The sequence below is a fragment of the Sinohyriopsis cumingii genome, chromosome 8, assembly GCF_028554795.1.
Source record: "Sinohyriopsis cumingii isolate HCF-2022 chromosome 8, ASM2855479v2, whole genome shotgun sequence".
NCBI lineage: Eukaryota > Metazoa > Mollusca > Bivalvia > Unionida > Unionidae > Sinohyriopsis > Sinohyriopsis cumingii.
In genome coordinates this window covers 48,088,091-48,151,770 of record NC_142968.1, presented here as the reverse complement: position 1 = coordinate 48,151,770, position 63,680 = coordinate 48,088,091, and the positions used below count along the sequence as shown (strand labels likewise).

The 63,680-nt window shown below is 37.2% G+C and overlaps 1 protein-coding gene across 2 annotated transcripts; it reads left to right on the top strand.

Moving 5' to 3' along the window:
- The first annotated feature begins 28,396 nt into the window (after nt 1-28,396).
- Nucleotides 28,397-48,063, top strand: LOC149793443 (salivary peroxidase/catechol oxidase-like). 2 transcript variants are annotated; one of them, XM_089967437.1, is made up of 14 exons: nt 28,397-28,610; nt 29,017-29,270; nt 30,089-30,209; nt 31,773-31,987; nt 32,891-33,070; nt 37,315-37,363; nt 37,759-37,877; nt 38,497-38,598; nt 38,866-38,982; nt 39,118-39,581; nt 40,574-40,773; nt 41,740-41,906; nt 44,191-44,296; nt 45,586-48,063. In XM_089967437.1, exons 1-14 carry the CDS (start codon nt 28,600-28,602, stop codon nt 45,923-45,925), a joined length of 2,445 nt encoding a protein of 814 aa, XP_089823563.1. In that variant the 5' UTR covers nt 28,397-28,599; the 3' UTR covers nt 45,926-48,063. The 2 variants fall into 2 exon arrangements, with proteins under 2 accessions (XP_089823563.1, XP_089823562.1); XM_089967436.1 differs by having other exon boundaries at nt 30,083-30,209.
- Nucleotides 48,064-63,680: the final 15,617 nt, after the last annotated feature.

The following is a 63,680-nucleotide window of genomic DNA, read 5'->3' as shown; positions in this document are numbered from 1 at the left end:
GTTTAAAAAGAATTTATTGACATTGTGAGGAATCTTTATTGATTTCTGCAGGCCCACAAATGCGTTTTGAATGTAACTGTTGTATATAGATGTTATGTTCATTTTATCTCGCCCTTTAAAAATTCATGTCAATTGACATAACAATGTCAATGACATAACAATGAAAGAAAGTCAAATTGTTTATTTACAAATATATATATATATATATATATATATATATATATATATATATATATATATATATATATATATATATATATATATATATATATATATATATATATAGATAGATAGATAGATAGATAGATAGATAGATAGATAGATATACGATTGTGTCATCTAAACTTTGATATTGGAATATGAGAAAATCGAGACTTTAGAAACAACACGTGCAAGATGCAGTCATGATTTTCGAAACTCAAGCAATCTGTTGAAATCTATTTACCAGGTCTTATGATTCATAAACCCAGGCACTCAATTGAAATCCATTCTCCAGGCATTAATATTCAATAAACAGTGCAAGCAACGTTCACTAAAAGCGTATCATCAAATTGTGAAAGCTTTATTTTTCAGTGGACTAAAATATGATGAGTAGTATAGAGCGTCAACTGTAGGTAAAAATAGTCAATGGGAAATTAATATTATGTTTCCATGTTGCGATTTTTGTGATAAATCGGCTAAAGGGAAACGATAATGTTAAAACTACATCAACTAATCGGAATACAGAGATACGGACCATCACATAACTATTGAAGAACACTTGTGTCTGCGGCCTGACACCAAGACCAATTGACCAGCACCCAAATATACTAACAACAACTTGTACTGACCAACAACTAGTCTTACTGACCAGTACACGTTCGTATTGTCCAGCAATCACACCAATTGACCATTCCACAGTCTTAACCAAAAAATAAATTAATGCCTAACACTCACACATACTGAAAATCACCCACTCGTACTAACCAATACAAGGTGATACTGACCTGCATTCACGCACACTTACGAGCACAACTATTACCCCCCAATGTGCTGTGCTACTGACCAGCACCCACACTTACTGACTAGCACTCACAGCTACTGACCATTACCCACACCTAATAAAAAAGCCATCTTCCCGACCAACTCCCACACCCACTAAATAACACTCACACCTAAAAATAGATGTGTAAGGATTGAATGTAAAGTATGTGTGTGTCCGCTTGTGTCGGTGTGTGTATAAGGCAAGAGTATTAAAATTAAATTTAGACAGAAAATCAATACATATCACCATGAAAAACTCATCTTGTTACAAACCAAGAATAAGAAGCGAAGTCGGTTGGTCAGAATACTGCTTAATAGCTGCATGTACATGTCCGAGATTTATAGATGAAGTATTACAGTATCCCCATAGTATGATAATGGTGTCAGGAAATTAACATATATTGTATCGATGTTTATAAATAGTTAACATAAAATGAGTAAACTCGTCATAACACTATACATGCCCGTGACCAAAGCGCAAACGGCAAAATTACGAAACAGTCATGAAATTTGGTTGAAACTACACAAAACTTCTTAACATTAGATTAAACTAATACCAATTTCTGCAGAGACTAAAATGAATATAAGTATATTAAATTAGAATGTATTACCAAAACTATAATTAATACTACAATTTAGAGATTGCCACAGACTTCATTGGAAACTAAAAAATGTTCAGAAAAATGATAAATACAACTGACAATACAAGTAATTATAATTGATATAGAACGTAGTGTAGTTGGTCAAAATTAACTCTTGTTTCTGTCTGGATTAATGCATGTTTTCTACGTTTCAAGTTTGGTGCTAGAGTGGGAAAAACCGATTTGATAATACCCTCTAAAACACGTCCTCGTTGTCCAAACCGCTGCTCGGAACAGGAGGAAACATGAGTTAAAACTTGGTCTAGAACCGTTTACGAAAATGTTGATTCACGTGACATTTGCTTTGAATAATATTTTGTCCCATATATTCCTTTGTGTCAATATGCACGTTGTCAAAATACGATTTACTGATTAGAAGATAATGAGATGTGCAAATTCTTGGAGAACGTGATAAGCGTTTTCTACGTTCTTGACGGCATCTATTGAAAAATCCACATGAAAACGAATGACTCTCAAAAACAGAGCGCATACGCTTCCTAACCCGTAGTACTCAGCAACATCGGAGTACAGAAAGGACCTTTATTTCGATATTGTATCGAAAATTCTTGAAATTCGTGTGGTTCAAGATGTCTTTTGTTGGAGTGCGTTCTTGCTTCCATACAGAATAGCAAATAAACTTGGAGAAATTTTGATGGACAGTGACTTCTGTGGGGAAACAAAATCCAGTGTGATAATTTTCGATGAAATTAAAGTAGCACCAGAGCTAATATTCTATAATCGAGAAGGAAGGTTAGGTTTTGATATTGACTTTGCAACACTTTGAAGTGTATATTAGTTCAGCTCCTTTTCAGAGTATGGTATTTAGTGATCACAATCCCTTAGTTTGACTGGGAAAACGAAAATAAAAAATCGGAAATTATTACAGTGGAGTTTGATGTCACAGGACAGCAATACTGATATCAGGCACTTTGAGAGAAAGGATGATATAATTGCAGATGCACTTTCACGTGAATAAAAGTATTATAGTGCTTCACGTATACTTGTGTCATTCCTATGACTTCAATCGCATATAGTTGAATAATAGTTTAAAAGAAGCTTTATATTATAACTCTTTCATGTATATTAAATTTGTCTTTCTTAGTTGTCTCTCCATGTATATGTTTTATTTAATTGCTTTTTGGACTTGAACTTGTCTAAAATCGAGTCCATTGTCTATCTGATTAGTACCGTTTATTTTGGTAAACAAATAATACATAGCTAATATTTTTTGAGAGTGTGTTTTAAATAACAGGATCATTATCAATAGAAGTAAACCAACATTTTTGCATCTGGGTCAATGAGATTGGCATTTTCTATAAACAAAAATATCTAGCCTACTTGATGTTTATCACATCCTTATTATAATATAAGTAACATACCTTATCTATTAAAGAATTTGCAATTGTCTAGAATTGAAACTTCCCTTAAGCCATAGTATATCCAGAAAATTATAATTGTTTCTTAGGTCTTTATATTTTGATGATCTAAAAATTATCCATTCTTGCTGTAAGATTTCGACGCAGAATCATCTGTATCTTTGTGGTCCGTATTTGATTTGGGAGAAATTATTTATTCAAATTATTTAATCAACCGAAAGACCAAGTGATAATAAATGATATTCTTATACAGAAATATTAACTTGGCATTACAGTAAATGCTGGTATATATTGAATTATATTATTGCGATTATTTGGAAGACTGTTAGGTTATCATCACACCTCTGGTTACTGGTACATTATTATATTCAAGACTGCAGGCACATCAACACCTTCAGAGCTCGATCTTATTTCGAACACCACATGAATTTAATGAGAACTGTATTCATTAGGACTGGTGATGGAACTGTTTGGACTATTTGGGATTTAATTCACAATATTGCAAGTTCTGTTTGTAATTAGTCACTTTGTATTCTTTGGAAATATAGTATTTGTCGACGTTTACAAAACTTGTTGATTTCGCTCTTTTCTTTTAGTTAATTTAAGACCATAGAATCGCAATGCCCGAAAAAGATATTAAGAATCGCAACCTGTTGCACGCCCGACCAGTATACGGTTCCTTCTCATTACGCACAAATATTGCACTCAGGTATAGGTCATGTCCCTTTGTATTGGTCGCCGAGCAGCAACGGCCAAATATACAAGCATGCAAGTAGAATCATCGGTTGTTTTTAACAGGATAACATCCTAATTGTGTTCATAAATTTCTCAGCAAAAAGAAAGTTCATGCACAACAACGCATTTTGCATGATTCAGTAACAACAGCACTTCTCCAGGATCTTTCTGGAACGTATGACATTTTATTGACGTCCATAACATAACATAGTATAACATGTATTATTCTTCCACTGAATAATTTAACAGCTGCAATGTCTTCGTAGTTCGGAGATGCATATAGGCAATGATTAATATGGTTTATAATTACCAGAAAACAGTTCAAACGGGCTTATATTTTGGAAATCGATTAAAATTCAATTTTGTTAAATGTAAGTTTCACGTTTAATATATCTTTAAATTAAATAACATTTTACGTAAACCAATAAGAGAGAAAAGGAACATTAATAGATAAATTAACTTAATTATGATTAAATCAAAAGTAATATTCACGTTTTAAGACAACTTGTTTTTTAAAAAAAATCATACAGTTTTGTGACACAATCGATGTGAATTTGTGCCTATTTAACGACACACTCAAGGTGTCTCCTTGTGTAAAACGCAATATATCAATTAAAATCATATCCTTGAGACGTAGATTACAAATATTGGATTTGAAAATAAAACCGAAAACAAACAGGCAAATGAAGAACAGACTGTTTGCAATTTTCAACCATCACTGAGTTTGTTTTATTAGACTTCATACGTGGACACATGAGTGTAATTTATTGGAGTTCATAAGCGGATAGATGATTATAATTTATTACACTCTCTCACGCGAAGAACAAAATAAACTTGAGTGGTAACATTCGAGACATCCTGTTAATAGATTTTATTACACTAGCAAAAAGACGGTATTAAGAGGATCCTAACTAACATTAATAAAACTGTGGAGGCACCTTAAACTTCACAGTGAAGGAGAGGCAATATTCGATAAGGCTAAGGTAACAAAGCAATCTTTATACCCTACAATAGATTCCAAATATTGCAGCAAAAGAATCCCCATAAAGATATCCACAAAGAAGGGTGGTAACCAAGCAGAGGCTATTATAATGCAGATATAGTCGGAGATTGTCAATATATATATATATATATATATATATATATATATATATATATATATATATATGGCTTTCCTGGACTCAAAAGTAAAAGAAAAAAGGGCATGCTTTTAATGCCTTTATAACATATATATTGAAAGATAGAACACAGGATCACATACAGTGCGCTGAAGGAAAATAATTTTATAACATAAGAGCGACGAAATAACTGGAGAAAGAAATCAGTTTCCTCTCACTAACACAGAAATTCTTATGAATATAAATGATTCAGTCGAACTCCTAATGAAAGCAGAACATGGGTAGGTATATTACAAAGCTTACTGTTTGATGCAATAAATCACAACATAGAAGTATAGACTTGTCGCTAGTTTAAGCAAATAAGGCAAGAGCTAGACCTGTAATATGGATTAATTTATATTTCACAACAGATGCCTACAGAACGCATACAGATACAGAGTGTGAAAGTCGGAATCTCAGATTATAAGTATCTATTTGCAAAAGGCTACGTTGCTAATTTTAAAGAATAGATTTTGATAATCAGAGATGTTTTGAGAGAACCATATAGTATATAAATTAGAGGCTTTAAAGAGGGTAAATACTGGGGACCTATTTTACAAGGAGGAAGTATCTTTATACAACAAACAGTATAATGTCTTCAAGACGTAAAAACTAACAAAGGTGAATGGCAATATAAATGTTCTGGAAACGTGGAAAGAGTGTTTTGAAGCTTTCAATATTTTGGCGCTGCAAGAAAATGATGTGTGTCTATAAAACCATTGCAGTAGTTATATGAAAAACATTTATTATATATAGACATTATAGTAGTAAGGTGGGATACTATAGCGACAATGGGAATTAGCATTACAGACACCCCTGGGAACATATAGCGACAATGGAAATTTAACATGGAGAAAAATCGTGGGAACATATAGCGACAAGGGAAATTAACATGGAGAAAAAATCGTGGGACTGTTGAGCGACAAGGGAAATTAACATGGAGAAAAATCGTGGGAACATATAGCGACAAGGGAAATTAACATGGAGAAAAATCGTGGGACGATATAGCTTCAAGAGGAATTGAACATGGGAATAGGGACTTATAGCGTCAAAGGAATTTAAACAGGGTGGGACTGTATAGCGTCAAGGGAAATTGAACATGGGATTTTTTTTTTTTAAATTTTTTTTTTAAAAAAAGGGGTAGGCAATTGAAAGTCATTCTCTTTTCGAGAAATGTGGGTGGCCCTGAAAAGGGCCTTTGGTTTCATCATGATCTTCTTCTTTTATTTCCTCCACTTCTGTAGCCATCTTCTAACTTTTGCCATTATTCCTGTCTTCTTCTTTATTTCTGATTCAGGCATCCAGTCCGGGTGACCCATAGCTCCGAATTTCTCCTGTATTCGTATCCAGTTATTCTTCAGTTTCTCAAAGCTTTCTTTTCTCTTTCTATTTTCTTCTTCTTTCCTTTCTTTATTCCATCTCTCTTTAATCTTCTTTACCTCTACCTCCATCACTTTTCTCATCAACTCCTCTCCTTTCCTCAGTCTGTCCTGACCTCTCTCCACAAAGAGCACTCTGTCCCATGTGACATATTTTCACGAAAGCACCTGACTTTGCTTGCATTGTCAAGTGCTTCCTTTAGGCTTCCCACTCTGACATAGGTGGGATTTATCATACCTCTCAATCTCTTTTCCTCTTCTTCTATCATTTCTGCTATCACTTCTTTTGCTACGTTTAGGCATTTAGCGTAGTCCAGATACTCTGCTATCTTCCATTCTTTTTCTAGTCTCTCCACTACATAGATACCGTCCATTATCCAATTGTATATATCTACCAAGTTGTTGAACAAATCACTTACAACCACCATCTTCGTTTTTATTATTCCGTAGAATGGTTCGAACATCAAACCTTGTGGGGTCTTATAGTGAAAGCGCGGACGTGATGGAAAACATCCCCCAAAAAACATAAAATTGATTTTACCTAGATCATGACCAAACAACGCGCGGACGTGAAGGAAAACATCCCCCTACTTTCTCATTTCATATAATAAAACCCAACGCTAAGAAACAATAAACAAACCCATAATCTACTATTCACACAAACTTACGTGATCAGTTACAAACACAAACACAAACATACAAACACATACACTCACACTATGTAAAAAGAGTGTTTATATTCACACTACTCTACCTACACACATTGGCAAATCGATGGTTATTTATTTTCTAGAGTATGGGGTAGCCCTGAAAAGGGCTGTGTTTTTTTTTTGGAACTTCATGGACACCTGGTTAATGGTGGCACCTTCCAGGCCTGGCGCCACATACACATCTTGTTCCCCAGTTGCTTTTTACTTTTTTTTGGGAGAGAGCAGAGGCAGGATAAATAGCTTCAGAATCCCAATTTTCTGTCTCTGGGATTCTGAAATTTCTTCTTCTTCTCTCCTTTTCCTCCTCTTCTTTGTTTCTTCTCTCCTCCTCCTCCTCTTCTTTGTATCTTCTCTCCGCCTCTTCTTTGTATCTTCTCTCCTCCTCTTCTTTGTTTCTTCTCTCCTCCTCTCTTATCCTTCCCTCTTCTACAATGGCCTCCGCGGCCAGTTCGTTCAACAGGCGCCTGGCATATTCCAGATGCACATGAAGTTCGAACAGTTTCGCTAGTCTGGTGTTCATTCTCGTGTTGATCAATCAACAAGGGTAGCTGGACTGCCGAACGAGTTTCAATTTATACTAAAAGTGCGGACGTGAAGGAAAACATCCCCCTAAAAACATAAAATTGATCTTACCTAGATCATGACCAAACAACGCGCGGACCTAAAAGAAACACTCACTTTTTTATACTACACATCACTATTCTAAAAATTTTTTTCATTAACCACTTCAATATACTATCCACATACGCAAAGTAATCTAACCTTAAATCTACTCTCCCCACACCTCAAACACCAAAAAAAACCATCATCTTAATCTACTATCCACACCAAGGTACGTGAGCGGTTACAAACACACAAATACATACACTCACACTATTAAAAAAGAGTTAGTGTTTATATTCACACTACTCTACCTACACACATTGGCAAATCGATGGTTATTTCTTTTCTAGAGTATTGGGGGTAGCCCTGAAAAGGGCTGTTTTTTTTGTTTGCTATGGCAATCTTTTAGTTTCTAAGAATGCGATGTCTTCTGAGGATAGACTTTCTGGCGATAGGTCTGCTTCTTCGGAAAGAGAAGAAGAACTCTTTGGTGTCTATACGACAATCGACAAAGCCTCTGTCAGGTTCAGGTTGCTGCTGCTGCTGTTGTTGTTGTTGTTGCTGCTGCTGTTGCTGCTGTCTCTGAAGTCTGTACTTCTCTGTCCATTCTTCTTTCTCCCTGTTCACTTCTTCTCTGAAGAGCTCTTCTATCAGGTCTTCAGTGACTTTTAACATTCTCACATTCTCTATCTCTTCTGGCTTCGGTATCAGACTGTGTCTGACCCTATGCAAATTTACGTAGGCTTCGTTTAGCTTAGCTAGTTTGGAGCACATCTTCGTAGGAGGATGAGTCGACAATGGATGGTTAGACTGGAAACTTCCCCGGTGCTTAAAGTCAAAGCGCGGACGTGAAGGAAAACATCCCTCCACGGTTTTCGAGCCGGAACGTTCAATGAGTGCCATGAGAGGGATAGTAAGAAATTAAAGAGCATCAATCAAACATTCTTATAGTCAAACAAACGACAAAGGCATTTTTTTTCAAAACACAATATTTTTTATTCAAAAATCACTTAACACTAAACAACAACTCTAACATTTTTTAACAATAATCCAACACTATAACATCAAATATTTTTTCAAAACACAACATTTTTTATTTAAAAATCACTTAACACTAAACAACATCTCTAACATTTTTAACAATAATCCAACATTATAACATCAAACATTTTTTCTAATGATAAACATTTTTTTTCAATTCACAATCTACTTTAAACAGGGCTGACAACGTTGTGAATGAAATTGTGATTTCCACTGTTGGAAGTCATTAGGCCATTGGTGGACACTACGTTTCCTAGCTTGAGACAAAAGATAAGCATAATGGTCACAAAACCATCGATCTACTTTCACATCGTTTCTAGAAGAAGAACGAGGATCAAAATGAGTCACTAAATGTTCTAAGGAATAGCCCAGGCTGCGATGATGCAGAAAATACACACAGTACTGTCCGCACACCAAGGAATCTGTGCCTTGTAATTTCACATTATTGAATCGAGTGGTTTGAGCATTTCTTCTCATAAAGTCAATGATATCGTCTTCCAAAGGTGGCAATCCATACAAATCGAAATATTCCACACATCCTTCTTGAGGAAAGTAGACGGCTACCCAGTGGGTTCCTGGTAGATGACTGTCGTCCGTGTTGATCACGTAAGCTAGATGATCTTGAGGTTTGCGATGAGGGAGTTCATCTTTAGCACAGACGACAGGATTCCAAGAAGCCGTATACGAACTGTGGTTCAAAAGGTAATAAAGTTCCCAGGTATCCATTTGTGTGTTTTTTTTTCTTCTTCTTCACAGGTAATAATAAGTCATCAATTCGATCCTGACTTTTTGCTTGAAAATGTCTGACAAATAACCGTTTCTTCGTTTCGTGAGGGCTTCGATTCGATGGATCCCTTGAGTGGTTAATGGTGGACAAGAATGTTCACGCAAGTCTTTCTACCACTGGTGCAACACGTTTTAGTCTGAGATGAGACTCCAAGCTTCGTCCAGATACTCGTCCACTTTTTCTTCTTGACTCAGCATCAGGCATTTATCGTGTTGAATTTGACTGGGATGATCGTTTTGACATCCATAGCAATTTTTCTTGATCAATTCCGTCATTTTTTCCACCAAGTGTTTGGCAAAACAGGAGACTAAATGGGCTTCTTGTTCTGGCCATCTCGATTTCATCATGACAACTTCTTCGTCTATGTCTTGGGATTCTCCTTCCACGGTCTCCTCACATTCCATCTCCAAAGTTTCTCCACTAGGTAAAGAGGGACAACAGTTTTCCATGGTTTCTAGTAATCTAGAATGACTTCTCTCAAACTGTTAATTTCTATGGTATTATCGAATTCTGCATACAGAATGACGTTCAACGTTACATCAGGGTCTCGTTTTGCAAACTGAATTTCCACACGAATCTGGCCGGATTTTATAGGGTGAAAATGTCCCTCGTCGCTGCCTTGGTCTGGAGTGAAATCAAAAGCCCACAAAGCATAGCCTCCTTCGTAATCGTCGTACGTAATGCCGTGACTGGTGTTGGTTCGTAACTGTCCGGTGGCTTCGTACAGGGACAAGTACGATCTCAAGTAATTCTTCTTCTCAAAGTTAGGTTCGAAAGGTCGGGTACACAAGGTCTTGCCGTCGCGACTGACTTCAATCTTGGACACGTTGAAGTGATGAAAGTTGAAAGGATTTTGAGTGAAGTCTCCGATGAAGGCTGAATTCTTGACGATACCAAGGATTAAGCGCTTGGGTAACTGTCCTTGGAACAGATGATCTTGGATCATGGATAGCTGTCTACTAGGAATGGTGAACGTTTTCACTTCCACGCGTCGTATGGGATACTTGGCGGTCGTTCTGCTCAATGTTTGACTGATGTCGTTTCCCACTTTAGGTAACACTTCCACGCGTCATACGTAGAGTTTGGCCTCCTCGATTTTGCTTTTGGGATTGACGTCAGCACTATTAGCCATCAAATGGAAAGCGGCACTGCTGCGATTCAGTCTCAAGCGGACATCCACCCCTTCAGCAAATATTTCTCTTGCAACCACATGTCCAAATGCAAACGATCCATCGGTTCTAAACTCTGTCCATTTAATATTTTGTTTCTTCGTTCTATAAATCCCTCATTGCTATCTTTTGATTTGGGGTCATCATTAAGACCTGTTTGATCAAATTCGCCCGCTTCGTCAGGTTCCCACAGCATGCAGGCATTGAGATGGGTGTTCTTGGCATCTATTCCGTACGTCAAAAGATTTTCCAGGTAGGCACGGTAAGGGTAAGTATCCATGCTGCTACTGACCAGTTTGTTATTCAAGTACAAGTCCACTGAGCTGAACAAGGAATGCATGAAATTGTTGACGGGAGCTACTTTCTCGTCTAGTATAGTATCTCCTCCCTTATCTAGAACTTTGACTTTCAGGTACAAGTAACTGCTATTCAAATCGATGTAATCTTCGGGCTGTCCTTTGATGTCAAACTCGATGGGAGCGGAATCTGTCAGTGAGGAGACCGGGTTAAATTCCACCCATTGGGATTCTTGCATGGTCATCATGGTGGGTGGCATGGCAAACAGATCCAGTTCCGACTTGGAACAGGCACAAGACTCTCGGTGCATCATTTTTTTGTTGCTGTGTCTCAATAATCGAAAACGTCTAAGTCTCGAACGGTTCTTCTTTTCTTGGCCTTTCTCGCTTGAAGTCTGGTGAAAGGATGTTTTTTTCGTCGTCTCTTTCTGCCTTGTCCTTGCTGAATGCCTGACACGGTAGCGTGCAGGGCATTTATAGGTGTGTCTCGTCGGCCCAAAAGGTCTTTACCCGTTTGCAGCAAGACATTTTTGCCTGCCCTCATGAAGGCTTCTTTGGGGTTTTGTTTGTCGATGATGACATTTTGGAGAAATTCTTTGCCTTGCGTCAGTGCCGCATCTTTTAAGGCGTGCAATCCGCGTGTCACCATCCGTTTCAACACCGGGGCCACCGAACGAAAGGCCGATTTTAACATATCTCCTAAACCGTGTCCTCGCTGTCGAGCAACCCCTCGGTACACTGGATACATGACTTACGAGTCGTGAGAGAACCGTTTTCGAAAATGGAGTTTCCCCGTGACTTTTCCTTTGGTGAATGGAATATTTTGTCCCAAATCTCCTTTTATAGCAATGTTGACCGTGTCCAAATACGACTTACTGACAGGCAAATAGTGAGGATGAACAAATTCGCGGTGAACGTGATAAGTGTTTCCACCTTCCTCGTCAGTGGCCGTGGCAGAATTTACTTTGAAAGGAATGACACGCAGTAATGGCACGGAGGTGTGTCCCACCACGTTGTACTCCACCACATCGGAGTACATAAAGATCAAATTCAGTCCCTGGTTCAGTTCTACCGGGAAACGAAAATACCTCGTAAAATGCATGTTGTTGTCAATCTCTGCGACGTGAATCGTTTTGGTCTTCTTATCCGTGACCAAATTGAGGTCTCCACCCAAAATGTCATACAATCCAGGGCAAAATTTAATACGTATACTTTTTTCCTCACTTTCAAATTTAATGAGTAGACGGTGAGACAGTTTGTGGCACTCCATGGTGACGCGATTGTTTAGTTTGGTCAGAACTTTGTCAAATGTTACATAGAATTTGTCAGCGATGGCCTCCACCAGATGTTGACCACTAAAATAATGGCCTGAGTTAATTTTAAAGTGATAAACGTAAAAAAGAGGAGAAGCGTCACTGCTGTTACGGGGTATTGGGTCCTTCGCAAGATGTGATCTATGTTGAGGACTGTTCGTCATGTTTCGCTGCACTGTTGGGTCCAGAATTTCGACGTCAAAAGTGTTTTGAGTTTCAGTGATGTTTTTGATTTGTGTTGGGTGAATCATTTCTACCAAAGCCACTTCCCAATGAGCTTCGTGATCTAAGGGGATGGCCTGAGGTAATTTGGCCGTGTAACAGCACAACGTGTTGTGGGGAAACACCTCCATGGAACTGTCACTGGGTAAGGTTAAGTAAAATTGGTTTTGGTGACTCATAATTCCAGAGTTCTGTGGCTGTCCGAGGGGTTACTGGACGTCAGAGGCGTGTCTCCGCCCAAATGGGGTTCTGGTTGTGGTTGTGGTTGGAGTGGTGACTGGCACTGGCACTTGACTCAAGGTTCCCGTGGTTCCCGTTGGAAGAGAATTTTAAGGAGGGATTGGGAAGCAGGTAACCGGTGCAACTGCTCAATAAAATGGTCCACAATTGTTTGTCTCCTTGTTGCAAACTCAGATTGGCAATGGCTGCACCGATGACACAATACACCACGAAGATTTGGTAGAAAAAGACGATTTGCGTTTCAGGCACACGTTCTCCACACCATACCCACAAGGGTTGTTTTTGTAAATCTTGCACAGAAGAACTAGGGGAAGGAGGAGTGGTCGACGTAGCTGCGTCTGTGTGGAAGGGCATGATGGTCACTTCTTTTTATAGTCGATGACTTGCGAAGCGTCGATCCAAGAATCAAAACTGGGTGGATATCCTTTCCAACGTACTTTCACTTCTTTGACACGTCGTTTGCCCACTTTACGGCTTCTGCGTTCGAGAATGCTTTCGATGTCGTACACGTCGTCTTCTTTTTTGGTGACACGTTGTAACTCGGGCAAATAAAACGTTCCTTTGAGTACTTCTCCGTTCATGTCTTCCAATTTATAGACGGCAGGATGACGGCCATGCACTTGTCCAGTGACACGAAACAATTCGGTCGTCCAGTTAGGTAAGTAACCTTTGTCGAAAGTGCGTTTGGTTTTGCCAATGCGCACCCAATCTCCTACGGCCAACTCTCCACTTTTCTTGGGGACAGCCCTCGTCGGGGACGTACCGAACAGGCGCTCAAACACCAACACTTCGTTCTCGGGAGTCACTTCTTGCGCGGCACGTCCGATGCTTCGATGGTAAGATTGGTTGTACGCTTGCACCAGGTGCGGTAAGATGTCGATGTACTTCAGAGTGTGGTGATGCGTAAAATATTTCCACATGCGTTCTTTCAAAGTGCGTTGAAAACGTTCCACGATGCTGGCTTTAGTTTCGGGATTCTCGGTGGTAAAAAAAATGAATGTCACGTTTCTTTAATTCTTTTTGGAAAGCTTGGTTCAGAAATTCGGTACCTCTGTCCGTTTGCCATCGAATAGGGTGACGACCGCTTTGTTTCAACACCCGTTGCAGGGCTCGCACTAACTCGCTGCTCGATTTGGAACTCAAGGGTACGACCCAGGCAAATTTGGAAAAGACGTCGATGGCACAAAACAAATATTTGTAGCCACGATTGTAGCTGGCCAAATGAAAGACATCGGCTAAATCGGCTTGCCATTGATGATCGATGCCTTCCACTCGGGTGCGACTTCTGGCAAACTTGCGTCGAATGGGTTTGTGTAAAGTGTAGGTAGCTTGTTCTTGTAACCATCGTTGCACTTGAAGTAAACGGAGACTTTTTAGTCGCGTTTTGGCAACACGATACAATTTTTGAACTCCTGCGTAACCTGCAGGATGCGAGGGATCGTAGTAAATGCTGGCTAAGACTTTTTCCATTTTTTGTGTTTGTGTGTTAACAAGACACCCACTCTTGGAGGATGCTACTCTTTTTCTCTTGGGGTATTTTCTTGGATTGCAATGCTTTGCGTGTGCGACCGGCAATAGGTGTTGAAGAGGAGGATGTCTGAGCGGGGGATATCGGTTCTTGTTTCACTTCTGTCTTCACTTCCGTCTTCACTTTCTTTTTCTCTTGTGATGAAGAAGGGGTGGCCATCATCTTTTTAATCCATCCAATTCTGGAGGTAGGTGGTGTTGTTAACTTGCATACTTTTTCTGGTGAAGTTTGAAACCCTTCTTCTTCTTCTTCTCCTTTTTCTGTCTTGGTCACTGGTACTGGTACTGGTACTGGTGATGGTGCTGGACTTTTCATCAAGGTCTTAAAATCTTTCAGAGTGGGTAGAGCTGTTTCGTCTAAAGCTTTCTGGTGAAAGAGTTGCAGTCGTTGCAAGAGTTGACCGTACTTTTGCGTTTTTTCTGTTTCGGACAAATCTTGGCGATCCATCAAGGACTGCAATTCGTGTTGTAACTGGGACATCTCGTTCAAATTTGGATTAGGAGGTAAATGCGGGGTGCGTTGTTCTTACCATCGATGGTATTCCATCCATCGTTTGTAAGGCACTAAAGCTAGTTTTCGTCCTTCCATGGGGTTGTCAGGGGTCGATTCTGAAATCTTGGGACTTCCGAGGGCCTTTTTATCTTGCTCCCACCAGTCCTCCCAACATGGTTCCTAAGACTCCTTTCAGTAAGGGGCCTAACAAGAGGGGTAAAATGCCTCCACGTTGGACCAACATCTTCTTTTGACGAATGGGAATTTTCTTTTGAACCATTTGGCGAAGAACGTGACGATGTTTGCCTAAGCATTGTTTCTGGTGTTTGGACAAAGGGATCGTGCCTTTCAAGACGTTCAAACAACATTGGCACACGGTATCGATGACCTCTTTGCAGGCCGATTGAATGAGTTTTTTTCGTAGAGGTGGAGAAGCTTTGGACAGGACAGATAACATGTCCCTATGTTTGACCAAACGTGGTGGTAGTCCTTTCCTTTTCCTTCCTTGGGGTTTTCTGGAGGGTGACATCTTTGAGTCTTCAGGAGCACCAAAAACACTGATACCCTACTTGGTCACACACCTTTTTTATACTGGAACGCGTCGCTACTGATTGTCTTTACGTCGTATTAGTTTGAGGACAGGCATGACACGTCGTGCAGGGGTACGCAACGGAGTAAATCGAGCCAGTTCTTACTTGGACAAATCCAGTAAACTTCGTAACATGCCCGATCTTTCTTGGACTTTGATTTTCGGAGAAGGTACTTTGTGACCAGAAGCCACTGCCACAAAATTGGAGGGTCCTGCCACTGGGGATGTTCTTTTTGGGGTCATCAACTGAGAAGTTCTTGGTGTGATCAACGTCTCTAAGTACTCTTCAGTTCTTGGTGTGATCAACGGAGAAGTGGATAAACGTGAGGCTGCCGGAGACGCGGTCACCGCCGTGGCAGGTCGTGGTTTTCGAGTGTAAGGTTGCGTCCTGGCCGAAGAAGAAGTGCCTCTCTTGCGACTAGTTTTCTTCTGTGGACTTTTCTTTTTCTGGGGACTTTTTCTCTGTTTCTTTTTCTGGGGGCTTCTTTTCTTTTTCCGGGGTGGTGGTGTCTGGTAAGAGGAGGGTCCCGCGACTGGAGAAGTTCTTCTTGGGGACCTGGTCTTTTTCTTCTTCTTGGGGTTTCGTTGGATTTTTTCTTGGGGAGAAGTTTGGGGGCATTAGGATCCCATCTTAAGAGAGAGTTAATGATGACCCCTCCTAGAGTACCGCTCCCTCCAGGTTTCAAAATGATTTGTTTTTTGGTTTGAGTGTCGATGCGGGGATCGGCCAGTTGGACCAAAGCGACTTTGTTTCGATCAAAAAAGCGTTTGGTTTGATGAGGAATCTGAATGATTCCTTGGAGTAATTGGCGTGCCGTCACCGTGAACCATCGTAAGACTTCTTTGAGACTAGCTTCTAAGACACGAGCTCGTATTTGTGGATTTTTTTCTCGACTGATGCCATACAAGGCACGAATCAATTTGACGGGAAGATGCGACTGAAGGGACGTCATGTTCAAACTGTGTGAGATAGACGAAAAGGGTCTGAGGTTTTTATAGATTTTTTTTTTGTGGAGTGAAATTAAGTCGAGGATGGAGACGTTTACAGGACAGGTCCTCCGTCTTGGCACCAGTGGTGAAACAAGTGGGTACGAAATCGCAAATCCTCGGGGGTTGTAGGTTTCAAATCGACTAATAAATAGGCGTGTGGTGTTCGAGTGGCATCGTCGTACGCCTGAGTCAGCCAAGGTGCTCCTAACTGTTTGGCTAAGACTTGCACTTGCGATTTATCTCGAGGGCTTTTAAACAAGACCACGTAATGCGCATTGAGACTGATGGTGCGATGGGCTTTACTTTGTTGAAACAAATTTTGGGTGATGTAAACGACACTGGCATTACGGTGATGCCCTTTGCGCGTGAACCACAGTTTAATTTCTTCTTCGTCTTCTCCTAACATGTCGTCGAAAATGACCAAATGGGTTTGACGGGAGTCAGAGACGATGCCGTCGTCTTCTTTAGGAATGCCTTCCACAAACACGATTGAATCGCCTTGACTTTCTCGCAAGAGGCTGTACGCCGATTGCCACTCTTTATAACACCACACGATCCGTTGAGGGGGTCGATCGATCAAATGATGTTTATGTTCGATCAAACGTTTGACGAATTCGGTTTTGCCTGAACCGCTAGGTCCTGCAATGAGCATGTTAAAGGGATGGCGAAGATAAAAAGCCTCCCAACTGGCACGATCTAAGTGTTCGCCGATGACTTTGACAGTAGAGGAAGAGGGAGCAGAGACAGCAGAGGTAGCCATAGTGTGAGAAATGTCACTTGTGACACGAAAACAAACAAGACAAGAGTTTATAGACTTTTTTCAGAACACGTTTATTAAATGTTTCAAATATGAACAACACGAAAGACAAAAATACATAAAAGCCAAATAGTTATGTACAGGAATAAAAAACACATCAAAACGATCAAAGTGGAATATAAACAAGTCTCTGTACAACATGTTTTGGGTAACCAAGATGTCCTAGGGACAGTGTGTAATGTTCTTACAGTCTCTACATGAGGTATTGTCACACAAGTGTCCTCCCGGAATGACCTTTCAGGAATGTCCATGACAGTCCTGTCCTGAAGCAAGTGGTTGTTCTCGGTGACGGGTTCTTCTGCCACTGTCACTAACACAGGTTGTTGAAAAATAACTTTTTTCCTTGAACAACTCTTGTGCATACTGAGCCACTTCTTGGGTCCAAGCCTCAAAACCCCCCTTTTTCCAGTCACGAACATCTGTCCAATAGGGGTGTAAGTCACAAGCGACACACACATCGTCATACACGTCTTCGGTAGCTAAAAGTTGACGAATCTTTTTTTCCTGTTGAGGTCGAGAAGTATCCAGATGAAACCGCAAGGCTTTGAGCAAAAGGAGTTTTTTCGTGACCATTTAAGGCCATGGGGGTATGGTAAGTAATGATCGTAAAGAGTCCACAAGGAATCGGCTGGTAAACGAAATCCCAGAAAACAAGTCACTAAGACACACACCACTTGTCGATCCAAATTGAATGGATACAGTTCTTGTAATAATCGATGGTAATGATCCACGGTTTGAATATGGTCATTGAGTTCCTTCCACTGAATCTGTTCAATCACTTGTGACATAAGCCGTGGCATGGATTCCTGTTTTTATGCTCTCTTTTTTTTTCGGAAGCAATACACGTACATTCTACCCAGACATCTTCGTTCTCCAGTAGGAAATCTAGAATACTGTAACCTACAGTTCAAACTTCGATTAGAAGTTTTCTCTTCTACTAAGCAGATTCCACGTAACATATGTTGGTAATCCTTTAACTCATCTTCCTCAATGCGTTGCTCTAGGTGAATCTCGAAGTAACCAAAATGATGAACATTTCGTTCATTCACTAACTCACTAACAAGGTCTGACCATTGAAACAATTTCTGACGAATCAGTTCTCTTATACCATTCAGGTACCAGTGGTTAAAGATCTGGTGACGTAACGGATGCAATTGTTCTTTACGTTTCACTTGTATTTTGACCAGCTCTAGGTAAATGCGTTCTCTCAACTCCACAGGCAAAGCACGAATGTTCTCGTGTAAAGTATCCATGAACAGATTATGGTAAGTTACTTCAATGTCTCGGTCCCACTAAGGGTAAGTAATGACAATTCGGTGACCATCGAGCATGTTCTACGTAGGCCGAATCTTGCGGTTCCCAGTGGTGAAGTGACACACCGCAACTGAAGCACTTGACTTTATCTCCTTCGCCCAAGTAGAAAAATCCGGCTCTGGCTAATTCTTCGGGGGTCGGGCCTCCTAGATACTTAGGCCATTTTCCTTTGAACGATTGAAGACGATTTTCAAAGTCGCAGTATTCCTACAAACGCACAGGAAACGAATACTCGTCTTTCACAGGTTCGTTTCGATGAGGGTTGGGTGACATGAACAGGAGTTTGCTCAGGGCTGGATGACATCCGTAGTGGGGGGTAGACGTGAAGGTGAACATTCCCCTTTAAAACGAAACCCAGTAAAATGTCCAAGAGGACGAGTGGCATCACTTTCGCATCCTTCAGGTTTGACACGCACAGCATCACTTTCCATGATAGGGGTAGTGACACTAAAGTTCCCATGATGCTTTACGGCATCGCTAAGGTCACAACGTACAGCATCGTACCCATCGCAAGGCTCACAATCGCATTCCAATTCAGAAGCCCCACACTTGAATTGTGCCTTTCTAAACAACTTGTTTCGTGTTTCTCTGAAAGTATTCATCTTGTTCGCTGGGTCTTGGTAGTCACAATGAACTATCGATCTTGCCTAGGGTTCCTTTTTATATACAGACCAATACCGACGTGTCCATACGGTAAGGTGAAATGATTGGGAAGTCGAACTCGCTTCTGGTACACGATTTGATAGACTTTTTCCAAGGGTCGACTGACGATGTGGTGAGTGGGTAAACGTACAATCTTGTTCGGTTGATAAGTGGTCACTTTAAAGTTTCCATCCTCTCCCGATTGCAAGGCTTCTTTCAGTACCCCAAAGTTGACCACTCGACTGGTACGATAATTCAGAGTCAATCCTTTCACTTTGCACTCTGTGTGCACTTCTCCTTGTGGGTCCCGGTATTCGTACCCGTAATTTTTAGGACCGCCACTCGCGAAACTTAGAATCTTGTCGTCAGGATGCTCGTCTGTCCAGGCTCCTAAACGGTCTCCTTCGATGTTAGGGTGTTGCTGACCCGGTCGATCGATGTAGATGCAACTGTCCGTGTCAAAGTACAGGACGCGATCCCCTAACAGTTCTAAAGCTTCGTACAATTTCAAGCGAGCATGGGCTGTCACGTAAGCCGCAATGATGACATTTCCAAAGGGATCGTCTTGTACAAAGTCCAGATCTTCTTCGTAATTGACCAAGATCAAATCCTCACGAACGACGTCCACGTGTTTCATGTATTTGGTTCTGTCGTGAATCATCTGAAAGTAGTGGGAAGGTTCTGTCAAATATTCCGTCTTGGGTAAACACGGACGTTGTGCCATTTTTCCCCACAAGCAATTTAACATCACTTTGGCAAACGATCGCCTGCCTTCGTTTTTCTCGATGTGATCTAAAGTGATGCCTTCTTGTTCATAGTATTTCTCTTTGAATTGTATTTGGTCTTCGGGAGTGTGACACCAGGAAGGATAGCCGCTGGCTTCTTGCTTCAGTTTCAAAAAGGCATCCACGTAGTCGGCGAAAATGCCTTTCTGCGTGGGGTCACCCTTGTGGTATTGTTCTGTCTTGGGAAAGTGACAAATTTCGTACACTTCTAACAGTTGGTATCCCATGTCCATAGCTTTGAACAATTCCACGCTGACCCACGTCCCCGTCAAGGCCCGTTCTTCCTGGGTGTGATGGCAAGGCTGGTCTTGGTTGCAGGTTTCGGCACAAGTACGGCACAAAGGAAACATCAGTTTGCCTTGGCAATGGTGAGGTAAGACGGGATGGTACAAGTCCGTGGGCGGCAAAACTTTGCACTTGATCAGACCTTCGTATTGTCGAATGTTGTTCAGGTCGATGTGTTCCGTGAACAATTGCGAGTGCCCTACAGGAAAGCGACAATATTTGCACACGTAGGGATACAGCGAACACACGTCCAAGTATTTGATTTCTTCTCCTTTCTCTTCGTCGGCTTGGTACAGCAAACAGGTGGCATTGGTCCTTCCTCCGTACAAACTATCCCTCGGGTTCAGGGGGTCCATGAACTGGTAACTTTCCACGAGGCGTTTAACTCGGGATCGGTTTTCATACGATGATCGTACTCGTGTTCCCACATTTCCATCACTTGGTATCCTTCCTGTTCCAACTTTAGGCGCCGTTGACAAGTGTCCTGGTACAAGTCGTCCATGGTTCGTTGTAAAAACTGATTTTTAGTGCTACGATCAGGGTAACAGACTGGACATCTGTGAAATAAGCAACCGTTAAACTCGTACACGATCTTGGGGTTTTCTAAGTCCCAGCCATCGACCGAATACGTTCCGATGGTCTTTCACCCCCCCACCCCCCCCCACCCCCCCCCCCCCCGTTGCGGGCATGCTGAATCCATTTGTCTTCCTTGTCGCACAAGTAACGTAACCAGCGTAGGGCTTTGACCGAGTATTGACGTTTCACATAGTGGGTCGTTTGAGGGCTGATGACAGCCACGGTGTTTTCAGGCATGAATCGTTGTCGATACACTAAGGAACACGCTTTGGCAATGGTGCAAGCTTCTTTCAAAGGATCGACCCCTCCGTGTTCCATGAACAGTTCTCGAAATTTTCCACAGCAACGTCGTAAAATGTCCACGTCGGAACGACAATACTTTAGCATTTCTTCTTGAAAGTCGAAAGGGTCGGAAGCGTGAGCCTGGTACCAAGCGTAGAAAGCTTCTCGTTGTTCGGTACGCATGTTGTCGGGGTCGTAATAGTGAGCCTCAGGTAAATGGGGTAGAACGGCGTGTTGATTGGCTTCCTTATTGAAAAAGTGTGGAAAGTACCCTTTAGCCATTTCTGTCATTCCAAACGTTTTAGGCATTCGGCTCAAAGGCATGGCCAAATAGCTCATCGAATCTTTAAACTGTACTTGTCCCACTTGCATGAAAATGATTTTGGCTCCGTTCAAAGTGACTTTAGGACGCTCGGTGCCTTGTTCCGTATAGTATCTCAAAAGAAACTGTCCATCGTATCCGGAGAAATTGTGAGCCATCACCGTGGCATGACGATGACAATCTCCGTAACATTCGATGTCCTCTTGGCTCCACGTGTTGTGGATGGGGTCTAAAACCCATTGGGCAAAATCGGCTAACGTGTTCGGTCCCCGAAAGATTTTTTCACGCCCTCCAGGAATCTTGCTGCAGTGAGGGCAATTACTGAAGATAGGTTCTTGAATGCACTTTTCGCACGCTCGATGAGCCACGCAGAAATTAGGAATGTGAATACCGGTCTCTTGCATGCATTCGAAATCGAAAAAGACGATATTGCCTTTCTTCTTGTGACCGTTCTCTTTCTCTGGTGGAGGTTGGTATTTTTGCACGTGGCATTGGTGTTCCAAGTCCACGATGTGGTGACAAATGTGACATTTTTTCTTTCCTCGACATACGTGTGCCTTGGCATTATTGGTAAGTATGCCTTGTCCACAGGTAGGGCACAATCTCAGCAGTTGACAAGCACATTTCTTCTGTGAACCTTGCGTCTTCAAATGTTGTTGGTAACAGACAGGGCTGACAAACGTGCGCAGACAATTTGAACAAGGTACTGGTCCTTCGCTCAGACAGGGTGGAGAGGCCAAACATCCTGAGCATTTCAATCCACAATGCTTGTGTTGCTCTCGATTATTATAACCATAGTCACATTTCTCACAGTAATAACCGTATCCCAGGAATGCAGTGATACTGGTAATGGTATCGAAATGGTCATCGTGATAATAGACATGAATGTATTTTCCGTCCTTAAAATCTTGGCCTCGAAACAACAGAGACCCACGCATTTCTTGAGGGTACACTTTCAAGGTGTATCGTGGAGCTAGGGCATCTTGCAATTTTTGCATCTCAGGAATGCCGCAGGGTGTGTCTTTGGACAGTCCGGCTTGTTGTAACAGGAGTTCTGCTTAATTTCGTTGTTTGGCTCGGTCGGATCGTTGAATAGTTTTCCAGGTTCTTTTCCATTCTACCGTGTCGTTCTTGTTGGCATAGGTTCGTCCCACCACGATGGCACGGGCTAAACACATATGGTCTTGAGAATTGTGAATTTGGACGAGGCTACGCTTAATGTTGCGAAGCTCGTTCACCAATAACATCTTTTTGCGTCCAGTCCCTTGAGGAGGAGAGACGTGGGTCATGTCCAGTGTGGCTTTTCCATCGGTGATGTTAAACTGGTCATTAGATTGTTGCACGTGTTGAATTTTGTCCATGACTTTGGAAGCGGTCAATTCTGCATGGGTGGCTAAACTCGATCCAAACAGGGGATTTCAAACCGTCGTGTTGTATGGAAAGTTTCAAGCGATCGTCTTCTTTGGGTTGACCTTGTCGCTTGAGTGCGGTGAGCAAAGAATCCCACACCCCAGTGATGAACACTTCAGCTTTCTCTAACGATACTTCAGCCTTGAAATCTTTAAACTTCACTGTGTATTTGTAAGCCGTGGTTCTAAATTTTCTAGAGGAGCGCTTTTCCGTCTCTCGAATGGAATAGTATTTTTCAGGGTTGACTAAGGGTGACGAACTTGGTTTAGAGGGTTCGGATTCTGGTTCACTCATGTCCTCTTCAAAATCACTGGCATGAATTTGTGCCAAGACTTCAGCCCTGGTACGAGGCGATAGATCACGTTTCTGCCTCTTACTTTCTTCTTCTTTCTTCTCGAATGAATAGGATCGTTTCATCTTGAGTGCAAAACGTCAAATGACTCAAGTTTAAACACCATAGACTAATTTATAGTCATGGCAGACCAGCGTATATGAAAGGGTGTGTGTCTTGTCCTTTCACTATTCATTTCACTCTCAAACCGAGCACAACGATGGAAGAGACTACCCAGATGGAACGTTTCATCAGAGCTTTGCGAGGGGTCATTAGAAAATTCTCTTCAGACCAGCCGACGGACTACTCTCCTTCCTTTCGAGATAAAAGTCAAGATACTTCCTATATCTGTCAGAAGAAAGGGCATTGGTCTTCAGAGTGTCCAGACCGTCAAAAAAGAAAAAAAACAGGGGCTAAAAAAGATAAAAGTCGAGATACCTGTTATTATTGTCAAGAAAAAGGACATTGGTCTCCAAATTGCCTAAAAAAGAAACAAGAGGAGTCAGAAGAAGAGAGAGATTCTTCAGAGGAAGAGAAGGATTCTTCAGAGGAAGAAGAGGAAGAAAGAAGACAATTCTATTTACAAGAGGCAAAGAAAAAGAAACAGGAGAAGAAAAGAAGAAGGGAAGAAAGTGAGGAGGAAGAAGAGGAAAAGACGGTGAAGAAATTTAAAAAACAGAGAGAGTAAACAAGGAGACAGAAGAAGTTAATGAACTTTTTAAAGTGTTCTGTTGTGAATTGTGAATTGGATTGTAACAATATAGAAAAGAATAAATTAAGTATTAAAAGGTAAGTGTCTTTGGGTTTTGATTTTAAATAAGAAGCTACACTCACGCACTCATACATAGACACGTACTATAAGGGTAAAATGGTTTGGGTTTTTTTTGAGTTATTGGCAAATTGAAAGGCTATCTCTTTTCGAGAGAAGTGGGTGGCCCTGAAAAGGGCCTTTTTTTGGTGTAGGGGTGAGTTTAAGCAATCAACTTTAACTGCCCTAAGCCTTTGCCACGGCCGAGGCCTACTTCTGATGATGATGATTGGGTTGAAATCACTAAGGGTGGTACGGTAGGCTTAGTCACAGGGTTGACGTGTTTAGCTCGGGAAGGTCGTATTCTCTTCGGTCGTGATAAAGAAGTCTGATACATTTGTTTCAGACTCCTTAACTCCGCTAAAATGTCCAACAGTACCGTGACCGTTTGATTTTCACCCTCTTGTTTCTTTGCTGATACTTCTTGTTGTTGTTGTTGTTGTTTTTTTACCTCTTCTTCTTGCTGCTGTTGCTGTAGGAGAAAAGCTTGTTCCGCTTCCTTTTGTCGTTGTATAAATTTCTCCAATTCTTCTTTCTGTCTGTCTAAAATTCTAAACTTGCGGTAATGAAGAAGGTAACGATGGTTCCGGAACAAATTCTTGCGAGGTAAGAAAATCCACAAAATCCCAATGTACCTCTTCTGAAAGTCAGTCCGGGTTCCCTTGGGCGGTCTCCACTGCTGGTGCACCCCAATGGATCGTTTTCTGAGTTTCCGTCATGTTGAATCACTGTCGCATAGATTGACTGCACACAGGCGCTAGCGAATCTATATAGACCACGTGACGTCACAAACTGCTCTCTTCGGATTGGATGCGGGCTGACTGAATTTTGTCACGCGTGTTCGGATTGGTGAATGAACTCAATCCGTTTCAATCCTTCCTTTACCTATAAATAAGCGCAGTTCACTGCATTGATTCACCTGTTCTCGTCGCTTCAACATGTGGACCACTGTTGAATCATCCACCCTTGTGTCTTCAATGATGTTTAGGGCGGACATGCTCATGTATGTCCGGTCCAAGTGGACTGTTGTTGATAGGACAGATACTAGTCTATGGATGAGAAGAGTTTACATAGAAAGACAAGGATGTCTCAAGAGGGTACTTGTGTATGGACCTGCAGTTAGAAGGAGTTTAAGAAGAAGAAGAAGATAATGTGACAGATGCCATCTATGTTAATATTAATATTAACATAAACCCAAAGGCTCTTTTCAGGGCCACCCACATTTCTCGAAAAGAGAATGACCTTCAATTGCCTACCCCTTTTTAAAAAAAAAAAATTAAAAAAAAAATCCCATGTTCAATTTCCCTTGACGCTATACAGTCCCACCCTGTTTAAATTCCTTTGACGCTATACAGTCCCTATTCGCATGTTCAATTCCTCTTGAGGCTATATCGTCCCACGATTTTTCTCCATGTTAATTTCCCTTGTCGCTATATGTTCCCACGATTTTTCTCCATGTTAATTTCCCTTGTCGCTCAACAGTCCCACGATTTTTTCTCCATGTTAATTTCCCTTGTCGCTCAACAGTCCCACGATTTTTTCTCCATGTTAATTTCCCTTGTCGCTATATGTTCCCACGATTTTTCTCCATGTTAAATTTCCATTGTCGCTATATGTTCCCAGGGGTGTCTGTAATGCTAATTCCCATTGTCGCTATAGTATCCCACCTTACTTCTCATTATCAACTATCTGTTGTGTGCGTTATCTAATCAAATCTGTTGATGTCAAGAAACTTTAAAATACCATCGGCACACGATGTAAATATTGTCCAAATCTGACACATATTATATAAGATTCAAGTTACCTGTGACTGCGGAAAGGTTATCAAACAAAATTCAGTGTTTTGTAATAGTAATATACATTTTACATCAATTACTTAATTACAATAAACTCACAAAAAGAACAAAAGTATTTATCATAGAATGTTGAATGCAAAGAAAGCATTCACATGTAAACCCCACACAGATTTTAAGCTTAAAGCAAATATCCCTTAACTGAAAAAGTGCATTTTAACCTCCTCCGATTCGCCTTCAACCTATTGAAAAATGGCCAATAATTGTGAATGAAATTGAAAACAAAAGAATTGTCCAAAAGCTATTAGACCCGTTTAAGAAGATATTATATTACTATAGATTTAAAGCTGAAAATACACTAACCCGATTTGTTACTTAATTTGTTACAGAAATTAAATACACTCAATAAAATAGGTAGCTTTATCATATATCAGGTTCAGTTAATGTCCTGCTAGACTGATCGACTCAACTCGTAAGTACGGAAATTGACGAAGATGGAGTATGCTATCCAAATTGTTATCGTAGAAAAAAATAAAAAAATAATGTGCAAAATAGTGGCAAACAATGTTGAAGAAACGTTTTATACAGCAGATTTAAAATTGATCATGACACAAATAAAAATGAACCGTGGTATTTAATAAGGGAGATTAATCAGCTTCGCAAGTTAATGAATTTAAATCAATGGTAAGAAAGCCATGCATGGACAAGATTAGACAAAAAAAAATTCCGTTTCGTTATAGAAAAAAGGACTTTCTCTGTTTTTGTATTAAAATGATCAGTTATAAACCACCTAGATATAATCCGCATAGGCGACAACTATGTAACTTGATAAATTGAAACATTGGTTTAAACAAGTGTTCAATAAATATACAGAATGAAAAACATAAATTTAATATATTCATTAATGAATGCCGCTTATAGGACCAGTCAGCATACGGAGAATGATAGAGGCATATTTCTATCCCTTTAATCATATCTGAATGAAACAAATATCATTACTGTGGAATAAAAGATTTATCTAAATAGGTTTCTTTCCAAATAAAGTAGAAATACTATTAAACACATTTATACTATGCGATTGAAGATTGTTTCTGTAAAATAAATCTCAAATAATGACATCAATTACTACTACTGTTACTACTAGTATTGCTATCATCAGCAGATCACAAAACAACACCTCGTGGCCAGCAACCATCAATTTGTTTGTAAACGGGAATAAGTAACTGATTACATATTTCTTACCTAATTCGGACGAAATTAGCTGAGTTAAAAAATCTTTAAATTACATCATAGCAGATAGTTAATTGTGACCCACAATGCTAAATTCCCACTTGATCCCATGCATTAAATCCCACATCATCCATTTATATCTTAACTGACAGCCCATGTTGAATTCCAGTTACAGCCAAAACAAATTTGTCCCTTAAAATGGCAGCCCATGTTAAATTTATATTATATCCAGACTGATCCTGATATCACATTCCCTTAGATCCCCCAGAGTGGCCCAAACATATGAATCTTAAAAATGTTTTGAACATCTAATTCACCTTTGTCCCCAGAACAAACCATTGTATGTCCCCATTAGTACCAAGAGTAACCAATTCGTACGCAGAGTGGACCTACTCACAGTTCCAACAACCACTTTCAAACCTTAACAGTTAAATAGCAAAATAATCTATAGTTAATTTTCCCAGTCTCAAAGCTTTTTATATCGGGGATATAACGCTAGGTCTTATTAACTTCTGGTTACAATTCTCAGTCCCCACCACATTCGGTTTCGGGGTATAATGTCCGCCTATACATTTTAGTAATCCAAAAACATTAGAAAATATGGTCATTAATATGACACGGAACGTACATGAGATACACATGTAGATCGCAAGCTCTTAAAGAGTCTTGCAATTCATGGTTCCTGAAATCGATCATTAAGCAATGCATTTTTCTTCACCATGCAAGAGAATAAATAATTAAATAAATAAATAAATAAGACACATATTTTGTCATACAACGCCCACAGAGTGACAAGGTATTGTTAGATATAACAAGAAAAATGCACATAAAGCTTACAAAACAATATAGAACCAGACTACAAAACAGCCCCGATACGTTCACCTGATGTATAAAACATCTGACAAGTTAAAAGCAATTCATCGAATGATTTTGGAGTAATTGTGACGTGATCAGTCAATAAAAGTGGACTCTTGAATACGCCGATTACACGCTGGGAGCATACGGAGTGTACTAGAAAAAAAATATTATTGACCAGGAAGCTATCAATGATATCTGCTCGACGATATCGAAATTATTTCTTGAAAAAGCTGATTTTTTTTTCTCTACGCTCTAACGGTGGGAGTAAAATGAAAACAATATATTAAAAACAAATCTTGGTTTGGGAGATGTTGTTATAATGCACTGAAAATGTACCACTTGACCAGAAAAAATCTATATTAGAAATAAATGAGTAAAAACGTAAAGGACATAAGCGAACCGTGCGTATTATAAACGAAACTTGAGTGCTTGAGAACGCTTATTTCGTCTTCAACTGATTTGTAGGGTTTGGCAATGGGAACTTGTCTCGCCCATAAAAGTGTTTACCATTTCTCAATGACTTGGAATGCTTTTTGCAAGATCATGCTTGCACAAGAATTGCACTATCGCGACACGGAAGTCAGCGAACAGCAAAATTTATGAATGCTTGGCTTCTATGATTTCTTTGCATATACCTGGCAGATCCGGGTTGTTTTCATATCTCTTGCAAATCCTGGTTCAAACCTCTTCCTGATGACATGGAGCTAATTCGTGGAATCTATTCGCCCTGGCGTAGTATATAAGTAAGGAACTTCTTCCAGAACAAACCACGTCAGTATCCACCCTTCATGAATGCTCACCTAGGAGACATCTGATTGATTTTCAGTGAAGATAGTTGGCTGCTTGTGATCTGAAATGGGAGGAAGGTAAATTCTGATGAATATTGCATAAATATACATATTTCTAGTAATTTTGTTATCTAGACATTTGGATAGGTTTACCTTAGTTTTATAGATGCTGATCCTCTACCTATTAGGTGATGTAACTTTTGTTTTCGTGTGACACAAAGAGATGGAATATTCATTAGATATTATTTTCTGATTATACATTAATACATGTCATTTGATGATATTAAGGCATTAAAAACCTAATTTAATACAAACAAAAATAATGTATTCCAGATAGATAGATAGATAGATAGATAGATAGGTAGGTAGTAGGTAGGTAGATAGATCTAAGTATCGATGGGATGTACTTCATTATAGATGTCATTTTCAGGAATAGCTGCAAATCATATGATCTCGCACAATCATATTACATTCTTCATTTCAGAGTATTACATATCGTCATCTATTCCTTGCTGGGTGTTTTTGTTTTGTTATCGTGTTCGGAATCACAGACTTTGGACCAAAATATACATCCTACCGAAGACTCCGACACAACTCTTTTTCAGACAATGGAAATCACTCCTAACCAGCAAATTCTTAAAGACGCTATCCTATTAAAGACGGCATCAGAATCTCTGCCAATCATAGATAGTAATATCCGGGCAGCTGCCAGAATAGACAAATTTTTCTTTGATAGTGGTATGTTGAGCATGGCATAGATTTTTCGCTTTATTTTTCTCTAGGTAACAGTCACAGTCATTTATTACATTTGTAATTAAAACAATGTATTTGTCTTGTACTGAAACATTTGATGATCTTTTAGCATAAATGAACTTCACTGCAGAATATCCGCAATTCGTAGAGTAACTTTAGAGTTATTGAAAGTATTAATATCTAAAATAAATAAACTATTGTCGATGACGGAAAACAAATCAAACCTTTCCAATGAAACAACCAGCTATCCGTATTAAAATAAAGTAATCGAATATTTTCTATTAATGTTAGGATACATATATCCTTAGCATTTGTTCTATTAATAGAACTTTTAATATTTCAAGCCATTTTTATCTATATAAGAAAATAATGCAAAACATACTCGTACAGAAAAGGTCACACACACACACACACACACACACACACACACACACATATATATATATATATATATATATATATATATATATATATATATATATATATATATATATATATATATATATATATATATATATAATATTTATCTTGCTAATGTTGCATTATATCATTTGAAGAAATACAAACGGTGATGAATTAAACCTTGACAAATAAGAAGGGCAACAAACCTGTATAAGTTTATACGTTCAAGAAAATCTTTTAAATCGAGTTTTTAATATGGACATATATATATAATTATTTTGTTAAACGGTTTTGACAGGAAATATATATGCGATTGTTCTAAAATAGGACATGTAAACCCATACACTGTACTCTTGCGATTTCTTTGAATGCATTATTATTATTATTATTATTAGGTACAGATCACGCCGGTGTAAGGAATACGGATTTCTTTGGGCCACACCTGTTTACCAGCTCTAAAGCCATAGAAATAGCCTCAGATGGAGAGTTATTCTCCGGAGTTACGAAATATGCAGCTGAGAAGTAAGTAAGCGCCAAATCAATATTGGCATCGATATTGATTATATATAGATCTCTCAATTTCTTCCTTTCTTTCTCTTTCACATGAAATATTTTAGTTGTTTAATAGCCGTGAAGCGCGACGCATATAACTATATAATAATAATAATAATAATAATAATAATAACAACACTAATAATAATAATAATAATAATAATAACAATAATAATAATAATAATAATAATAATAGTGATAATAATAATAATAATAGTGATAATAATAATAATAATAGTGATAATAATAATAATAATAATAATAATAATAATAATAATAATAAATACTATTAGTTAATAATAAATATTATTAGTAATAAAATAATAATACAAGAAGATGAAGAAGAAGAATCGTTAGCATGATGCTAACACCTCAACATTTCTAAACGAAGGAAACAAAATATATTTATAAAATATCCTGTTTCAGAGAAGAAAATCATTATGTTGTTTCCTGTTATAACATATAGAGGATATGAACCCGTCCACCAAGATCCCAATATTGAATTGAATATGGGTTGGGTAGTGATTCGATTTGAAAAGCTGCAAAGCGGTTATAAGGTATTATGAAATGTGGTCAAAAACAGAAGTGAAATGAGGCAATACTGGAAATTTAATTAATATCTGAGACTGAATATGCGTTGCAAACAATGAGTTACAATTCTCATGGGGACTGGTTGCTTTTTTTGAGCCGCGATATTTCTCAATTATTCTGGTACTATATTCAGTAAGAACTTCAATGATCATGCAAATCAGTTTGTTGTAGTAAGGGAAAATACATATTTATAAATGTATGACGGAGAAAAAATTATATTACTAAGTATTTTGTACTGAAATGGGACCAGGGTTGTGACGCACGAATTGTATTGACTTTGTTAAAGCAAAAGTGTAATATTTCCGATATACTGAAGGGAAATTAAAATTTCTAAAGTCGGTAAGTTAGAAGAAAAATATATTCTTCTTCTGAAAATCCCCCTGCCCCCCCCCCCGTGTTTATATATCCCTGCTTTCTATCAACTGTCACTCTCTTAATTTTCTTGAATAACATACCAACCTTCGCGTGCTTGATGTAGAATAGGACTGATACTTCTCGCTTGCATGTTGTCAGAGGCGATTAAGGAAGGTAGGTAGATTGACTGCATGAGATGTATGTTTGTTTGTATTCAAGTTGTAAAACTCGTGTGATTTTCGAACGGTTGTTTATGATACATTAAAAACACGTTACATTGTATTGTAAAGAGTTGACTCATTGATACATTTATCCTTGCATGGCATTTTTAAGGAAGGGTGTTGAAACCATTTAGCTGCTTAGCTTTTATTTATTTTTTGTTATGATGATTACCTATTTCTGGTTGAAGGCTTTATATTCCTGAGGATTGTGGTCACATGTTGACCTTACCTTTTTTCCTAACTAGTCTGTGCTCCCCAATTTAAAGCCTGGATTGTGATTGTGTGCCAAAAAGTCCCACTTTTCCATGCATATTTCATCTTTTATTGTCGCAGTTGTATCGGGAAACTCAAACCTTTCTACTCACAGGCTCAATATTTCAAGGCAAAGCATAGACCAACAGTTATCCAGGCGAGTACCAATTCTGGATGAAAGATGTCCTTTCTCAAATATTCCGGACTGTACCGGATCTGCAACTTCCCGATACAGGACCATAGACGGCTCTTGCAATAATCTGAAAAATAAGCTCTGGGGCAGATCGTTTACCCCATTTGAGAGGATGCTACCTGCAATTTATGACAACGGTATGGAAAAGTATTTATTTCTTACGTAGAGTACATCAAAAGTGACCAACATTTAATCTGATATTATATTGAATCAATACAGAATAAATAATACCCTGACAAGAAAAATGAAAACAACTAAAATATTGAAATCGAGCAAATAGATTATTCTCATAAAATTGCTTTAAATAGCCAATATGTGATGCAAGTATGGATACCCCCATCAGAATCAATGCTCCATTTCTGCCACATATCAGACAATCATGAACTTAGTGGCAAAGGTAATGCGACAGAAGAAAGACTTGTGTAAAGTATAAGAATCAGATGATTGCGTCTCAGACATAATGCAGTGAATTCACTCTCTCGTCCATGATGTGATGTCAATCGTTCTCACAATTCTGATTAAGAGTAGCTGATTATTCTAAGAAGAAGGTCAAAGGTCATGCATTTTTTTCAGTTTTCCCAGAATCGGTCATGTCTTTGAAACTGAATGCTTTTATAAAACTTTATAAACTTTTTTGAAGCATTTATTGAAACCGATATAGATAATACAAATGATCGTGGTAATAATCGTGTCAATAATTTATTGCGAATGGTTAATGCATATTTACATACCCTAGTTCACTTATGACTCAATGGCGAGATAAGATAGTGTTGTTCTTTCTGAAAATTGTATCTCACGTGTCTAAAAGCTACAATTCTAGATGAAATAATAAGTGAGTTTACATTAAGATGCATATAACATGTCAATCGAATTTTAACACATGAAACAAAAATGAAGGCAACGATTGAATCAGTATGTAATCAAATTGCGGGAACATGCGCCATTTTGATATTTAAGGTAATACTTAAACGTTAACACCAAAGGAAGCAAAACTGATAGAAAAAGAAGATCATTCTACAAATAGCAATCTCACTTTATAGGCGTCGACGAACCTAGACAAACCAGCTTGTCCGGAGGACCTCTGCCTCTGGCGCGGAAGATCAGTTCACAGTTCCATCAGCCTAGTCTCATCGGTCACTTTATGCCTGACCTCAGCCACATGAATATGGAATTCGGACAGTTTCTAAGTCACGATGTTCAGCGGAATGCCTTGTCTACGGGTATTATTCATATTATTATTATCATTATTATTATTATTATTATTATTATTACTACTACTACTACTTGGAGATGTCATGTGTTTGCATATTGGTATGATGGAAATATAACAGAGAATCAAAGTTTACTGGTCTCGCAGTCACGTTTAATTGCTCAAATTGCAGGCCGATAATAATTTCTACAACTCGCTACAAGATACACTGTAAAAATTAGAAGTTGTTACTCATAAATGCTACTTATTATAGTAAAAAAAATCGTTTTGTAACGTTTTCCATTTTCATAAGAAACATTTCAGTTACAACAGTCCGAAATTTTGTAACATAAATGTCTTGATTGTACTTTTACTTGAGGGGGCCCCGCGCTTTAGGCCAAAGGCATTGTCGTCATGTTATTATTTCGATTAAAAAACCCGTTGTCCACAAACAGGAAATTTTCTTATGAATAATGAAAAAACTAAATCCGTGCGCCAAATCGCTAAAGCTGATCTAGTCTAGACATAATCAGTGTTTGCAGTAGCATACCAATCGAGATAGATACTCTGGCCCCGCGCGGTCATGGTCGGTCCTAGGCCCCGCCTACACCTAACGCCGCCTCTGTAATAGGTTAACCTGCTAGCTTACTTTTATATTATCAGTGTAACTGAATATACAAGCTTGAGGTATTGTCACTGTGCTTCATGTTAACACTTTTAGACAAGCTCATTTATTATGACACGAATGCCATTATCGTATTATCTCTCTCTCTCTCTCTCTCTCTCTCTCTCTCTCTCGTGACCCCTACCAATTCTCTATCAGCGCTATTCCGTCCTTTGTTTGCAGCATACAAGTATGCCGATAAGGTTGCTCTTTGTATAGTAGTTCTCTATATATAGGACTTTAATAAAATTGTGAGACCATATCCGTGGGCATATAACTCGATTATTAACTGCATTTTGATTACGCAGTAGGACGCACCTGAGTGGGCAGTATCATTGAATATCTGTTGGTGGGAGTGTCCTTTAAAATCTTAGTTTCGGATCAAAGAACTTTTTCGTAAAATGTTTGATCACACAAGATGAATGCAACCTCAGATAAACTGGTCTTCTACTGGTTAATTGGCCTCTGTGCTACGTGAGTTTGGAGCCCTTTGATGTCGTAAGAAATCACATGCGTGACCTCGATGGAACTTTCATTTTGATTGTCGTAAACTTAGACCAATCCGACTGGCTCCTCTGGCTGTGGAAAATTAGAGCGGATTCTTGACTCTGATTTTGAAGGAATTTAGGCACACCTGCTTGACAATAATTACTTGCAAATGGGAGACACCGAATCGTGTCACTGTTACCAGAAGCCCAGCCATATGTCACATTTCCCAGCAATGGACGCCCTAGGAGTGTCCTTGAACCTGTAACAGGGATGACATCATATAGTTGTAAATACTAAACATGACCGAAAGTCAGTGTTACCAGGTGGCCATTGCTATTTGACTCATGAACACCTGAGAGTGCCCTTCTACCCGTACTATTGAAGACATTCTAAATGCTGGAGGTGAACCTGATCTAACACTCTCTTTCGAATAGTGCTGGACACCTGAATGATGCATTGCACTCGGGATATGATTAATCGTATGACGTCACAGTTTATATAGGTCCACCCCATCTGTAAGTCTGCATATACTATTTCAAACTAATGCAGTCTGATCACACTGACATTAGGAGAAGTATAACGGACAATATTGTTTAACACAACATCCGCCGATCTCAACACCAGGCCAGTAGAACGATAAAGGTTATTAATTTCTACCAGATTTCCATTAATGAGCTTCCCAAGTGTATCCAAGACAAACGCTTCGTGTGTACTACGTCGAATCCTGTTCAGACTCTTTGCGTAAGGATGCCATCAGAAAAGTAAATTTAAAGCTCGAGTAATTCTCGAGATAGCATGATGAAAAAAGATAAAATATATGCCTAGAGAAATGGAAAGTACTGCGGAGAAGACTGAAATTTTGTCCCGTTCTGGTATGAACTTTAAGGAGCTTCTACAAAAGACAAACAAATGACTTTCGCCATTACACCAACGCAAATCTACATTAGAATCACAGAGAGTCGTCTTGCTACTTATAACCAAAGAATGACAACGTCGACGAGAACTGTGTCCCGCAGTGACGGCATGACGGCTATGCTAGAAAAGATCAATTCAGCAAGACATATATTTCTAGGTTGGAATGTCTGACATACAGGAACGACCCTTTTTTGATGGATGAGTCCTACAGTGCATACAGTGTTATCCCCGTTAATATTCTACCATATTGCCTAGCAAACAATGCTAAATCTTCGATGTTAACATTTTCATTCAGAAACGGAATCAACGACTTTAGTACAAGAGACAGAAGAAAAAAAATATCCGGAAGAACGAATCTTGAGAGTAAATTGGCGTGTTTTCTAAATCTGCTATAAATAAATTTTGGTGATGCAATTCTTGAACCATCTTGGGTGGGATTATAGAGATTTCGAACAGTTTCTTACGCAAGAATGTCATCCTCGACGATTCGGTATGACCTTACCACAGACATTATCTAGGGTCACGGCAAATATGTTACAACCTCAGCTATCAGCACAAAGTAGTCAGTGTTATGTGTGTGCAAAATTGTAGAATTATGAAACGAGATAGTGTAATACCCAGACAAAGAACAAAGATGAGCTACCATGTGACGAAACATGCATTTCTTTCCGGGAATACGATATATAAATATCGAAGAATGGTCACCTTAGATGCCATTGCAAACTATAAAATGTTAATCATAGACGATCTCTCACTCAGTTTGTTGCAGCGCGTAATATCCATGACCCGTGTTTTGTGCGATTGGTTCGAATTAAGTCAATCTAACATCGAAGTAAAAGGCTCGGCGTGGACAAGTTTTGTAGTTTTCAAGTCGGTGGAGTCAGCTTTCAAATCCTTTGTCATAGAAGCCATTCATTACAAGGTAATGCCTCCTGCCCAAATGCAGCTACGTTGCTTTGCTGCATTTATGTTATTCCCCATCCTTCAGCGTCAACCTTTGAGGAACAATGCAGCTATAGACACAAGAGCAGCGATAACCACCAACCATGTGCAAATTAAGCATATTTTCTTTGTGCTAAGAGATAAGGATTCCAATCTGTGAGCAAACGTGCCCAAAAATATATGACCGATAGAGGCATTTGCCATATCTCGACCTATAACAACAGATTTACAAATTTAATCTACCGATGAATCTATGTTCTGCAAGAAGTGATAAAGAGCTACAACGCCAATATTTACCTTAGCTAACCTCTGCATGAGCCCTCTACCCCAGGCATGTGTTGCGTGGTTTTTTACTTCACTAACACGTTGCCTATATATATATATATATATATATATATATATATATATATATATATATATATATATATATATATATATATATATATCCAAATCGGTGGAACAAACGCCAGCAGATGTCCAAAACTATCTCAGATACAACATTACAACAATCAGGGGTGTTGGATTTCAATACGGCAATCTACAGACTGTTTGTGTTTAACGCTTTATCTCTTAATTGTGGACTTATCGTTGGAAGAGACATTGACAAATTCAGTTCGTGGAACATGTCAATTATTAAACTTAAATGCAAGTGATCATGTTTGTGGAGGGCCTACTTAACATATATAACGGACCTAATTTCGGTATGAGTACTTGTCCTGGACAGTGTCAATTGTATTGTAAGGTCATACATCAGATGATTTCTGATATGAAAGGATTTAAATACATGTTCAACTGCAACATTATTTTCGTTTTTTGTCATTTTTGCTTCCTTCCTTTCGGTTTTTATGTGCACAGGTGCACGGTTGCGTTCCTGCTTCAAACATTGTTTTCTCTTTTTAAATTTGCTTCAGTCCAGCATTCAAACTATATATTCATTGTTACCTGTATTATTGGTACTGGAAGTTTCAACTTATTTTATTTTAATTTTGCTTTTGGTTGGTATCACTACCACTATCATGCTCAAGTGTCATTACAAGCTGATATATTCATAACTATTATAATGTCCCCATGATATTCTTTATGATAGTGTTATGTGCCCATAATATCATCATTTTTCGCAATAATAGACACAGAACTCATGCTAACGTGAATCAGTGATTTGCAGTTTATCTGTCTCTAGCATACAATTATCAATAGCCCATTTACCATAGCAAAATATTCAGGTGAGTAATTATTCATTAATTATGTTAGTTATTTATTTCCAGGTAACTTTGGAGCAAACCTTGACTGTTGTGGAAGTAACGGACCAGAAAGGTTTTCATTTATATTAATTATTGGTTTACCCTTTTGTAAACTGTGCTTAATATTTTTGTACATTGTTCAATTTAGTTTACTTTCAAGCCATTTTCTATAAATATGCAAGATATAATAACGTATTCGCGAGAATCTACTTTTTCTGCTTCTCTTGTAATATACCTATTAGGTAATATAGTAGAACTCCATGTTTGTAAATCTTCTATCTTTATTATATTGTTTTTATCTGTATTGTGGCGAATTAATATCCAGATAAAAGGACACGGACACGTGTTTTCTGGTGTGCGCATGCTCGTACTTAAGCAAAGCTGCATAGTAGATCAAACCGAAATATTTGGTATAAATCGGAATGTTATTTAGGTCTGTTATAAATGTTGTATTTTATATTTGTTTAGTCGATCTAAATGCTTAGCCATTGAGATCCCCACAGATGACCCCTACTATTCACAATTCAACAGAACATGTATGAACTTTGTCCGGGCCCTTCCGACTCCGAAACTGGATTGTTCTCTCGGTAAGATCCTATTGTTTAATCATGTTTAATCGTTCGCGTTTTTTATGATTTGTTTTGAACACGCAACGCATTCACACAAAAATATACACAAACGTGCACATTGTTACTCTCTTGACGAATCGTACAGTTACAAGGTCATGCCATATTTATCCATCTTGTAAGATAGGTACTAATATGATGAGATTCCTCACACAATAGTTTAAGAATCACTAACTTATAGCATATTGTAATTACATCAATGTCAGCCGCACATCATTTTACAGCATTGGACCGACCTCACTTTGATCAAGTGAAGTGGAAAACGTGTGGCATGGCCTCTTTGCATTGACCTAAAATATTCGAGAAGAACCTGTCCTGGTTGATTCAGAATTAGTTTTGTGTTATCATAACCAGTTTCGTAGAATAAATGCAAATGACGCAACAAATGGCAGGTTGGGATGAAATCGTCAAGATAGAATCTTGGAGAAACTAGACTTAGATTTATCAATGCTTAACATTCTTCTCATGGTTGTTAAAATTATAACGATCATGAAAGAATAGAGAAGAGAATGACAGGCGAAAATATGGATGTCATTGATTTATTACTGTTAATTACTACATTATTATTCTTATTGTACAGGTCAAAGACAACAACTAAATCAAAATACTCACTACATCGACGGGTCCCAAATCTATGGATCAGACATACAGACAAGTACTTCCCTTAGAACGTTATCTGGAGGTAAGAAAATAATAACATAAAATAAAATTTTATTTGTTTTACGCTCCGCACTTACATGATGTATCACTCAGTGATTTGTGAATATGAAATTTAAAACCTTCATTGAAGATCTTTCGTTTAGATTGTTTCCAGAGGCTGTTAATTTTTAATTAGTTATATACAATTTATTACAAATAAATTAATATAGAAGTTCATATGAATGTATATCTCTGTTCCTATTATGCAAAACAAATCCTGAGTTTGTTAACAGGCTCTGTCAATCTGCAGGTAAACTTAAAACCGGTGGAGATGCGACCATTCCAAATCTGCTGCCTAAGGACACAACTAATGCCGCCAATTGCATTCTACCGGCATCCAATGCCAATGTCAAGTGCTTCCTAGCAGGTAAATATCTATCAATGGAATTTTCTTTCTCAATCATAATGTTTTCTGCAACTTTAAAGTCGATACATTGTCTTGGTAGGTCACTGATGTTGTACAAACATGTTAAGGCTTATGGCTTTTATATCAACATGACAGGAGATGTTCGTGTCAACCAGAACGCGGCCCTAATCTCACTCCACACAATCTTCATGAGAGAGCACAACAGCATTGCTGCAGGACTCGAAGCTCTGAACAACGGGTGGACGGATCAGATTATCTATGATGAAACCAGAAAGATTGTCGGTGCGATGCTTCAACACATCACCTACAAAGAATATCTCCCAGAAATCCTTGGTGACGCTATTATGAATACGTATGACCTGAAACCTATAACAAACGGGTACTTTAACGGTTACGTAAGCAGCGTGAATCCGGCTATCAAAAATGAATTTTCTGCTGCCGCCTTCAGATTTGGTCACAGTCAGGTCCACGATTCGTTAAAATACAATAAAGGAGCCCACTATTTCAAAGATGTCTTCCTCAACCCTGCTATACTATACGATACTGCTGGTGGAGTTGATAGCATCACCAAAGGTCTCACAGACTCGTATTCTCAAAAGGTATGTACCTTTTATTACGCTTAAAATTCCCTTTTTTGTATTAAATTGCTTTAAATCTGCAAGAAAATATTTAATGTATTTAATTGTTTGCACACCTCTTCATCTTTAGGTCCCCATGTACGAACTGTAATGTAATATGAACTAAAAGTACAGGGTAAAATAATAGCATAAATAACAAGAGGAACTCAAGGATGTTTTGCTCTTGTTTTATGTTTAATCTTGTACTATTATTTTCAATAGGTAGTAAGCCATCCAATCTGACACACTTAAAACTTGGAGTATTAGTCTGTTCATTTGACAATTGTTTGCAGTGTAATTCACTAGCATTTGATTTTGCATAACATGATGAGACTGAGTACTCCTTTTGATGAAAGAAGATTGAGTACTCCTTGTAATCAAATATAATCTTAACTAAGAGACTGAAAAGAACAGGAACGAAACAAGCTTAAATATCTTTTCAATTCTTATTATTTGTCATTTTGAAACTGTTTGCAATCGGTTGTGTAGGCTGACAAGTACTTTTGAAAAGCAACATAAGGTAATCAGAACTTCCTAATGCAGGAAACTATCATGACACTTATCTGTCTCTTTAGCAGAAGTACACACACACACACACACACGCACGCACACACACACTCACACACACACACACACACACACACACACACACACACACATATATATATATATATATATATATATATATATATATATATATATATATATATATATATATATATATATATATATATAGATAGATAGATAGATAGGTAGATATATATATATATATATATATATATATATATATATATATATATATATATATATATATATATATATATATATATATATATATATATATATATATATATACACACACGACCCAAACCAACTGACCCTGTTGTTTTCTGTTTGAAAATTTCATATACTTGCACGTATACATCCAAAGAATGCTTTATGTTACTGAAAGATGGACATTGCATTGTTTGTAGGTTGATGAACGTATGAGCAGCCATCTTACTCGGCATTTATTTGAACGCCAGGCTGGGTTTGGTGGCGACTTAGCAGCTATTAATATCCAAAGAGGCAGAGACCACGGCATACCGTTTTATCAGCTTCTGAAAACAGTCTGTAATGTCAGCGGCAACGTGCACGAGCCCTCAGTCTGGAATGCGCTTAGTTCTTTGTACAGGTAAATCAGTCTGGAATGCGCTTAGTTCGTTGTACAGGTAAATCAGTTTGGAATGCGATTAGTTCTTTGTACAGGTAAATCAGTCTGGAATGCGCTTAGTTCTTTGTACAGGTAAATCAGTCTGGAATGCGCTTAGTTCTTTGTACAGGTAAATCAGTCTGGAATGCGCTTAATTCGTTGTACAGGTAAATCAGATTGAAAAAAATCACAAAAAAAGAAACTAATACTGGTTCACAATTTGACTTTTCGAATAGAAGAAAAATGGTTGTAATTGATTTACTTTAACTGCAAGTTATAAGCTTATTGTTCAGCATATTGAATCGATATTGTACATATCGATATCGTACATATCGATATCGTACATCGGAGATATAATGACTGTCTTTAAAATGAAATTATGAAATTTTAAAGATACGCTTGTTGAAAATGTTGTATTAAAACATACCTAATATCTTATGTTCCTTTTGAATATATAATATACTAGCACAAATGCATCCAAATAAAGCATCGGAGTTATGGTGTGGCAGTGGTACTAAATCTAACATTATTTGTCGTCTATGATGGAAAATCCAACAGAAAAGTACCACAGATTACCTCGTTGTTTATCTACGGTCACGAAGGCCCATGAGAACTCAAGGAGTTTGTTGTTGGCGATGATCGTGAAACTTTAGTTTTCTCATAATGCACTTGAATAATTCAATTACAGCACAGTTTAAATTTTTGGACTAAAGGTCAAGGCAGTAGGTTATAGGGTTAATTGTATCGTACAAACGTCAAATCCACCCAAACATTGGTGGTGTCACCTGAGAAAACTCTATGCATTTTTTACTTGCTCTCAGGTGCTGCGGCATGTCTACGTTTAATACTTGTATATTAAATGAACATGACATGAGATATAAAAGCAGTATGATATGAAAGCAATGTAAGTAATTCCGATTTAATATTGTTAGAATATCGTCTTGATAGGAATCCCGTGGATATCGACTTGTTTTCGGCCGGAGTTTCTGAGAAACCTGTTCCTGGAGGAAGGATTGGACCAACATTTGCCTGTATTATTGCCAAGCAGTTCGAAGCCTTGAAAAAGGGAGATAGATACTACTATGAAAACTCGGGTGACCAAGCATTCACACTTGGTAAGTTGAATATTTTTACAGATATGTTGTTTGTAAATTCCTTATGTTTTAATATTTGCGGTGTGCAACAACTCTAACGAGTACCATATATACATGAGCGTATGAAAACAATTAATGTGTACTGGAAAATTCGCATTTAGTACGCTACATTTCCTTTCAACAATAATCGTAATATAGTCCCTACAGACTTAAACTGCATATTGTTTACTACACGTTTCTCTACCACCAGCATGGTGTCTGTTTTAGGCATGACGCGTGCGTGCAGACTATCGGCGGAAACCTTGACATTTCAAATAACCCCGAAATATGTTATAACAAAATATAACTTCTATAAGGCCAGCTCTGCTGATTCTGAAGAGTGATTTCATAGCTGTCATACAAACGACACAACAAAGACGTTTGAGTCATTCATATGCTAACCATCAGTGTGTGTGTGTGTGTGTGTGTGTGTGCTTTGGATTTTTAACGTACTTTTTAAAAATTTCAGTCATGTCACTACAATGTCTGCAGTGTTGCAGTTTATAGCGATTTCTAGCACTGGGGCATGATACCACGGACTTGTAGCATCATGACCAAACCAGTCACATTATCTTAACACCAGGCCAACCACTACGAACACTAACCTCTTAATGCTGAGCGCTTAGCAAGGTAGCTGCTAGTACCATATTAATAAGACTTTGGTAAGACTCGGCCGTAGTTCGGAATCGAGACCTCCCGCATTCAAAGCGTACGCTCTAACCACTTGGCCATCGCAGCGATGCTACTGTTCAGACTGAATAAGCAGCAATAATTAACCGTGACATTGCGCTTCACATTAGTCCATGTTTAACAATGGCTAAATTATTTTAGTGCAACAAAAATATATTTTATGCTTTTGTTGTATGACTCTAATGGAAACTGACCCAAGAGAGCAAACCTTTACGAACATCTCAAAAATATGTCTACAAACAAGCCTCAAAGGGGAATAATTTTACTCGTTGCGACTTCACTTGGCGTTGTACTTTTCACAGCTAGAAGCTGATGGAGCAATACAACATGTTCTACTTGAACCTTTCAGTATTTGGTTCAGTACGATTTTTAAATTTGTAGAAAACGTTGGTGTCATGCTTAGAATTCAAATGTTTGCATCCAACGCTTAGCAAAGACAGTCAAGGAAGTTTGCCATATCGGCAATACAGTTTATGGTGCATAGTCTTTTTTTCTATTTGGATATGTATGCTAGTATTTAATAAAATTGAGAAAAGTGTTTACCTTTGAACAAGAAGCATGATGTAAATTAGCAACGACTTAAAGTTCTTAACCTGCACGGATAAGCATGCATCTCACACGTTATGTGTGTATCAGAGATATAATCAACAATATTTGATCTTGTAAGATACGTTGTTGGCACCCAAACTGCAATTTAGGGGTTCATGTACCAATTATTGGTGATTTCCTGTTCGATTGCCACGTTTTCCTCCTCCCGACCAATATTTCTGAGTGGGTAACAAAGTCCTTGTTCTTCGCCATTGATCCATAGTAATAGCCACCACTGCTACGGAATTACTGTTCACCAAGACAATAGACTGAGGTGTCAGTAAGTTTATGAACGTTACCTAGAAGAAGCTCATTGAATATTTAAGATTATTTGTTTAGTTCTTCTGTTATGTTTACATCATTTATTGTATTTAAGTGGAACGTTATCCTCAGACGAATAAATCAAATCATCCTTTAGTTGAGGAAATTTTTCAATAGGTATTAAAGACATCAGACTTTAAACGGAAGCAATCCCATGTCTCTGCGTACGAAATCACATGGGTCTGTTTAATGTTTTGCTAAAAAGGTGGAGATATATTGTAAAACGTTATCGTGGCCAAAAAGAGCTTCCTGAATGATATTCACTATTTAGTCGCATGTCATATCCACGCAAAGTATGTCGCGGGGACATTTCAAGAGCGGTTGACATAAATTAAAGCTGCAAGCACAAAACTACGATAGATTGGCAGCTTTGAACACAGAAGTAATCATATCGAGGACATATATTATCTTGCCTGAATTAAACAGAAAGAAGTTTCAATTTGAGCTCATGAGCGAAAGGCTGTTATGTAATCACTTATATATCTTGTAATTTTCTGACTACCAAAGTACGGTGTGTGAAGTTAAGTCAATGGCCACATTCAGATAGTGACAGCTTGCTCTATATCAGTCTGTTAGATATATGAGAGTTCAGTGTCTGATTAATTTTACTAATTTTCCTTCAAGTCCATTATTTCTCACAGGTTTTGTCTTCTTTTATTTCTTCTAGAGCAATTAGACGAGATTCGAAAGACAACCTTGTCAAAAGTCATTTGCAGAAATACAGGAATAACCTTCGTCCCGACAAACGCTTTCATCAAAGACACTAATGTTAGGTATGTAGTTTACTTTGCTGTAGGGTATTTCTATTTTAAACTGTAACGGAAATTACAGAGCTGAAGAAACATACATACATACATACATACATACATACATACATACATACATACATACATACATACATACATACATACATATACATACATACATACATACACTGTTTACCTGTCGCATAAGGTTGATTTGTGACAATATGAAATTAATGTTACATGAGCAAATAATGTTACCGTCTTTATTATTATTATTATTATTATTATTATTATTATTATCCTTCACATTGTCACGTATACTGCTGTTCGATCCTGACAAAACACTTGTTACGATTATATGGTCTTAAACTAAGTAACACAAAGAAGGGAAACCAAAAAATTTGGTAAAATCAACAAATAATTTATTTCTCAAAGTTACATAGTGACAGTTTAAGTTTAACTTGCATAACATAGGAATCAAATTTAAAAAAATCATGAATGTTGTATCACAAAAGGATATAATGTTCCGAATGAATTCTAAGATCCTCGAATGTGCTGATATACCACTAGTCTTAGTGTAGCACAATGATATTATTCAGAATGTATTTTAATTAGTCCTCAGTAATCCCAAAATAGTAATAGTCCAATCATTGAGTACATTGGTGATTTAAATGATTGATTTAAACAGTTCTTCTTAAATTATATCTGAACACAACTAAAGGTTTCTCGGCAAAGAGTAATATTAAAACAAGTATGGAATCTTTGTTTACAACCTCAACCTTATATAACAACATAAGAAACAACAAGATGAGTAGGATGTGGGTCAGGCGTTCGCTTCCATAACTTTCTAGGTTTTGTATATAAATCAAGACATTCAACTTTAGATAATATTTTCGATAAACATTGATTTTGATTGGAGGAATCCAGAGTGACTATGTACTTAGGGCATAGTTAATTATCAAATAGCCTAACTAGTGTATCTGACACGCAAGAATGTTTACATGTATGATTACTTTTCGGACTTGTGCGCATAGTACATAGGACATGGGGTTTAGAGCTTGGGAGCAAGAAAATGTGTTCCATTTAATCGCAGACACAGCTTTTATTTACAACCGGGGACAAATTGAAATTTCATGATAACATTCTTTCTCCATATGCGTGATTTAAATATCGATTAGTTTGTTAGCTACGGGCCAAAAAATAACTGTGAAAAAACACATTTAATAATAATTACAGTATTGCTTTGTACATGTTTTGACATATACCATTACACACTATTATTGTCCACATGTGCTAATTATTTTGTGTCTTCCTAGAAACCAAAAGATGTCTTGCAGAGGGATCTCAGCTATAGATTACAGTAAATGGAAGTGCGGATGGTCTAACTGGGGCACATGGACACCATGTGTGAACTTCATCCAACTCAGGTTACGCACATGCAAACAGCAAAAACCATGTGCTGCGGATGTCTGCGTCGGCGATGCTTTTGAAGTAAAAATGTGTGGTTCTGTCAGGAACGTGGAAATACCTAAACTTCAGGCCGAAATCGAAAGCTTCCGTGCTAGTCTAGTTATGCAACAGAACAATGGTGGTATTATTGATATAAATACGGCGCAGGATGTGCTTCAAACTTTTTTGCATCAAAATGTATTATAAACAATGGATGCAGTTTAAATTGTTTATCAATAAATCTGTTTAACAATAACCAGGAGATGTCTGAGAAAAATGTTTTGATTCGGGTATTTAAGACACACATGTAGAGACAATCAGATACACTTTTAATCGTTATATTACATAACTGATTAAAATAATTGTTCACGATATTGTCTAATGCAATATGAGTCCAAATTAAATTTCAAATCTAACCAATAAATTACTATTTTTAAATAGTAATTTATTGGTTAGATTTGAAATTTAATTTGGACTCATATTGCATTAGACAATATCGTGAACAATTATTTTAAATAGTAATTTATTGGTTAGATTTGAAATTTAATTTGGACTCCTATTGCATTAGACAATATCGTGAACAATTATTTTAATCAGTTATGTAATATAACGATTAAAAGTTATGTAATATAACGATTAAAAGAACATTGCTGATGCTTGTTAACACAAGCACCTTATTAAATAGTCAATTATGTTGAATATTATTATTTGTTTTGTTTCTGTTTCTAAGAAGTTTATCATGTTTTTTTTTTTACCATACTGTTATAATACTTCATGTGGCTGTCTTAATGTCCTGCTAAGTGTTTTTAATTTTCTATTAAACGTGCCGTTTAATATTTTTCATTAACATTTGTTGTTGCGATGCTACGTTTTTATTGTTCTTTTCGTAAGAAGGAACTAACGTCAATATTTGTCATGTTTATTGAAGTAAATGATGATCCAATAGTAATGTCGGAACCATGGAATATAGGATGAAATTACAAAACTGATGTGGGAGAAATCCGTATTGCTATTTTTGACTTCTGAAATGCAGTTAAACCAGTTTCAACAAATTTATAGCAGAGACTAATTTGACATAAAGGCATTTCAAGATGGTGCAAGCGGTGCAGATTCCACTACTGCTAGAACATAAATACATTTCAACACCTTCTCAAATCCTGTCGCAAGAAATTTGACGAAATGTAATAGAGAGCATCGTGGCATTCATTCCTTCAGTTTCCTATAAAGATGATACAGACGCAACATCTAATATATCGCCATTACTGAATATAAAAATGTTGTAAACAACTTTTGCTAAAATTTCTTGAACCGAATTCAAACAAACTGCACCGAAATATTCGGATAGAATTACCCTTTTAGTTTGCATCAATGATTCTCATCAAACATTAGAGAATAACATTTAAACAGCTTTACAATAATAAACAAAGCTTTACAGGGTTTCATCCATTTTTACAGAATCAATTCTAGCTTAAAGTCCTTTCAAGCTTGTACAAATGACGCCGTTCGTCTGTTAATACGGAAGCCATTTCTGTACAAAAGGGTACCCACATTTTACACAGAATTTTGTCAAATGGATACCCACCTTTTACACAGTATGTTGTCAAAAGGATACCCACTATTTACATAGTATCTTGTCAAAACAAATCTGACGAATATATGGTCAGGATCCTGGTATAAAATCATTTAAATTTTTGAAAATAATGCCGCTACCGAACAGTATCACAGCCACTTCTAAAAATATTTAAACGTAAAATTAACATTCAACACATTTCTGTACACAATATGACCCAATCTGACAGAAAACAAGATGACATAAAGGCCTTTAAAGTGTGCCATTCCGCTGCCAAATATTGCCGCCGTTCCAAGAGAGTATAAACATTTCTAAGCAAGGTATTCTCAAAAATCACTGAAGAGAATATTGTTATAACCATATCCGTGCAAGAAGTCCTTCCCAGCATTGCACAACTGATGCTGATCGACTATTTAATACGGGAATATAAACAGAGATTAACCGTTACACAACTTCTCAAAATACTGTGACAAATACCGACCATAATTTAGCCATTTCAAGTTTACACTAAATTTTAATAATCAGCCTACCAGTCTTGCCTACCTGTGATAAATAATTACGGAAATATTTAATTTATAGAATACATCATCCTAACTCGGATTTCTTGGCCGACTGCCATTATATGTCACACAGGTGAACTAGCTTAAATCCATGTTGAGCACAGTGTTACTTTACGCCTTCGTATCTAACCATCTCTGTATGTCTTTCTATATGTCTGTCTGTCTCTCATACCATATAATAAGTAACATATGTTTAATAAAAAAGAAGAAATACATTCAGCTTTCATGTTATATGAGATTTACGGAGGAATACTGGTTGTAGTTCGTATTTGAGACAGTCGACTGTGAGTTTGTTTAATAAATTCAAGTGAAACGAATACACTTGTATGGTTAGTTTATGACATAAAACAATTCTTGAAAAATAAATGTTAAGTCTTCAAAAGTGACACTATGACATCAAAGCTTCTAAAGATAAGAAATGTGATTATGAAACATTACAGCAATAACGTTAATTAACATTATGCAATGATGATGATGATGATATATATATATATATATATATATATATATATATATATATATATATATATATATATATATATCTGTCTCTCTCTGATAGAGATAAAGAAAGATAAACCGTTGTAACTAACCTTGTATATGGGATTGATTATACGTGGAAATGTAACAACGGATAACTACGTGCATAACAAGGGTCACAGTTATCAGCTGTGAAACGGGTTCTTTAAATGTGTCCCAAGCTTATATAGGCATAAATGGATACCGATTCATAGAGTGCAAATGGATCACAGCGTGCATAGGTAGCAACAGCACTACAGGAGAGGCGGACTGGACTTGCAAACTTGTCAGATATTTCATTTCTGACTAAATATAAAAGTAACACTTTAATAAATCCTATTCTCTAATAGTTTTAAAGTATCGAAGATTCAGTACTATATCACAAAAAGAATACTAACGATTTTCTTTCAATTTGTGTCAAGCAACAATTAGGTATCGCTAACGAACATGATTTTGACATCGACTTTTCTCCTCAGTAGTGGCTCATCTAGGACTCCCAGTCATATGGCCCCCGATCTCAATGTTCTGAGCTGCTGGAGTCCTGGAAGTATCGTGATGTATATTTGGAAGTCACTATATTTAATGTTGACGAATCGTTCTTAATCATGGAAACAATAAATCCTCGAATCTCTTGAATACCCTCCAAAAACAATTTGATACCGAGTATAAAAATTAGGAAGATGTTTCGCTTCTCCGAGCAACATTAATATAGAGGTGATTCTAACTATTAAAATATTCACAGCAGATTTATGGTTTTCGTCAAGTTTCCCTTTGACATAGGAAAACCACAAATTATCCCAGCAGATGTCACTGCTTACAAATGCAAAGATTAAGCATTAGGTGATTTTTGGAATTCCCAAGTGCAAATGGAAGTTCACATTTCCAGACCTGTGTTGTTTGCTTTATATTTAACCACAGCTTTAATCGAGATAGCTTTCCCAAATACTACAGATGTCCTACTCCTGCGTAACGGATAGGACAAAGGGTTCTTAAACTGTGATTTTCACCTGTAACATAGGTTGATTCAGCTTTGCTCATTTCATGTTCATTGAGACATCATATGTCATTCATGTTATTGATCACTATACACTTGATCCATTTCTACTTATTCTATATCGTGGTGAATTGCAGTCTTTATTCCCCTTGTCCACTATCTTTATTTACTCTCTAGATGCTAAAGGCGCCGCCGTACTAATCAAGTTTATTATGCATCGCCTCATCTGTCTACAGTGTTCTACACAACCGATTGCACGTAATGCAACTAAAGATTCATTAATACCACTCTTCTTTCTACGTTAGGTACAAACATCGACGCAACCTACTTAATCCTCAGTTTATATAATGTTGCATTTCTGTAAAGATGATTTGCATAAAACGCTTCGAAAGTTAAGGGCAAATGACCTATCAGGAGCAAGCAGAATCACGCCTGTTTATTTCGTCATCCTAGACAACGCCAAGAGATTAAACACAATTAATATTGCTGTATGCTGCTCATTACTTAAAATAAAATATCATTTTTGGTTGATTTATAGACTAAATACGAAAGCTGTTAACTGGATTGAAATACAGTAAGATGTTATTACATCTCATTGGCTCAATTAATCAAGTTGTATCTTCAATAGAGGATAAAAGCTGAACTTAGTGAATATATAATTTGCATTTTTCTGTATCGGTTGCGATAAGAAAACATAGCTACAAAGTTTGATTGAATATTATCCAGTGTGGCGTGTTCCAGAGTACAGTTGATCATATTAGACAGATGTACAATGTGACACTATGAGCTACAAGTTAAATATTAAACACAAAGAATTACCTGTCATGCTCATCAAACAACGAAGAATGTTTGGTATGTTTCAGCTATATAAGAAAATTCTACAATGTATATCATTACAGTTTGCAAAGACCAGCTTTATTTAATTTCTATATAGTTTTGACATAGTTAAAAAAGCAAAGTCTCCACTAATTATTCTTCTTTAAAAACGTTAGATACACCCAAAATTTTAAATGGTGATAGTGGAAATTGATTTTCATACGAAGCACATAATCATTATAAATACCTGACAGTTTAAATCTTTGGCTAAACCCGCTGCAGCCGTTCTCAAGAGCTGACATTGTATCGCACAATCATCTAATCCATCCAACGATCGGTTTTTCCAATTTCTTAGTAAATGAATTTGATGAATGTAGCTATTATACTTGCTCTTGAAGTTAGATGTCAGAAGTTCTGAGATGATTTGACATTTACCGAAATACAAATCGGCAATAATATCAGTCAGTTACATTAGCATAGGCAAGCACGTTTGGTAATAGACAATAAGAAAATCGGTAATAATGTGACTGACTTCGCGTAAAAGTTTCCTGACAAGTGAGTACTGTTACTTGCATAAAATAAAAAGCAATATTAAAGCCTGAATAAAAAAGTGTTGAGGAGTTCAGACTCGAAAAGTTTTTCACCCTGTTACGTGTTTAGGCTCAAATAAGTAGTAACACAAGAAAGAGTGGAAACAACAAGCTTTGAAAAATATAGTAAATTTATTTCCCGGGAAAAAACTGTAAAAATGAAAAATTATAAACATACGGTTTAAAGAATCAAATCCAAAAATAATCCAAACATTTTAGAAGTCCTAATAATAAAATCTTCTAATGATTTCAAGTTCAAGTCCCGACGAAAAATCCAAGATGAAAGACGATGACGTATGATGTAACCTGTAGTGTGTCGAAGTCTACAGTTCCTTGTAGAAACAAGAAATATCACGTCAGATTTTTAAATCCGATTACATTTTTTAATAAGAGATGTCTTTTTTCATGAATGTCGTATGAAAACACGTATATCTCAGGGAAAAAAGAATTTATCTTTCTGAATGAGAATAATTTTAAATAATTCCAAACTTCACAACATTCTTTAGTGGAAAAGCCCAAACTCCGAATGTTTCTCCAAAACAAAGGTTATATCGTATTCTAAAACACAGTTTCGAAAATCACCAAGTTGCGAAATCGAAAGAAGGGTCACGTGACCATGTTTATGTCACGTACGCCTAACATGACCCTTACGAAAGCCAATCATTTTAGTGTAAGAAATAAAATTGAAAAAAATATTACTTCTTAAACAGGGTAGTCCCATCATGAGCTCGACAACAACCAATCATTGTAAAATAAAAATAGAACTTATTTACGTGGCTAATACTGATTTTGAAACAAGGTCAGGATCTGGGTCAACATTTGGTGTTCATTAAAATGGACAGTCAAGCGCAAACTATTTTCTGGAAAATGTATGAGTTCGTAGCAAACGTTATTTTGCCATATAATGAAATTTAAAATAAAAAAATAAGATTTTAAAACTTACAAACAATTAAATCAGATATAATTAAATCAAATATACATAACAACCCATTGTGTAGTGCTATGCGGATCACATTACGATTAGATAACAGATGCAATTAGTGTAGTGCTACCATAACATATCTTCTTCAGTCATTCAGTGATGGGACAGTACATGTATATGAAACAGATGAGTTTGTTTCTAATATCAAAAGCCGTAAGCCTACAACCAACCTTTTTTTGTTGTTGAGTTTAATTATAGTAGCGTTCGCACAATTGTGCGTGTGCCACTTTTTTCTGACTGCACCGCAGCCTGCTAGTTGTTCCTGGGGAAGGGGATGGTGCCACCTCCCCCAGGCTTTAATGGATTCAAGGAACCCTGATAGTTTGGCCTCAATCTGCGGGTCCATAAAGGTCCCTACAGTTGAATGGTTGGCTGTCATTAGTGGGAAGGAGAGCTCCGGAATTGTCCTGCTTGCTTTACATCGCTGGTTTCTTGTCGCATGTGCCTGTTGTTTTTTTTTTTTTTTTTTTTTTTTTTTTTTTTTTTTTTTTTCTTCAAAATGTTCTAAAAGGAGGTGGGATGTTCTATGCTGTTTATAGAGGTTCTTAGTAGATATCATGTATGAAGAGAGATTTTCAAGGTTATTATGGGATTACTAGTCGAGGTGTTTAGGGTGTGTTTCCTACGTTATGTTATTTATAAGTTTTTAGATATTACCTCTTTAAGTTATTTAGTAATTGATGTTTTTAGAGATTGAATGTTATTTATACTTTATTTAGCAAGAGACCGGAGTCCTAGCCGATTACACGGTTCGTTAAGGACATCTAGGACAGGAATCCTAGCTGATTACTCGGTTCGTTAAGGACATCTAGGGCATCCGATTTTGCGGTTTCCTTAGTTTTTTATAGGTGCTTCGTAAGTGAATTATTTATTAATACTTTTATAAAATTGAATGATATATTATGGTTTTTTATGTGGTGGCTTCTACATTTATTTAGCTAGTTACTGGGTCTTTTGGTTTTGTGGGGATAGTAATTATATTTTGTTCCTAAGTCCTGCTGAGTCTATGAATTGATTTATATTTTTATATGCTGATTGTTTATTTTTATTAGAGTCCATAAGTAACTCTGGGTATATGTGTGGTGATCCAATCTCTTTTTGGTTTTTGATAAATATTTTCCGAGCGGGTTGATATTTTGGGCATATATTGAATACGTGGTGTAGATCTTCGGTGGTGTGGCAGTTAAAGCAGTTAATGGTTGCTGGTTTGGGTCCTATAAACCTTCCAAAACTGCTTGCTAGTTTAGTTTTTCCAGTTATTATCCTGTTTATGGTTTTCTGTTCTAAATAGGTACCCTTAGGTAGCTGTATGTTCCTATCTACGTTTTTTTTTTGGTTTCATGGTGCTTTTTACCTTTTGTGGAGGAGTTCCAAAAATCTTGCCATGTTTGGTCTTTATATGTTTGTGCGAAGCTTATTGCTTCTGTAGAGCTATAGTTAAGCTTGATAGAGTTTACAACCAACCTGATGTTTTGTTTTTAATTATATACGATATTGTAATTTTCGAATTTAATCTGTGCCGAATTCGGTGGGTTGTTTAAATAAAAAATCCCATTTTATACTGAACTTTGTGTCCCAAATATTTGACAAGAACGTGTGTCTGACACTTTGCTGTATTAGGTCATAAATGTGGTTGCATACATGCATCAACGATTGGTACACATTCTGTGCAATGTGATAACCTGGTTAGAACCCAAATACATAAATGTTAACTTTCCGTCCAGTTAGAGCAGTGGCGGCACTTGGTTTTCTGACAAATTAAGTTTCGTTTCCGCAGAATTAATTTTGATTTCAGCCATATCGGTGATACAAGTTTATACTGATACTACCAATCAAGTATCCAACAGTATCATTTACAATAGATAAGCCCTTCGATCATCTTTCATTGCAAGTGGTTTCCTTTACAAAGGATTCTTGGATTTCAACCAATTGTAGTATGCATCTTCATATTAATCAGATCGCAAAAGAGTACTTGTGTATCATTAGTTTATGCTTTTGACACCCTTAGTTAGAAAGACATGGCCCGTCATGTTCTTAATTTGGATTTCTGCATTATTCTGTTATGGATGAAAGTTGATTTGAACCGAATCTATGATACACCTTTTTTATATTGACAAGACCTTGAAAATGTTGAAAATCTATCGTTCGAATAGTTACAATTCTGAGAGAACTCGTATGCTTTTGGTCTTGAAGTACAATGAATGATAAAAAAAATTATTTATTGATAAATTTTAATTCCATCTCTCAGAGTATGGTAACTAATCTAGCAAAACCGAATGACCTAGCACACTAAACTATGTAATTAATATTATAAACCGAATGACCTAGCACAATAAACTATGTAATTAATATTATAAACCGAATGACCTAGCACACTAAACTATGTAATTAATATTATAAATTTGCACACTAGGAAAAATAATAAATGAATAGTTTCTTTTGACACACTATTACAACTATTGCGTAATAGCCTAAATTAGGACACAAATCTATAATATCTACTCTATCACATCTTGGGAAGTATCATTAATAAATACTCAGTTTTCATCTTTAGTTAAACGACACTCGTTCTCATTTACTTCAGTACTCTTTCAATTCTATTAGCTATGCAGGAAGATGCGATCGTATATATAGTGTTGTGGAGAGATATCGACCTCCGAGGTTTTAGATTTAGTCGATTTTAATCAAGTTTGGTTAAACAAGTAATAATTCATAGTTTCTGAGTAAATAAGAGCGTTCTTCATAGTTTCTGAGTAAATAAGAGCGTTCCTCTCCAATATCCTATGCAAGAAATATGAAACATAAAGCCATCTATTCCAGGATATGTTTCGTATTGCATATTTTAACAACTTTAAGAATATGACTGATTCTTCATAAGCAATTGCTCCCGTTCTCGAAAGTGTGCTTTTGTGTCGTAAATTTTCACATTATTTGGTTCCAATATCTTCATATTTATATTTTTGCTGTTTACGTTTTAATATAACTCGTTTTGCTGTTGTAAATATGTTTTCTTTCATAACGTGCATTAAAGTCATCGTCAGTTAATCTTGAGATAATCTCACTTAGAATATTGAACAAATAACTAGAAGCTCTTTCATCATTATTTTAAAAGATCTTGCCTTCACCGTAGCCTCATCGACTAATTTCCTTTCATTTTATTTTTTCTTAATTTTTTAATTTCCTTTGCTCAAATAAAGTAATGTAACATTTGCTGTATACTTCGTTCTTAATTTCCCCGATGTCGTTCTTTTTTTAATTAGTCCTTTATCGACCATTATCTTATCCACTTCGCGAAATGCTTAATATTATTTTCCGTATCGTTAATAATGATGTTTGTAAACAGAACTGATCCCTTAAATTAATATGCATAGTTTGCAGATTTATATTTGAAAATATATATTGTTCGTTTCACAAATCTCGAAATAAAAGTTTTGTTATTTTTACATTATCTTTATAATCTAATAATGAATTCTTGAATTTCGAGTTTCTCTTGCTCCGTATTACGAAGTTTTGGTTAGTTTTAATGCCAAAATTTTGAAATCTATAGCCCAGTGCAATGGATACTTCAGTTGTCATGTTATATTCCTTGTTTCCCAAAAAATGCAATCTGTTTCCGAATTTTCATATTAAAAATACATTGTTTTCCATCTTCATGTAAACTTTTCCATACATTTTTATGATTCGCTGTTTAAACTATATGGAAAACCGCCTTGCATTTTGATTAGTAATGCAAATATATTTTTATAAAGCGTTTTCATGGTCTAACCCAGAACGAAACTCTCAACAAATATTAACTGATTCATTCGTGAAGTATTGTACTTTGTGATATTTTCATAATATTGCGGTGGGTTCGAGTCTCAGCCTTGACTAACATAGGAAATTGAGAAAGCTTGGCAGTAGCTTCTCGTGGGTCGGAGTTTTCCAGGGTTCTTCCTCCACCAGTTATACTGGCCGCCATGTATAGCCTACCTTGTGCTGCAAAATGGCGTTAAACCCTTCAACAACAACATACACTATTGCGGATAATCAATATTTCGGAATGATAAATTTACTTGCAAGATTTGTTTCCCTTGGTCTGTAACAGGTACTATGAAAATGTTACTTAATTGGCCCTAATAAATTCAAATTCCATCAAATATTATTACTACTCTTCTCCTTTTACCAGGATTAGAAATTGACTTCATGATTCCCGCAAATGAGTTTATCAATCTAAATTAATATGTATATATTCCAAATAAAAAAATATCAAAGCGTTCCTTTCTAATACGGTGTAATTTGTTATCCATTTCTCTATCTTTATCCCTGGACATTTTGCGACAATCAAATTTGCTATCTTTAATGATTCTACCAGTTCTAAAGTTCACAATATGTTACATTTTGGCATCTAAAGACTTCTTATCTAGTTTGGTATTCAAAATGAAATATAATTGTATAGGCTGCTTACAATTTAAATCAGCTTGGTTTTAAACGTATGAAGGAAAGCGACGATTAAAACAAACAAAAGCAATTAAATGCATACAAGTGTCAAGGGTCATCTGGTTATAATGAGTAAAGAAGGAATATGTTATATCTTGTTTCCCAATTTCTTTTCTTTTCTTCATCAAAGTAAGTAAACTGTCCCGAGAATTGCATACACCCAAACACTCACCTCTCTATTTTTCTATGTCTGTTTGACTCTCTATCTCTCTGTATATATATATATATATATATATATATATATATATATATATATATATATATATATATTCACTTTGATCGAACAGAAGCATTCTGTATTACTGCTCAGACTATAATCATCACTGGATATTAGGGGATTTCAAATGTAAACTGCTGGATAAAATGCAACTCCCAAGTTAATTAGCATCGTTTTTCAAGAAAATGAAATGCTTGATGATACGGAAATGAAAATGATGATACGGAAATGAAAATGTTATTCGATTATAAGCAGAAAAAACAATAATGTCCATACATTTCACATGTATTCAATTTATGAAATAAAATACAAACAAGGCAAAAATTAAATAAATCCAATCAAAACATAAAATATAATATTTATTAAAGCGACATTTGGGTTTGAGGCATACTAAACATTTGAAAATGTTGGCTATTTATTCTTGGATTCGAAAGGCTGTGTATTTTAATTACAAACAAATTATAAACATATGTTACAGAAAACTGTCCAAATACTAGTAGCAAGGATTATGTTCATTTCAATAAAATAAAACCAAGAACCATCTATACCTATCAAAGCTGCTTGCTCACATGGAGATTTTCCCAAAACATGAAGAAACAAACTATAACATAAATATTGTTTTCTTCTTCTGATAAAAATCAAGCTGTATTATGTTACAGCTAAAAAAATGTACATACATACGTCAGGAAATTGTTGGGCATAGGTTAGCTCACGATTCCAGTTTATACTGATATTTAACTTATGAGTGTAAGGAAATATCACGAATGATGGCAATAAAAACAATGTGCATTTTACAAATTAAAACAATTTGACAATACTGTGAAAACTACGAGGAACAAGTCTATCCAAAGTAAAAGTAAACTTCAAGCATGAATTATTTAAACTACACCTCCTTGCAAAGATTAACCCAGGATGAAACAAAAATACAGTATTGCACTTTAAGAGACGGTACAGAAGTTAGTGAAACAGAAATATATGATGAACGGGATAACTGTTTCCTTAATTTTACTTCAAGCCTAGTGCATGACTAATAACTTGAAACAACAGTCAAATAATACAATCATCCGCGCACTGCATTCAGAAATGACTTCAATTGGGCCAGGTAATTGCAACCTAAGCTCAATATGGCAACTGTAAAGCCAATAAAACAAACGAAAGTGTGTATAGATGTATATAAATTAAGTTAGGCTAAAACATGTCATTTGTAAAAAAAAAGTTATTTTTTAAGCACTCGGGTCGAAACCAATGATAAAAGAAACCTTTTTTTCATACTTTTCACTGTAATTTGATCACAAATGTTCCTGTTTTGCCCAATTTGAAGACAAACAATGTTAAGCAAGTTTCAACAACAAGTAACGTCACTAATTCTGATTTCTTTAAATACTGCATGTGGTATCTTTCACAACGATGGTTATTTCGCTTTACTGAAAATAAATTTGCATCCAAACATGTCAGTTCTTTTCAACCATCGATAATGACGGTATCTTCCTCTGCTGGGACAGCTGAAACCAGATGTAAATATCTTTTACTTTGCCAATGTATTTTGACTGACGATGTTATATTTGACGAAGCGTTTTATTTTATTTTCTGTCACATGAAAGGGATCAGACATTTTCTATCACAAACGAAAAGAACACCGAAGGCAGAACGACAATCATCCTTACAATTTGCGAGAAGCATGATTTCACACAACTTCGACGGATGATAAAATAACTTCTTTGAAGCAGGAATAACAATTTTATTTTAGATTCAAATCATATATATATAATGAGACCTTGCGTACAAGAACATTTATTGTTACTAATTTTGTCACGATGTTCCGCTAACAGTTTATCTAGCTTCTTACAACTCAATAACCATCAATCATAAGGTGTACATATCCTTCTGGGAATAAATTTTATAGTTTCTAACTCTGGTCTGGACAGTTCCCTGACGATATTTGCAACATCTTTAACTTCAGAACAAGCTTGATCAGCTGACTTCCGATCTTCATCGATATGTTTTGGTAGTGTTTCGTGACTGCATAGATACTGGTTTATCAGACATTATCGATTACCCACAATTTAAGTTTTAGGAAGCCAAGACATATTCCGTGGAAGGGGACTGGCACCGCAAACCATGACCGTATCCGAGCGTATGTTACGGCAAAAATCGGTCCCTGACATTATTGCATGCAAATGGTCCTTGGCTGCTGAAATGCATTTATAACCAACTGCGATGAGGAAGTGGTGCCATGATTATCAGTGCGATTGGGTCCCACGCCATTAAGCGGCTCTAGAAACAAACCAGTCTGTTTTAACAAAAGGTAATAAAATCGTGTACAAATAACAAAGTTTTAAAGTCAATACCTGTCAATTCTGAAAGCCATCAGAGAAAAGCACATTAATATACATCACATTTTGACTCTAATATACTACCATAGTTTCAATTTCTGTTTTTGACAAATATGGTAATCATGTAATCTGACTCTTGCATAACTGATTTGTTACAGTGAATCCGATTTTACGAAGATATACATTCTATCTGAGAACATGGAGTACGCCATGGTTGAAAACCATGATATTCATGTATGCATTTTTAAAATAGTCTACTCGCCAACGATACCTAAATCAACTGGTGATGCTGATCTAGTAACGTATGGTCATCCAGTGTACATATGATAAGTACATGATAGGTGGTGGTACTCAGAAAAATTGAATACTGCAATATCGTTGGAAGCACGTGTACCTCCCATCCGGCAAGAGTCAGCCGATTTTCATCAAAGGCACATATGACATTCTGACCACTTCTTATTCCTGTATTCGTGTATAACACCACAAAAGACATCCCGCGTTGAACATAATCCCCCCATATTTATGCAATAAGGAAATCAAAAATAACTAAAATCTTGTGTACATATCATGCACCACCACACTGGTAATTGTACTGATGAACATTTCCGGTCCCCAGTAGATCGATTGTGGCTGGTTTCTCTAATTTCTTGATAGAACATATAAAAAGACCACTTTTATTTTGTTTTTATAAATAAAAAAAAAAAAAACATACTTGCAACATTATAGGCAGATTTCAAGAATAAAACAGTACATGCAGTGGATGGCCTTTAAACTGGTTTTGTACTATCGCTGTATTATGTTAGTACATGTATATGCCCTTTTACTTCTTTTGATAGACTAAGCCGTTCATTGCATGCTTCACACTTAAATATGATTTTATTAGTCTAAAACCTTCTCGATTAAGTACTTATAATATTGTTTTTTTATTGTCACATGCACACGATCATGAACATAAAGAGATTTTAAGAACTTACGAAAATCAACTTCCCATGGCAAGCTGTCTGTGAAATTGAACTTGCCCCTGCGAAATCTGAGCATGCACCAAACATAATATCCCAACATGAGAAATAAAGAAAAATACAAGATAAAATATTTTACATTTTGAGGAACACATGGTATATTTAACTTTTTACAAATCTTTCTTCACACCTTAAAACAATATGCCCATAATTATATATATCTGTTAGCAGAAAAGGGTTTGGTGAGAGAGAGAGAGAGAGAGAGAGCTTTTGGGATAATACTTTGAATTAAAAATTTAAACAACCAATAAAATAACTGCGTTAATAGTAGTTAAGTGGGGCACTATACGTACAATGGAAATTAGCATTACGGAGACCCCTGGGTGAATATACGTACAATGGAAATTTAACATGGCGAAAAATCGTGGGTTAATATGCGTACAAGGGGAATTAACATGGGAAAAAATTGTGGGCCGATATACGTGCAAGGGGAATTTAACACGGGGAATAGATCGTGGGACTTTCTAGGGACAATGGGAAATTTAACATGGGGAATAGATCGTGGGACTGTCTAGGGACAATGGGAAATTTAACATTACGGAAATCCCTGGGGGATATAGCCTCAAGGGAATTTAACATATGGAAATTGAACATGGTGGATCTGTATAGTGTCAAGGGGAATTGAACACGGTGGGACTATCTAGGGACAATGATGGTAGAGGGTCAAACACAACAGAGACAGAAACATACATACACTAGTACAAGCGTGGGATTTATATATAAAGCATTACCAAGACCTGAAATCTTGCTGGGGTGTTCAAAAATTTGCATAATTGTAATGATTCTATAAATAGCTATAATCAAGGAAATGCTCAACGACAAAATGGATGTGACTAAAAGTAACGTTAAAATGACGAAATTCTCCCAGAATTTCAAGGAAAATAAACATATCCCCGAAAATTAAGTTACAATGGTTTAGACTAAAATGGATAAAATTAGTAACTACTTACAATATCAACTTCTGTGACGATCGTGAATAAATACCTATGTATCTATAATCAGCTGAAATTCCTATGAAATCCCACTATCTATTTATAGCTCCAACTTGTGGGTTTTTCCTTTGGAAAATCCCACTATCTTTTTATAGCCTCAGCTTGAGTGACGTTCCTGTTTATGAATTCTAGTATATATGTATAGCTACAAAATGTGGAAATCCCCAAGTCGATATTTATAGTCTCAAAATTTCCAGCGTCAGTGACGTCACTGTACTGAACACTAGGGGATAAATGTCAACAGTGTTGCAAGTGGCTGACCTGAATACACGCTACTGCAGGTAGGTAGGTAGAGTGTATCTGATAGGGATAAAGTGAGTTTTTATAGGGACAAACAGAGACCAATACACACACACACAAACACAACGTACGCGCGCAGACATACGCACACACACACACACACACACACACACAGGGAAGAGGAAAAAACTAACCCCAAATATAATATCAATACAGAAGGGAGATAACACAAACCCCAAATAAACTATCAACACAAACGTACGCGAACGCAAACAAACCCCAAATATACTATTCACACAACGTCGCTAACGCATACAAACCCCAAATATGCTATCCACACTCGGGAGGAAGAAGAAAAAACAACCAAATATACGATCCACACAACGTACGCGAACACACACACACACACACACACACACACACACACACACACACACTCACACACAGAGGGAAGAGGAAAAAACAAACCCCAAATATACTATCAACACAGAAGGGAGATAATACAAACCCCAAATAAACTATCCACACAAACGTTCGCGAACGCATACAAGCCACAAATATACTATCAACACAGAAGGGAGATAATACAAACCCCAAATAAACTATCCACACAAACGTACGCAAACGCATACAAACCCCTAATATTCTATCAACACAGAAGGGAGATAATACAAACCCCAAATAAACTATCCACACAAACGTACGCGAACGCATACAAACCCCAAATATGCTATCCACACTCGGGAGGAAGAAGAAAAAAACAACCAAATATACGATCTACACAACGTACGCGAACAAACACACACACACATACACACACACACACAGAGGGAAGAGTCAAAAACAAACACCAAATATACTATCAACACAGAAGGGAGATAATGCAAACCCCAAATAAACTATCCACACAAACGTACGCGAACGCATACAAACCCCAAATATACTATTCACACAACGTCGCTAACGCATACAAACCCCAAATATGCTATCCACACTCGGGAGGAAGAAGAAAAAAAACAACCAAATATACGATCTACACAACGTACGCGAACAAACACACACACATACACACATACACACACACACACAGAGGGAAGAGTCAAAAACAAACCCCAAATATACTATCAACACAAAGGTACGCGAACGCATACAAACCCCAAATATACTATTCACACAACGTCGCTAACGCATACAAACCCCAAATATGCTATCCACACTCGGGAGGAAGAAGAAAAAAACAACCAAATATACGATCTACACAACGTACGCGAACAAACAGACACACACACACATACACACACACACAGAGGGAAGAGTCAAAAACAAACCCCAAATAAACTATCAACACAAACGTACGCGAACGCAAACAAACCCCAAATACACTATTCACACAACGTCGCTAACGCATACAAACCAAAAATATGCTATCCACACTCGGGAGGAAGAAAAAAAAAACAACCAAATATACGATCTACACAACGTACGCGAACACACACACACACACACACACACACACACAGAGGGAAGAGGAATAAACAAACCCGAAATATACTATCAACACAGAAGGGAGATAATACAAACCCCAAATAAACTATCCACACAAACGTACGCGAACGCATACAAACCACAAATATACTATCAACACAGAAGGGAGATAATACAAACCCCAAATAAATATCCACACAAACGTACGCGAACGCATACAAACCCCAAATATACTATCAATACAGAAGGGAGATAATACAAACCCCAAATAAACTATCCACACAAACGTACGCGAACGCATACAAACCCCAAATATGCTATCAACACTCGGGAGGAAGAAGAAAAAGGCAACCAAATATACGATCTACACAACGTACGCGAGCAAACACACACACACATACACACACACACACAGAGGGAAGAGTCAAAAACAAACCCCAAATATACTATCAACACAGAAGGGAGATAATACAACCCCAAATAAACTATCCACACAAACGTACGCGAACGCATACGAACCCCAAATATACTATTCACACAACGTCGTTAACGCATACAAACCCCAAATATGCTATCCACACTCGGGAGGAAGAAGAAAAAAAAACAACCAAATATACGATCTACACAACGTACGCGAACAAACACACACACACACATACACACACACACAGGGAAGAGGCAAAAACAAACCCCAAATATACTATCAACACAGAAGGGAGATAATACAAACCCCAAATAAACTATCCACACAAACGTACGCGAACGCATACAAACCCCAAATATACTATCAACACAGAGTGAAGAAGAAAAAGTTTTTTGAAAGCACCTAAGCCCTCACCTGCAATGACCAACTCTGCCAAACACCTACACCCCACCCCCACTCCCAACACTACAAAACCCATTTAACCCGTTATTTTATGGCATCAGTGTGTGATTTAGGAAACATCAAGACACAAAATGATGGATGAATAGACTGACTATTGTTTACCAACTTGCATGCCTAAAGAGCGTGCGTGAAGGAAAACATCCTTCCATTTCAATTCTAACTAAAACATGATCCAGAGGGATAGAGAGAGGTGAAAGAGCACAATTTCATAAAGTGTGAGTAAAAACAAAACACGCCATCCTTATTATACAATGTCAAGACCAAGAGACACTTACGTTTTCTTTCT

Coding starts and splice junctions, on each gene's coding strand:
- LOC149793443 (XM_089967436.1), top strand. Junction 30,210..31,772: donor ACGAAATATGCAGCTGAGAA/GTAAGTAAGCGC, acceptor TTCTACTCACAG/GCTCAATATTTCAAGGCAAA. Junction 41,907..44,190: donor TGACCAAGCATTCACACTTG/GTAAGTTGAATA, acceptor TATTTCTTCTAG/AGCAATTAGACGAGATTCGA.